Source organism: Oryx dammah, unplaced genomic scaffold (genome assembly GCF_014754425.2).
Source record: "Oryx dammah isolate SB20612 unplaced genomic scaffold, SCBI_Odam_1.1 HiC_scaffold_10, whole genome shotgun sequence".
Lineage (NCBI taxonomy): Eukaryota > Metazoa > Chordata > Mammalia > Artiodactyla > Bovidae > Oryx > Oryx dammah.
The window spans coordinates 71,079,580-71,151,668 of record NW_024070194.1 but is presented as its reverse complement, the minus strand read 5'-3'; the positions used below and the strand labels follow the sequence as shown (position 1 = coordinate 71,151,668).

The 72,089-nt window shown below is 41.1% G+C and overlaps 1 protein-coding gene across 1 annotated transcript; it reads right to left on the bottom strand.

Moving 5' to 3' along the window:
• Positions 1–45,705: 45,705 nt before the first annotated feature.
• On the bottom strand, positions 45,706–47,160 carry LOC120869141 (eukaryotic translation initiation factor 2 subunit 2-like). The gene has a single exon (XM_040248247.1). It carries the CDS (start codon positions 47,012–47,014, stop codon positions 46,382–46,384), a length of 633 nt encoding a protein of 210 aa, XP_040104181.1. The 5' UTR covers positions 47,015–47,160; the 3' UTR covers positions 45,706–46,381.
• Positions 47,161–72,089: the final 24,929 nt, after the last annotated feature.

Here is a 72,089-nt window from a genome sequence, read left to right as displayed (position 1 = left end):
TCTGGATTTGATCCCTGTGTTAGGAAGATCCTCTGGAGGAGGGCATGGCAACCCACTCTAGTATTCTTGCCTGGAGAATCCCCATGGACAGAGGAACCTGGCAGGCTACAGTCCAAGGGATTGAAAAGCGTCGGACATGACTGAGTGACTAAGCACAGCACAGCACTCTGCATATAAGTTAAATCAGCAGGGTGACAATATACAGCCTTGACATATTCCTTTCCCAGTTTTGAACCAGTCCATCTTCCATGTCCAGTTCTAACTGTTGCTTCTTGATCTACATACACATTTTTTGGGAGGGAGGTAAAGTGGTCTGGTATTCCCACCTCTAAGAATTTTCCAGTTTGTTGTGATCCACATGGATTTTTAAAATATTTAATAAGTATCTGATTCAGAGAGGAGACACAAATTCTTGTCCCGTTTCATCATGAATGTGTGTGAACTCAGGTAAGCTGCCCTACCTCCTCATTTACTTCCCTGTCCTCCCACAATGAAAAGTGTGGAGTCTCTGGTCTCCTCTGGCACTAAATTAGCCAAGATTTAGTCTCGACTGACCCATGCACAGGTGATACGGACACTTGACTCCTGATGGTTTTGACTCCCAAACCACCTGGCTGCACGACCCTCGTCTGTTTTGGATGACACAGAGTGGGGACCAGGAATCTTTGTAGAAAACTTGAGGTTATCGGATGGGATATATGGATGTGAGAGTTGGACTATAAAGAAAGCTGAGCACTGAAGAATTGATGCTTTTGAACTGTGGTGTTGGAGAAAACTCTTGAGAGTCATTTGGACAGCCAGGAGATCCAACTAGTCCATGCCAAAGGAAATCAGTCCTGAATATTCATTGGAAGGACGATGCTGAAGCTGAAACTCCAATACTTTGGCCACCTGATGCCAAGAACTGACTCCTTGAAAGAGACCCTGATCCTGGGAAAGACTGAGGGCAGGAGGAGAAGGGGGTGACAAAGGATGAGATGGTTGGATGGCATCACTGATTCAATGGACATGAGTTTGAGCAAGCTCCAAGAGTTGGTGATGGACAGGGAGGCCTGCCATGCTGCAGTCCATGGGGTCACAAAGAGCTGGGCGTGACTGAGCAACTGAACTGAACAGAACTGATCGGATGGGAAAGTCTGGCATAGTCAGAATGCATTGTGGTGAAGCTGGGACAAAGAAAACCCACAACGGAGGGTGTAGATGCTCAGGCAAGAGCTGCCCAGTCTTCACAGAGACCCATGGTGACAGGGTTGGAAAAGTATGATGGAGAAACCTCAGCCTTCTGCTCACAGCCCTGGAAACCAGGCAAGAAAAGCAACGCACATTTCAGATGCTGAGAAGGGACAAAGACCAAAATAAGCCGCTTCTTTCAATAGAGCACACTGCCTTTTATTTCCTGGGTCAAAAGTGTTAGAGACTTGCCAAAGAGACAAGTGCAGCTTTGGGCAGCTGGACCATCATGAACTTTCTTCCTGAGATAAAATATATGACTTAGCAGGAATCCCCAAGGCCTTCAGTGGAGGACGAAATAATGCAGTTCACGCACCACCAAGAACATATGGCTTCAGAACAGTGATTTGATCTAGGCTTGGAAGAACGATCAAGCTTTCTTAAGGAATAATTCATTCTGTTTAATAAGGACATCTAAACTTGGCTAGAGGCTGTACTGGGTGGAGGTGGGGGAAAACATGTATTGTTCCAGGACTGAAGGAGTGGTTTTAAGCCAAGTTCTTGCCATTCTCTGATTATATGACTTTGAAAATGTCACAGGAGCGTTCTCTACCCAATTGCCTCATTAAATTATAATGAAAGCTCCCGCTGATAGAGCGCTTTACATTATTTTATGTTTACTTTACAAAGTTTAATTCTCATAACAAACCTCTAAGCAGACGTCATGATTTCCATTGGCTAGACAGGAAATGAAGGCACAGCACATTGGCCAGAACTTACCCAAAGTTAGACAGCTTGAGGGGGACAGAGCTAAAACTTATATTCTGATCTTTTCAACTCTAAGGCTCATGATCTCAACCGTCATTCGGTGTTACATACTGAATGTATGTATGTATGAATGTATGTATGTATGAATGTATGTCTCCTTCATCATTAAACGGACACAGTGGTGTCTGGGGTACATAGGAAGGTTAACCTAGGTATCAAGTACAGTGAGTGGTGAACCTCAAGTCACAGTGTCATAAGGATTAAGTGGGGTGGGGTTCTTACGGAGAACAATCCTGGGTCAAATGACATTTGTTGTTATCATGATATTGATTATCCCAGTCTAGCAATGTTGAACATTATATGAGAGAACTGCTCACAGACAACAGCTTGTCGGCTTACTCTCGGGGTGGAACTCGGCCTTGGCTGGGTTGACAGTCTACAGGGTTCCATGTTTGGTTGGCATTCTCTGTGGGGCTCGCTTCCCAGCGGGTGTGAAACATCCCAGTCAGCCTCCATTCAGGGGAGAAGGGACAGTGCCCACCATCCTTTCCCTTCGTGCAACTCCTCTCTCTCCCTCCAGTGAAAACCAGCAAAGTGACCATTTCCTCAGTCTTCTAAGACCAATGAACCAGACAGCAATCTTGGAACCCATTTTTTTAAAAGACGTGAGTGCTCACGATGAACAATGTAGCTCATAAGTAGCTTGGGCTCCTTGCTGCGTGCAGCCAGATAACAGGTGTGCACGTGACTCTCAGAACACCTCATCCGTCACTTCCTGCCTGAGCCCTTCCAGCCACCAGAGCAAGAGCAACTGATTTATTTTAGCCTTGACCACCGTTGTGAGCAGCATTATTCTCAGAGCCCCAAGTCTACCATCTCATTACGTCTTCCATTTAAAAGAGGAAAACGTTATTGCCAAGCCCAAGAGAAAGAGCTTCTGTGTTGCCACAGGTTCCAGGAAATTGATCTCCAACCCTGACAAGTCACGGTGGGCACAGAAACAGCATTTGCAGTGGGTCATTTGGCCAATACGGACTTTCAGAGTCTTAAAATGGGTGGTACCCTTCCACCTAACAAAGTCACTTCTAAGAATGTGTCTTATGAAAATATTCAGGGATCTATACTCCCTGGGCATCCTTGATCTAATTTACAGCAAGGATGTTCCTCATAGTGGGGGAAAAAAATCAGAGGCAACCCACTAAAAAGAATTGGATAAATTAATTGTAGTGCAATTGATGGATTGCTAAGTAGCCCTGACATAAAAAGACAAGTTACAAACCAGTAAAGAGTGATTTCCATGCTTGTAATAAGATAGATAGATGCTTAAACAGGCAAAATATTGATGCTCCCCCTGGGTGGTGGAACTATGTAAAGCTTTTAATTTCTTCCATGTACTTTTCTATATTGCTGAAACATTTTTACCACACATATGCATTAACAAGCAATCCAAAAGGAAACAAATGTCATTATCAAGAAAATAAAGAGAAAGTTTATTAGACTCCTGGGCTTCTGTTCTGTCGACTCCAGATGTGTGACTATGGGCAAACCACCTCAGTCCTGCCTCAGTTACCTCATCTGTAAAAGGGGAACAAAATATGGGTCCATCCAGCAATATAGGATTGTTGTTAGTGACTATGGGCAAACCACCTCAGTCCTGCCTCAGTTACTTCATTTGTAAAAGGGGAACAAAATATGGGTCCATCCAGCAATATAGGATTGTTGTTAGTGACTATGGGCAAACCACCTCAGTCCTGCCTCAGTTACCTCATCTGTAAAAGGGGAACAAAATATGGGTCCATCCAGCAATATAGGATTGTTGTTAGCTTCAAGAGGAAAGTCAAGGCACATACGTAGTATATGTGTATAGTGTCTTGTCTTTATTATGAGAGAGAGCACTGAAGTGCCACAATGGTAGAATTAAGATTAATGAACCAAAACTATTTCTCCTACATGATGGCATTATCCTGTGAGAATCCCTGTAATGGTACAGAATATTTTAATATTTTCTTCTCACTTATCTCAGTGATAAGCTATAAATTTGTTTCATATTTCCAGACAAAAACAGAATCCCCTCTCTTTGAAGGAGACGGGCTTTCTCTCTTTTAATCACAAAACTGAGGCAGGCATTTCCTCTTCTAATGAAAAATGTGCATTAGAAAAGAATGTCAATTTTCTTTGCCTTCAGTGGAGTATTCTTTTTCATTCTGACTTTTTTAGTGGTGTATAATTGCTTTACGACGCTGTATAATTTTTTGCTGTGCAGTGTGAACTGGTTATATATCGCCTCCCTCTTGAGCCTCCCTTCCCTCCCCCTGATCGCACCATCTAGGTCATCTCAGAGCTCCCTGTGCCTTGCAGCAGCTTCCCTCTAGCTGTTTATTTCACACATGGCAGTGTGTATATATGTCGATGTTACTCTCTCAGTTCGTCCCACCCTCCCCTTCTCCCCGCCCCTGTGTCCACATGGCCAGTCTCTACATCCGTATCTCTAATCCTGCTCTGCAAATGGGTTAATCACTATTTTTCTCAATTCTACATAGATACAGTAATATATAATATTTGTCTTTCTCTTTCTAACTTACTTCTTATTGAATAGTCTACCAATTAGATGAATGGGAATGTTTTGAAATGCTGAAAGTTTTCTTTTTTGGGGAGCTGTCCATGTTTAGAGGATAATTTGGTTAGTCTTGGAGCATAAGGGAGCACAAATTGTAACCAAAACAGGACCACTGAAGACTGTGAAGGAAACTGTTATTATTTAAAAAACAAACTGAGAGGGAGAGGCGTTTGGGGGATGGAAATCAAGGGAGGTTTTGAAATATTTCCAACCTATTTACTACCATCTGTTAGGTCTCTGTGTTTCTAGCAATTTATTATTTCCTATCCATGAAATCCTCTGGCTACGGAAGACAAATTTGGTAAAAGATAATTAAAATTCCTTTTCAAATGATAAAGACATAAAGCAAAGGTGTGGTGTAACAGGCTTGGAACCAGAATCATGGGTTTAGCTGTTAAGCAATGTCCCCACTCCACATTTTTTAAAATGTAGGGCCTTGGGAAGCTCATTTTTGTCCTGAAGTTTGTTCTACCATGCTGCCCTTTCCCCTAGGAGGGATAGTTAGCTGATCTTATAACTTCTGCAAAGATCAGACAATAAGAAATGAGCAGCCTGCAAGGTCAGTTGATGCTGAAGATTCCCTGAGATTCCTAAAAATGAAGCCTGTTTAGCATTTGGATCCATTTCTCAGATTGTAAATTGTAGAAAACCTACAAACAGAATGAACCTGATTGTGTTGTGAAGATGGAAATCCAGCAGTCAGTGAGAACTATTTTGCAGCAAAATAATGTTTTGCTTGGGTCCTAGAGATTACTGAGTGAATTTATAAAAACAACTTGTGTTAGCATAGTGCCTCTACACTCCAAAGAGCCAGCTAAACTGAGCTGGAGATTCTCATCTAGATCCCAAAGTACTGCTCTTCCTCCACTCGTAATTCCCCTTCTCAACCCTCCATTATTTTCCCATCTCACCTAGAATCAGATTGAAGCTCTCTCTTGTGTCCTGTAGCACTCTATACGAACTCAGTCTGCTGCCCTGAGATGGGAGTTTGGCTGCCCTGCTGTTCCTTAAAGATGCAAGCTGTTTACCTCCCCAGGACCTTTTTCCTGGCTATTTCTTCAGGCTGGAAAACTCTTTTGACAGATGGCTAATCCCCCCAACTCATTTTGGTCTTATCCTAAGAAAACCGTCCTGACAACCTATGAAGTGAGGATTCCCCGTTTCTGTGAGAGTGAGTACTGTATCATTTTGTATGTATTTATTGACCGTCTTTCTGCCCTCTAAAACGGAAGCCCCATGATGGCACAGTTAGCTTTGTTCACGACTGTATTCCCAGCTGAAAGTAAAGTGCATGGGTAGAGCTGAGAGAGACTATAGCATTAATGGTTCAGCAAATATTCATTCCCTCCCTTGCCTTTAGAAAATGACTCTGCCATACTGATGGTGGCTTGGCTATGCCATTTGTTTTGACCTCATGGTGTATGAGAAATATTTTTCCTTCCCCTTGAGTTGGGTGTTGACCATAATACTTGCTTTGGCTGATGCAGTTTTAGAGAACATGAACAGGTGGAACCCTGCAAACCATCCTTGCCTTCCTGCCGCAACGCAGGAAGCTGCTGATACTGGGATAATGACAAACATGTGGGGCCCACTTGGGCCCAGCTCATGGCCTAAATCCAAGCTCAGCTGAGTCTATCCTAAATTATCTGGGCTCCAGTCGACGGAATGACACATGAGCAGGAAATAAACACGTCACTGAGACATTGGTTTTTACCAGCAAAAGCCAACAGATATGAAGACCAAAATGCTTTTTGAATGAAATCATAGTTAAGATTTTAGTGTTTGAAAATTGTATCCTATGAATGCATAATGAAATATTTACATCTTAAAAATTTATATGAAATCACACAAAAACCCAAGGATGGGGAACGTGATTTGATTCCAGCAAATGTGTTACCTTGGGATGAATGTTAGACAACACATTCTTTCTTCAATAAAGTTTGTCTGATTTAGGGAAAAGAAATAAAGTATACCCTGGTTCTGGTGCTTCAATGCCAGCAATTAAAGTAAATTTTAATTTACTTTACATCCAGCCGTTTTCATGTTTCCTTTTGAACAGTGCTCAGATGTGTGTGTGTGTGGGTGTGTGTGTGTATGCGTGCGTACACACACGTGTGTCTGGGGTAAAGAAGACAGTGGAATGCAGTAGGTTGGAAGGAAAAGAGAAATCTCCAAATTGAAAAACTACTTTTCGATACCCTGGTGGAGACCTAAGTTGATTTATATTACTATCAATTTTGATATAGATATTGGTAGAGGTACATGTACTGATGGGCTTCCCTGGTGGCTCAGAGGTTAAAGCGTCTGCCCCCAATGCAGGAGACCCGGGTTCAAACCCTGGGTCGGGAAGAATACATTTTAAATGTAGGTGACTACTTCATTTATAAATATATTTTCTTTGCTTTTAAAGATTTTCTTATGTGGACCATTTTTAAAGTTTTATTGAATTTGATACAATATTGTTTCTGTTTTATGTTTTTGTTTTTTGGCTGTGAGGCTTGTGGGATCTCTGCTCCCCGACCAATGATCAAACCCAGGCCCCCTGTATTGGAAGGCAAAGTCTTAACCACTGGACTACCAGGGAAGTTCCTAGTATTTGCTTTTAAGTCAGACGCGACTGAGAGACCTCACTTTCACTTTTCACTTTCATGCATTGGATAGGGGAGTGGCAGCCCACTCCAGTGTTCTTGCCTGGAGAGTCCCAGGGACGGGAGAGCCTGGTGGGCTGCCGTCTGTGGGGTCGCACAGAGTCGGACACAACTGAGGCGACTCAGCAGCAGCAGCAGATTCAATAATACATTTTCAAAGCACTCGACAATGCATACGACCTATTTTCCAGTAAAGAACAGTTCCTGGGAAATCCTGATGTCCAGTAGTTTGGACTTGGCACTTTCACTGCTGGGTGTGTGCGGGCTAAGTCACTTCAGTCGTGTCTGACTCTTTGAGACCCATGGACTGTAGCCCACCAGGCTCCTCTGTCCATGGGATTCTCCAGGCAAGAATACTGGAGTGGGTGCCATTCCCTCCTCCAGGGGATCTTCCCAACCCAAGGATCAAACACGCATCTGTTATGTCTCGGGCACTGCCGAGTAGATTCTTTACCACTGAGCTACCAAGGGAGCCCTTCCCTGTTGGGGCCCGGGTTGAGATCCCTGAGTGAGGAAATAAGATTCTGTAAGTCCTACAGTGTGGCCAAAAGAAAAAAAAAAATTGTTCTTTAAATTAGGGAGAACACCTTCTTTGCATTTTAAGGGAATTTTCAGGAGACTTCCCTAAGAACATTTTATGTAGCTATTTTTATAAATGATCACGCTATTCAGTATTTTTTATGGACCATAAAAAAAAGAGAAGCCAGAAACAAGGAAACATTGCTTTTTTAAAGAATTCTGAATGCAAAATTAGTCTCTTGTCCAAGTGACTCCGCTGTTTTACTGACAGTAAAATTCCTAGGTGAATTCAATGTTAGTAAAGTTTGGGTTTGTGGGTTTTCCAGTGAATGGCGTTTTGGAGGCCCTTACAGAGTGTAGGATATGTGTGTGATATGTGACAGTCGCTCAGTTGTGTCTAACGCAGTTGTGACCCCATGTACTACACAGTCCATGGAATTCTGCAGACCAGAATACTGGAGTGGGTAGCCATTCCCTTCTCCAGGGGACCTTCCCAATCCAGGGATCAAACCCAGGTCTCCCACATTGCAGGCAGATTCTTTGAGCCACCAGGGAATCCCATAGAGTGTAGGGTTTTGCCAGTTCTGAAATATAGCCAAACATAAGATGACACCACCACTATTGAATCAACAGAAACAGGAATCAGACAGTCACCCAGAGAATGATGGACTGTGGGTGCCAATTTCCGAAAACCCACAAATCTTGGAGTACCCCTAAAATACATTCAGTTTCTTAAGGAAGAATTGATGCATGTCTGCCAAATCTGTCTTCTGCTCTACGAACAGTCTTCACTGGAAGACGTCATCAGCAGAAACAAAAAATCCAAACTGGTTTGACTGTATCCATGAACACTTCTGCAAACTGAACATCATTTTGTCATTATGGTAATCAGATAAATGTGTTTTGTTTGGTTCAGAAGGATTTGAGAAGTTTTTACCTAATTATGGAATTTTCATTTTAAATCTGAAACATATGGGAATCATATTCAGGTATGCCATAACATCCTCAAGTGTGTAAGAAGGAACATCCTGACAGACATTCAGAATGGATTGAGTATAGAAGAAACATCAGGTGTGATTCCAGTGACGACAGAGCAGCCAGAATTTAACTTTATTGCCAAAGAAAGGAAGAAAGCTTAACTTCTGCATTACCTCTGCCTGATTATTGCATTTCTCAAGTGCACTTTCCTCTAAAGATGTATTTTTCCTGCCAAGGCTGACCTTGTGAGTAGCCAGAACAGATTGGTTTCAGGACGCAATGCTTGCATACCTGTAGAGCCAATAAAACAAACCAGAAAAACCAATGAATACTACTTACTCCAAAACTAATGATTAAAATCCTCCCATCCTTTTTGGGGGCTCTGGTCCCTGTTATAAAAGAAACATTTCTCAAAAAGCGATTCTTTAATGTGTTTTCTGACTCTTCACACTTAGTATAACTGAGGAAGCTTAGTGATTAAATCATTGTTGTATCACAGCATATAGCCCTAGGTAAGGTTACCGCGGCTTTGCAGGACACAGCCAAAAATTAAGAGCCACCCTGAACGACTGGCAATGGGGCATCAATAAAATAAATCAGGCTACTTCCACCTAATGGCACAGCTGCTAAAAGTAATGTTAAAGAAGGATTATTATGTAATGAGGGAAGATTCACTGTGAGCAGAGTGAAAGAAAAGCAGTTCATAAAACCACGTAAAAATAATCAAAATATTTGAGGAGATAGGTCGTAGATATGTAACTCTGAAGCTCCATTTTATCTCTGAGGTGGAAGCGCTTAGATTATATATACTTGGTGTTTTGATAAAACATAAAGGTATGAAGTGCCTTTAGCTTTCGGTATAACAAAATTGTGGGGTACCATTTATTCCAAGTCTTTACTTGGAACGCTTCAAACTGGACAACATAATTGCTTCCACAGACATGCCTGTAAGGAAATGACATTTTGTTTTCCGTTGGGCTCCGGCCCGGTTTTGGTCATTTCTGGTGTCAGTTTACCAGTAAATATCATCTGTGTGTTCCGGCCCAGGGCCGCCACATGTGCTGATCATGTCATCAAACAGACACATCCTCTGGGCAGTCTGGAGGACTGTTTAGCTCTGCCAGGATCTTGCTGGGCTACAGAAAGTCTCACCATTCAGTGCTTGTGGGTTTTGTTTCATAACATGCTTTTGTTACAAATTTCAATACAAATAAGTCTAATTTTTTAAATCTGCAAAATAGAAACAAATGTGCCTGGGGATGGGAGGCAGGAGCGGGGGAGGAATAGGCTCAAGTAGTTTTAGGGGAGGAATAGGCTCAAGTAGTTTTAATCCTGGTAATTCTCTCTTACTGCCATAAGTGTTCAACTCGATAAGATGACCTATCTATTTTTCACCCAATTATCTCTGGAAAGAAAATGTCACTACATTTATAAGGACACTCAAGGCCCTCCTTGTTTGGCTCTCATATTCATTTACTATTTCAAAATTCAAAAAGATTTCTATTTATCTTTATAAATGTAAGACACAAATCATCAAGCTATCTGCTTCTGTGGAAAGTTTTTTTGAATCATCTGTATCTAGCATTTATATATCAGTTTTACAGAGATAAAACCTTTATAATTTTTAGAATCCTTAGAAAATGTGTATTCGTCCTGCACTGTGATTACCTGGTGATTATGATGGCAAATATAAATGATGAAATATTTCACATACACGAGACTCTGTTAGAGGCAAATTGTAGCACCAGATCTACCCTTGAACATGAAAACTGTGAGTCTGGGAGTCAGAATAGAAGTTCCGGCAGAAAAAGCTCAAGCTGGGAAAGTGGGAGTCAGCATTCATCACACAACATGATTTCTAAAGCATTTGCTTTCCCACCGTTATGGACTGAATTGTCTCCTTAAAAATTCATATATTGAGGACCTTGTTCCCACTATCAAAGAATGAGACCTTATTTAGAAATAGAGCTATGGCAAATGTAATTGGTTAAAATGAGGTCGTACTGGAGCAGGGTGGGTCCCTAATTCAATATGAAGTCTCCTTTAAAAAAGGGGGAGTTTGGATACAGATGTGAATACAAGGAGAACACCATTGAGGATGAAGGTGGTGATCAGTGACGCCACTGCCAGCCAAGGGATGGCAAAGATTTCCAACAAAGCACCACAAGGAAAAGAGGCATGGCAGCCCTCAGGAACCCATCACTCTGACCCCTTTTGTACTTCTGGCATCCAGAACTATGACACAATAATGTCTGTTGTTTAAGCCACTCAATGTGTGTGTTTGCTTATGACAGCCCTAAGAAGTGAATACACCCATAATTAGCTGAATTTTGATTTAACATGACAGTTTTTAATGCCATTTATATATATATATTTTTTTCACTTGTTACTTTACAGGAGTATAGATAATGGCAGTGGATTCATTATCTGTCTGGACAAACTCTATAGTCATTCAGATAGTTCTCTTGCCTCAATTTCTATGCATATGAGCTTAAGCCTCTACTGAACATTTTCAAAAGTCCAGGATAATTTTCAGATCATCCTGGTGCTGATGGGAACCCTGATGGCCACGATTCCTCGCCAGGACAGACCGCACTGACTCTGGCCCCTTTGTCCACGTCATTCATCAGGGCCCCGCATTCTTGCACTGCCCGCTGTGCCGTTTCAGGCTTTGGGTGTTGAGGGAGGTGCCACTTGTTTTCCTTCTCCATCAATCACACATCGTCCCTACAGAGATCACAAAAGCCTCCCCAGATCCGAAGTCATTTAAAGGGAAGCTTGCAGCTCTGGGGGACCCAATGCCCATGGTCAAGTCCTCCCTAAAGAGGACATTGAGCTAAAGGCCATCACCAGGGCCCTGGGAAGACTTCAGGACACAGAGTCATTGTAGGTTACTCCCCACATTTTTGTAACCCTTTCCCGAAGATAACCTCTGGTCCCCCAAAGTCCTCCTAGGGTCACGTGACAAGACAGAAGTCCACTCCCTTCAAAGAAACTGGGGGGAAGCCTAAGAATTATCTGATTAAGTAATTCCCACAAAAGTGTGAAGGCTGGGACCCCCCCTACACACCCTGCCCAGGTGGCAGATGAGCTTCAACTCTGATGCTGTATAATGGAGAGGAAGTGGAGGAGACCTTCCCAGCTACGGAGCTCTAAAAGTGAAGAGCACGTGAGGATTTTCCCACTCATTTCTGCACCGCTGCCAACCCCCCAACTAAGCTACTGAATGGGTAAGCTGAAGTGTTGTAGACGATGATGGAGAAGTAGGTTTTCCATCTCAGACCTTGACAGAGGAAGTAGAACCTTTACAGACGTGACACTCTCCCTCATTGCTCATAACTCTGTGACAGGCAGAGACACAAGCTGGTAGAAAGAAGGGGCGGCAGAAAGAAAGGGAGCCAGGTGGATAGGTAGACAGCAGGCTGCACGGAAAGGTGCATGCTGGGTGGGGACAGAGAGACAAAGCCAGATACGCAGAGCAAATACCTAGTTTTGTGCTGGGGTTTTTAATGCATCTTTTTAATTGAAGTGTAGTTAATGTTGTTTAATTTCAAGTGTACAGCAAAGTGATTCAATTATACATATATGTTATTTTTCATATTCATTTTCATTATGGTTTATTATAAGGTACTGAATATAGTTCACTGTATTATACAGTAGGACCTTTCTGTTTATTTATTTTATATATAATAGCTGGGAAGTTCAAGACCAGGAAAAACTGGGAATTCCCTGGCGATCCAGTGGTTAGGATTCAGAGCTCTCACTTCCAAGGGCTCAGGTTCCATATCTGGTCAGGAAACTAGGATCCCACGAGCTTCAGGGCACAGGCAAAAAAAAAAAAAAAAAAATTTGATAAAGAACAGGCAAAACTAAGCAATGAGCAATCAAAACAACTGTTGCTTCTGACCAAGAAGGCCAACAGTTAGAAATGAGTACAGAGAAATTTTCTCGGGTTGATGTTCTATATCTTGGCCACTGGGTACATAACTCTACAGTGAGAGTGAAAGTCACTCAATCGTGTCCAACTCTTTGGAACCCCATGGATTATATAGTCCATGGAATTCTCCAGGCCAGAATCCCGGAGTATGTAGCCTTTCCCTTCTCTAGGGGATCTTCCCAACCCAGGGATTGATCCCAGGGCTCCTGCATTGCAGGTGGATTCTTTACCAGCTAAACCACAAGGGAAGCCCAAGAATACAGGAGTGGGTAGCCTATCCCTTCTCCAGCGGATCTTCCCAACCCAGGAATCGAACTGAGGTCTCCTGCATGGCAGGAGGAGTCTTTACCAACTGAGCTATCAGGGTCAAAACTCATACAGTTAGGAGCTGGGCTTTTTACCATATATAACTATACTGCAAAAAAAAAAAAAAAAAAAAGCCTTAAAATTCACTTTCCAAAAAGTGTGTTGCCAGTCTTTCGAGCATTCCACGTGGAGTATACATGCATATATTTCATGACTATAGTTGAATATTATGTTAGTTCCACTGTGATGTGGACCTCAGAGAGCCAAAGATAGGATCTCATCATCACAGCCTCTGAATTGAGACGAATGTCTCATGATTCACTCCGTGTTTTCACACAAGGATGGTGGCAGAATTGTTGATGGAGAGAAATGCTCCTGTTTGCCCAACTGTACAGAGCCCCTGAGATGAGGCTAGAGAAATGAAGTCAATGATCCCACAGGCTTATTATTTTCTTAATAAGTAGTGGCCACTCTCGATAAGAAATGGCTCCAACTTTTTGACTATCCTTTTTGATCCAGGAATATAATGTATTGATTATACTTTATTAGTAAAATTAGTATCTGGAAAATAATGACTGTTGGCTCACAGTTTATTTCCTTAATACTCTGAGCCAAGGGCTTGCTGCGTATTAATCATTTAGTCCTTCACCACAACTCCATGAGACAGGCACTATTACTACTCCCCTTTTATTTCCAGAGCACAGAAAGGTTAAACAACTTGCCTAAGGTCACACAGCTAAGTCAGAGGAGAAGCCAGATCAAGGATTAATTGGAATGAGGACCAGGCGATGAGAAGGGAGTTTGGAGGGAAGCAAACAGATGGAAAAGGAAAAGATTAAAGACAGGGGAGGTTATTTGAAGGGAAATTGGGTATTATCAAGTGAACCCTCTTTTATGGGTAATGAAACAGGTCTAGAAAGGCCATGTGACTTCCTGAAGCTGCACATCTAATTAGGGGCAGAGCTGGGATAAGAAGCCACATTTCCAAAAATCCCAGCTCAGGGCTTTTCCACTCTATCAAAAAAAAAAAAAAATTAATTGAATTTTTTTCACATCATGTCCAATTTTGAAATCTATCCCCGAGGGGACTGTTGGTTAGATATTCATAGTGTTATAAAATTCAAGTATTGCAAATGGCCTGAGGAGTTCCTCCTGTGGCCGTTGGCCCCAAATTTAAGCAGCATCACACTTGGAACACCCCATCCAAGGGAGAATTTTTCCCAGTTTTTAAAGCTTTCCAGATGTTTCTCAACTGGATTTCTTCATTTATTTACCAGAGCAAAGGAGCAGAATTTGGAAAATAGCATGATGTGCATAAGCCATTAATGGCATCCCAGGAGACAGACCAGCCAAACCCTGAACGTCTAAAGCATTTTAATTCAGGATGCAGTGTGCTGAAGCCCCAGGGATTATTTTAATCAGAGCCGACTTTATGAATATGAATTATTTTTCGTGTCGGCCTGTTTTTACTGAGAAGGAAATCTTATACAAGATTTGACATGGGAACAAGTAGAAGAATTTAGGGAAATGTAAAAAGGCATGGGGACGAAGGTGAACCAATATCTCCACCTTGCCCTCCAAAATATCAACAGGCAATTAACGGCTTCGCTTTTCTATCCTTTCCTCGCCAGGCTCACTAGAAAAATGCCCAGGGACTTCCCTGGTGGTCCAGTGCTTAAGAATCGGCCAATGCAGGGGACACGGATCCAACCCCGAGTCTGGGAACTAAGATCCCCCACGCATGCGTGCTAAGTCGTTTCAGTTGCGTCCAACTCTGTGCGACCCTACGGTCTGTCGCCCGCCAGGCTCCTCTGTCCGTGGGGTTCTCCACAGAGTGCTGGAGTGGCTTGCCATTTCCTTCTCCAGGGGATCTGCCCAAACCAGGGGTTGAACCCTCGTCTCTCACGTCCTCCTGCGTTGGCAGGCAGGTCCTTTACTACTAGCGCCACGTGGGAAGCCCAAGATGCCACAATGCCATGGGTCAATAAGCTGTGTGCTGCCACAAGAGAAGCCTCCACAACCAGAGGCCTGCCCGTCGCAATCAGAGAAAGCCTGTGCGCTGCAATGATGGCCCAGCACAGCCAAAATAATAATGATAATAATAATAGTAAATTTAAAAAACTTTTAAAGAATTTAATTAAACATTGTTTAAAAAACAAAAATGCCCAGTCCACAAGCTTCCTTTGACAGTCCCTCCAGATTAAGTCCCATACGAGTGATCACCCCCAAATCTCCAGCTAGTCCACAGTGGTGTTTGCAGTGATGCAGAGAAGTTTGCTGAAGCTGGGACACCAAGAGGTTAGTAAGTGAAGCGGCAGTTGCTTTGCATGGTCTAGAAACCAGTTTGGATCCTTGTTCACAGTACATGAACACATCCTACCAAGAACAACCTGACTACCTGTGTGGGAACTCAGGGTAGGATTTCAAAGTCTTGACAAATCAAAGCAGCTCGTCATGATGCTGCAAGGAGTGACACATTGCTGCTGGGAGGTGGCCATGGCAGATGAAGCCAGGTAACCTGCCTGCTTCGAATAGATACGTCCCAGTCACTTGCATCTACTTCAGCAAGGAACCATCTCTCTCAAGTTAGGAAGAGTATTTAACACTAGAAAAGATGCACGTGGAATTCTTAGAGGGGACTGTTGCCTGCCTATCAGATCAAGAAAATTACTCCCACAATATTGTAGTAATGAATGACCCTCATATTCGTTGTGGATAAACACGCTGTGGGTGTTCATTTCCAAGTCAAACAGCTCGCCCATAGTGCACAGGTAAAGAAACACGAAGCGGCGTTACAAGGAGCCATCAAGTATGTCTTAATCTTGTGTGTGGGCTATCTGGAAAGGAGGCTGAGAGGTAAGAGAGACTCATACTGTGTCTGGACGCTACGCTTGCTGGATCTGGACTCTATTCTTTGGGCAGCAAACATTTTAGAAGAATGTAAAATGGTTGAAAATTTGGAAGATACACTGGACTAGTGAGGAGGCAGCACATGAAGCCTGCCCAGTCACTTTAAGTACATCCTCTTTGCTTTTAACGTCGAGCACTGGTAATAAAATTGAAATTATCTGCTAAGGTCATTATTCATATATTTAATGTAGGACATTCCTAAATGCTTATATTGATAGGTACTCAATTAAAAAATCTAAGTACTTTCCATCAGAGCCTTGAGTACACCAAAAGCAAAGCACCGTGCTATCCAGAATGTAATAGGATTTCATTTCAGCTTCATCTTTTCAAAACCCATTATAATAACACCCACGACTTCTCTGAAGATCCTTACATTTGACCCTGGTGACTTTTTTCTTGGTTAGGAACAGAAGTTAGTAGACTCTGCTGGTCTACACCTGTTAGGGTGGGGTTGAACTGTCTGTACACAAACTCAGATAACAGTGTTTAAATACATAAAAGTTTACCCACATATCAGAAAAGTCTGACGTTACGCGGCCCATGATGGTCACGGCAGTTTCACTGTCTTCTGCTAAGCAGCCCTTCCAGAAGTTCTACTCACATCTCATGGCCAGAACAAGGCTGCGTATTTGTAATGGGATCTGGGAAACCAGGTGTGTTGATACTCCAAATAAAAATAGGGCTTTTCGAATGAGGAAGAATGTTGGTGAACAGGCAACCAGCATCATGGTTACATGATCCATTCTTCCATTCTAAGAAAGAGCAATCTTCCAAAAGTGGGAGCTTGGAGAGTTTCTTTTCTGACAACGTTTGTTGTGGCTTTGTAATCCCCTTTCTCTCCTAAGAAGGGTTGTCCAGGTAACTGAAATACTGTTGTTTCCTGAGCTGGTTGAAAAGGTGGCATATAAGTCTGGGCAGAACAAGATAATCATTCTGCAGAAGAATAAGGAGAAAAAATCCAAGTGGGATTGGGGAGGAAGTCAGGGAGATCCCAGCCATCCTGGTGAATACGGAGCCATGTGGAAGGGGCCCTGGGAAGGGAGAGGTGGGTCTGTTCACGGCTGCTCAGAGCAAAGAAGCCACAAGCGAGATTTGAACCAAAGGATGAAAACCCTTGCTCTGCTCCAATAAGAAACAACTTTCTGTGTTCACAGAACTGGCTTTATTTTGGTTCTGCAGTGGACATATGGGTTTCCAGGCTGACCAACAAAAAATAAACTGAAAATTGTATCGAGAAAGAATTTGCTCAAATATTTAAACACATCATAAAGCTTGACTACTTGGAACAGTGCAAGACTGGTTTAAACAAATGGATCAATGGCCCAGAAAAGATAGCAACAAAACAGAATTTAGAGTATGCAGGGAAATAAGTACATAAAAAGTAAAAATCAAGTGTCAGTCTCTTTGGGAAGCTGCCTGTTACCCTCAGTCAAATTAAGATTCTCACGTTCTCCTCCTCTTGCCTTATTCTGTTTTCATTACCTAAGTTACAATTCACAAATATACATTTACTTACTTAATACCTGTCTCCCCAGTCATGTTGTGAGCTCTCAAAAGAAAGATTGTCTGGTTTATAAAAAAATGTTTACATTTTGGTTACTATGTGATTAGAGCTTAGCACAGTACTTCATACCTAATAGGTACTGAACAAACTCTTGTAAAATAACTGAGTTAATGAAGTACTTAACAATGAAATTGTGTGTTTGAAAAAAGATTTCTCACCTTCCATCCCACAAGACACACCAAAATAAATTTTAGATATGTTAAATATGCACTAGAAATTACAAAATAAATATTTTTACATGAAACCATGGAAAATAACAAAACATGGCCAAGACTAGTGAAAAAAGTCTTCACTTGGGAACGTGAAATGACTTTGTAACAATAATTCATATGCCAAGAGCAAATTGGGAGAAATACTCAGGACAAATATGACAGGGAAAATTGGTATCCTTAGTATATTAAAACCAACAAGAAAAGAACTAATACTCCTAATTTAAAATGAGCAAAGTACATGAACATACAGTTCACAAAAGAAATACAAATGACTAAAAATTATGATAATATAGTATGCCAATTAATTTTGCCTTTTTAAAAATTGAACTGAAAAATAGTTTAAAAACTCCATACTCAGTACTTTTGAGTTTGTGGCTTGGAAGAGAAATTAGCAGAGCTTTTCTGGAAAGAAATTAAAAGCATATATATAAAGCCTGCATAACATTTTTACCGCTTGACTCAGAAATGTGACATTTAAAGAACTTCACTAAGTATATAATATTTTCACAGATCATAAAATTGAAGGGTGCAAAACCCCAATAACCACAAAACCCCAACACCTCTTTTATTTTTCTATGACTCAATATCTATCTCAAGTTCCTATATACCTCCTGAAATCAGAAAATACGATCCAGTCAATTTCTGCTGAAACCCCGTCACTTCTTTTTTTTTCCAGGCGTTTTGATCTTAAACTCATTAATCCTAGTCTCCCCTAGCCCCATTACCCCTGGCATCACATTTCGGATCTGGGGAGCGGGAGTCGGGGGGAGGTGAGAAGCAGCGCGGCTTTGGGGGAGGGGACGGGGTGCTCCAGCCAAGCTCCTGCCTTGTCCTTCTCCCCTTGGTCTCTGTTAGCATCTTCCCTGTTGACTCGTGCAGACATGCTCTGACCCGTGGAATTTTCCAGCAACCCTCGTCCCTTCACAGCGTCATCAGCTGAGCTGGTACAGCGCCCTCTCCTGGTCCCTAGAAGAACAGTCTACATCCTTCCTTCCGCTCTCATTCTCCGCTCCATGTGGAATAGTCCTAATCGCCGGCCTGCTGGCTCAAGTCTCCTCCACGACTCTGTGTTTCCTTGAGGCAGGGGTGGCAGAGTGCAGGGTGTACCTATACTCCCATCCTTCTGGAATGCTGGGGTTCCAGGGACCCATCCATAGCGGCTGTGCTAGTCTACAGCTCAGGTACAGTACAGGACGTGGCTTTTCTTCAGGACTCGCTCCATGTGGGGCAAAACCCTGGAAAGGGAAGCACACATTTTCTCTATTTTTAGCATTCTTCGAATGTAACTGGAGGGGATAGGGCAAGGTAGCGTAGAGAGTATTTTCTTCACACACAGACACACACACACACAGACACACACACACACAGACACACACACACAGACACACAGACACACACACACACACACACAGACACACACACGGCCTGTGGAGGATGGCCCTCTTGTTCACGGTCTCATCACCGGACCTGCCTGTTCTGCTTCTGGGTCCTACGCCTCCCTCAGGTCAAGCAGTCTCCCCAGTTTTCAAGGGGAATAACGTGCTTTACAACACCAGGAGCTCTTAACCTCTTTTGTGCATAGACCCCTTTCTGTGGTCTGATGAATCCTGTCTGTTCTTTCTCAGAAAAATGTTTTAGAGGTACAAAATGAGATAGGTAGGGTTACAGTGGGAAATCAATTATACTAAAACTCTGTCCTATTCACAAACACGAGTCCGGGAGCCCCATCTCAATATTTTATTTACAGTATGAAGTCTATGCCCTGATTCCTTTGAGGTTTGACTCTTTGAATTCAAAACAAAAACCAAAATCCTACAGTCTCAACAAAAAGGAGCTCCTGCAAACTAAAATACAGCTGTTCGGAACTAGAGACTGTGTAGTGAGATTCAGAACTTAAAGAGTAAGACTTTGACCCATCTTCTCTCTTTATGGTTTTGGTTTCCCTCTATGGAAGCACATGATGTTGCTAAAAAAAAAAAAAAAAAAGGAACGTTGGATACCTTGAAGGAAAAAAAAAAACCTCGTTAATATTTTTGTTGTTCAGTCGCTAAGTCGTGTCCAAGTCTTTGCAGCCCCATGGACTTAGCCTGCCAGTCTCCTCTGTCCATGGGATTTCCCAGGCAAGAATACTGGAGTGGCTTGCCATTTCCTTCTCCAGGAGATCTTTCCAACCCAGGGATGGAACCTGCATCTCCTGCATTCGCAGGCAGATTCTTTACCACTGAGCCACCTGGAAAGCCCTTTATTAATATTTTACCTCATATTATAAGAAAGTAACAGTGCACAGGAAAACTTCTGTACAAGAAAATCCATTGCATTATTATTTTAAATTAGTAAGAAATTAGGAAAAAAAAAACACAAAATAGGGATTTGTTTTTTAAAAATTTAGGGTATACCATACAATAGACTATTCTTTAAAGCCATGTAAAGTGATGCCATGAATTTTTTATTGTGTAAGAAAATATTGATGACATAAAGTTAAATGGAGAAAAATAGAGTATACGATGAAAAATGTAGTAAGAGAGAGAACAAATAAGAAAATGCTAAAGAAAATTGCACCCAGTGTTCATGGGGATTTTCTCTGAATGATAGAAACATGAAGATTTTCCTTCTTTATGCTTTTTGAATTTTCCAAATGAATATGTTTTTCCTCAAAAGGAAATTTTCTGTTTTTTAGTATTTTGAAACATTTATTTCAGTCTTTTTCTATATATTTATATATATATAAATATATATTTTTATATTTTATTTATTTTTTATAGAAGTGTAATTGACATACAACATCCTATTAGTTTCAAATGTACAGCATAAGGATTCTGTATTTGTATCCACTGGAAAAATATCACCACAGTGAGTCTGGATACCACCTGTGAATGCACATATTTACAAATTTTTTTCCCTGAGATGAGAATATGGATTTTAGTTTTCAAACAATAATAAAAGTAACCATTCAGCATCATCTTTTGTTACATGTTTTTGTATTTTGCTATGGTTTGTCCTAATGTATTAAGAGCACTCTTAAGTGCTATTAAAATTCTTTGAAAACATAATTTTAAAAGCAAAGTGATGCAGTTTATATATATAGATACATATACACATATATACATATATATAACTGCATCATTTTTCTGTAAACCAGAAACTAACACAACATTGTAAATCAACTATACGTCAATAAAAATTAATTAATTAAAAAATAAGATTAAATGTCTTTTAAAAGCATAAAAATGATATGATAATCAGAAAAGTGGGTCTATGAAAATTACATTTTCAAATAATCTTTAATAGTATTTAAGAGTGCTTTTAATTCATTAGGAGAAGCTGCAGCAAAATACCAAATATAGATGTTCTTTTTCAGATTAAAAACGTGTTTTTAGATGAAGAAAATTTATTGTAAGTTTGAGTGGTTTTAACCTTTCAGTGCTTCCAAAGCTAATCACTTCCAAAGTGATTTTGACCTTTCAATGCGTCCAATGCTAACAGGCAGCTATGATTATAGAAATGAATCAACAACAGTTACCACAAATTACTATATTCAAGGGAAAAAAGACAGGAGAATTTGCAGCACTGGTTTGCTTTACACTGAGTCAGATCTTGCCATCAAGTGCCAGGTAGGTCCACGCATCTGGCCAGCACACAGGAAGCCCCCAGGGGTGTTAGCTTACATAAGCCCACTGCCTGCTTCTGAACATTGCAAACCACGGAAACTCTATTTTACTCTTTTTCTCCCTCAAAGAGTGTGCATATCACACTTGATTATACCACCCTTCCATACCAGCGATTTGTAAAATTCACACCAGACTCAAAGTTTAGCAGCGTCTACTTTCAAGACAAGATTTGAATGTGTTCACTATGGTCAGCTGGCCAGATGGTACCAGACTCGGTAGATAGAAGGGCCCTTGTGAAAAAGACCTCTGAATTTCAACTTTATGTCTCATTTCACACCAGCCTTTTAAAAATTCTTCTTAAAAACTGAGATTGAACAAACCACCGGCCAACACAGTTTCAAACAAATTAAACCTATTTCTAAGAAAGATGAAAATTGCAATAGTGTGAGTGTGTGTTGCGTGGTGAACAGCTGTGGCGATAAAACTGATGGCTGTGTGGATGGTGGAAGGAGGGAGCCAAAGTCAACAGCAGGAGCTTCCGGAAGAGACGAGGCTGGAGAGAGAAGAGAAGCTTAACGGGGAGAATCATTGGTTTTGCACCTCGGTATTAAAATCTCAAACAGAAAATATTCCTCCTAAAGTAAACAGGAGATGTGACCAATTAGAAAGTGTGGAAATCAGCTTTTGATTTACTTTCCGTTTGATAGAGAATCATCACTGCCCACAGCACATATGAATTTTATTAACGTAATTTGCCATTAGTTCAAGAAGTCCTACATTTCCTCCAAATAAGCTCATTTTCAAAACCGAAAGAACATTTCAAGACTTTAAAATGCACACATGTCATAGTTTGGCTGCATTCAGCAAATTCCTAGAATCAATCGGCTGAGAACAGAGTAATTCTATTACTGAAAAGGGAACTGAAAGCATGCAAATTAAAACCAGGATAAAAAGTAAAATGTAAAAGATGGCCTACAACATCCACAGAAGCCTGTTCCTGATACGACTGTGACATTCAAACAAGTTAACTATAACACATGAATAATATTAACATGTCATGTAAGACTATTTCTATGATAGGACGTAAGACATTTCAACTACTTCAGAGATGAGCTCGGTTTATTAAGCAATGCATATCCTGGATCTGGTTAAGTCATAACAATAATAATTTACATGTTATAACATTTTCCATTTTACAAATTGCTTTTATAAATCTTATCTCATGTTATACACACACACACACCCTTAAGATGTAAGTGTCGTGGATACAGTTATTCTCATTGCACAGATAAGGACTTCTCTGGTGGCTCAGCAGTAAAGAATCCACCTGCCAAAGCAGGGGACACAGGTTTGATCCCTGGGTCAATAAGATGCCTTGGAGAAGGAAATGGCAACCCACTCCAGTATTCTTGCTTGGAAAATCCCATGGACAGAGGAGCCTGGCAGTATACTTTCTATGGGGTTGCAAAGAGTCAGACACGACTTAACAACTAAAGAACAACAGAAGATAAAGAAACAAAGGTGCGAGTTCCAGGTGAACTCAGGGACGCTCTTAGCCCCACACTCTTCTCAACAGGAAAACATAGTTTTCACTCTCTTTTCTGCCATGTCTAAGCTGGTTGAACTTGGGTGAGTTATATAACCTCTCTGGACTGCCCAGTTTTACCCCCTGGGAAACAGAATCCTGGACCAATCCAATGGAAGGATACATTGAAAGCACGCAGCATGGTGTTCAATGACTATTAGCTATTGCAAATGCTCTATCTTTGAGAAATGATGAGTCAGGTCGAAGTCATATTGTCTCTGATGGGAAATTAGATGGTTCTTAGCCAGAAAGTGAAACTTTCTACAATGTGAATTGGTGGACGTGAAGAGCACCATGGGCTGACAACTCACGTAGACTCCTATGAGCACAGTGGGCTGACCACATGTGTAGACGCCTACGAGAGCTCTGTTAGGTCAAGAGGCTCCAAGGACAGCTGGGTGCCTGCAGTTTGCATCATTTGTGCTTTGAGAAAACTGCAGGTGCCTTGGAGGAGGGCAAATAGGTTGCAGAATGAAATAGAAAAACCAGCACCGAAACAGACAAAAGAGTCAAAGATCCACCTGAAAGTGCTAAATCAAAAAGACTCCCTAAAGGAGCTGACAGGAGATTCAAAAGTGTATCTTCAGGGTGTGACCATGTCATCTGGCAGGTATCATGAGAGAATCTCCACTGGGACTTCAGGAAATGCATGTGTTCCTGGTGAACTGCTTCTTTCATTGAGAAAGAATTCAGAGACAGAGACAAAGTGATTGGTAAGAAGTGGATTTATTTAGAGAGAAGCACTCCACAGACTGTGGGGCATCTCAGAAGGTGAAAGAAGGCTTTGAAATATGATGTGGTTAGTTTTCATGGGCTGGGTAATCTCACAGGCTACTGACTGGGCGGATTATTCCAGTTACTGGGGGGAAGGGCAGGGATTTCCAGGAGCTGGGCCACCACCCACTTTTTGAACTTTTATGGTTATAGCCTCAGAAATGTCAGGGCACCTGTGGGTGTGTTGCTTCGTTTATGCTAATGTATTACAAGGAGTGTATGCTAAGGTTCAAGGTCCACTGGAAGTTGAATCCTCTGCCCTCTTGGACCTAGTTGGTGCTACTCAGTTTTGTCATGTCCTAGGTCTATGTCATTCTTTCCTAGGTTATGCCCTGCCCCCTTTCCTCCTATTCCATTCACACCACTTTCACTTGTTGAAAGATAGGATTCTCTACTGTATCGACAAAACGCCGGGAAAGCACCTCCCTTCCCCTACCCCTGGCAGAGGTAATGTGGTGAAGGCCAAATTTCCCTAATTTTAGAGGTAGCATTATCTTCTAAGAGTGTCTATGATGTTCTTACCATTATCATTTAAAAAGTCCTTCCATGCAAACAAATGGAATTGCATTTAAGGGGTGATTAAAACGGAATGGGGTGTGTGGTGCTTGTCTAAATGTAATCTAACTAGGCTATTCATTTAGTGATGAGTCTAATTACTAGCTCTATAATTACACTACTCAAGAAAATTGTTTTAGTGATGGTTTTATTAAACTAACTGGAGACAATTTTTGTGCCAACATGAGCAGAACAAATGGAATTTAATTTCAAGGGGCAAAGGAAGGTTACCCTGGAGAAGAAAACCTCATGAGCTGGACTGTGGATTTGAAAATTGGTTCAGCGAGAAGTAAAGTTGGAAAAGAAATGGGATTATAGTGCAGGAGAGATTTAGGTAGCCATTAAGCAAAACTTCTGACTCAGATTTTCAAGGACTTTGCAAAGCAAGCTTCCTAAGCTCTAACTCTCAGATTTAAGTGGGTCTACGATGATTCTTTCTTGCTTATTTGACATGAAATCCAACTCCAAGTGTGGTCCCCAGACCAGCATCAGCATAATCTGGGAGCTTGTTAGAAATTTAGCATCTCAGGCTGAATCCGAACCCACATTTTAAATGAGTTTTCCAGGCAAACATTTTATTTTTGTTTGTTTGTTTGTTGTTGTTGTTGTTTTTAATTTATTTATTTTTTAATTGAAGGATAATTGCCTTACAGAATTTTGTTGTATTATGTCAAACATCAATTTGAGAAAGACTGGCATAAATGACCAGCTTGTGGTTGCAAATTGAAATTTTAATTTTTTCCTGTTTTTAAATGCAACATATGCTCAGTAAAGAAAAAAGAACATGTGCCCAATAATATATGCAGGAAAAAACCACCTGTAATCTTTTCACTTGGCGAGAACACCTGTTAAAATTTTGGTGATTTCTCTTCCAGGCTGTTATGTATATATATATATTATATATATTTTTTACATTTTAAACTCAGCCTATAAATACACTTTTACCTTTTTTTTTCCATTTAATGTTATAAATATTTTCTAACTTCTAACAAAGTCTTGTTGACATTTGTCTGCATCCTACCTTATGAAGATACTAATCCCTTGTTTAAAATTGAATCTTTTTTTGTTGTCATAATTAGAAATAATCCTTTGGTGAAAGAATTCATATTTAAACTTTTAAATTCTTTCATTAGGGAAGATCCCTAGAATATAAACATATTTAAAGCTCTTGATCAGAATGATCTCTTCTAATCATAGTATTTCTTGAAATAAGGTAAATTTGTAATGAAGCCTTTAAACTCAATTTCCTGAAATCTGGGTGGAGGGAATAGGGTGCTAATTTGTTAAATGGTTGGTGTTCCTGCTAATGTAATGTCTTGTGAATGTTCACTCAGCCCCTTAAGGATGAGTCTGTTACACTGACAGGATGATCAGGTTAGAAGTACAAAAAGACTTTATTTTTTAAAATAAATTTATTTATTTTAATTGGAGGCTAATTACTTTACAGTATTGTAGTGGTTTTGCCATACACTGACATGAATCTGCCACGGGTGTACATGTGTTCCCCATCTTGAACCCCCCTCCCACCTCCCTCCCCATCCCATCCCTCTGGATCATCCCAGCCCCGAGCATCCTGTATCCTGCATTAAACATGGACTGATATGTTTATATGATATTATACATGTTTCAATGCCATTCTCCCAAATCATCCCACCCTCGCCCTCTCCCACAGAGTCCAAAAGACTGTTCTAACATCTGTGTCTCTTTTGCTGTCTCGCATACAAGGTTATCGTTACCAGCTTTCTAAATTCCATATATATGTGTTAGTGAATGGGAAAGACTAGAGATCTCTTCAAGAAAATTAGAGATACCAAGGGAACATTTCATGCAAAGATGGGCTTGATAAAGGACAGAAATGGTATGGACCTAACAGAAGCAGAAGATATTAAGAAGAGGTGGCAAGAATACACGGAAGAACTGTGCAAAAAAGATCTTCACAACCCAGATAATCATGATAATGTGATCACTAATTTAGAGCCAGACATCTTGGAAAGTGAAGTCAAGTGGGCCTTAGAAAGCATCACTATGAACAAAGCCAGTGGAGGTGATGGAATTCCAATTGAGCTGTTTCAAATCCTGAAAGATGATGCTGTGAAAGTGCTGCACTCAAAATGCCAGCAACTTTGGAAAACTCAGCAGTGGCCACAGGACTGGAAAAGGTCAGTTTTCATTCCAATCCCAAAGAAAGGCAATGCAAAAGAATGCTCAAACTACCGCACAGGTACACTCATCTCACATGCTAGTAAAGTAATGCTCAAAATTCTCCAAGCCAGGCTTCAGCAATACGTGAACCGTGAACTCCCTGATGTTCAATCTGGTTTTAGAAAAGGCAGAGGAACCAGAGATCAAATTGCCAACATCCGCTGGGTCATGGAAAAAGCAAGAGAGTTCCAGAGAAACATCTATTTCTGCTTTATTGACTATGCCAAAGCCTTTGACTGTGTGGATCACAATAAACTGTGGACAATTCTGAAAGAGATGGGAATACCAGACCACCCGACCTGCCTCTTGAGAAATCTGTATGCAGGTCAGGAAGCAACAGTTAGAACTGGACATGGAACAACAGACTGGTTCCAAATAGGAAAAGGAGTACGTCAAGTCTGTATATTGTCACCCTGCTTATTTAACTTCTATGCAGAGTACATCATGAGAAACGCTGGACTGGAAGAAACACAAGCTGGAATCAAGATTGCCGGGAGAAATATCAATAACCTCAAATATGCAGATGACACCACCCTTATGACAGAAAGTGAAGAGGAGCTTAAAAGCCTCTTGATGAAAGTGAAAGAGGAGAGTGAAAAAGTTGGCCTAAAGCTCAACATTCAGAAAACGAAGATCATGGCATCTGGTCCCATCACTTCATGGGAAATAGATGGGGAAACAGTGGAAACAGTGTCAGACTTTATTCTTGGGGGGCTCCAAAATCACTGCAGATGGTGATTGCAGCCATGAAATTAAAAGACGCTTACTCCTTGGAAGAAAAGGTATGACCAACCTAGATAGTATATTCAAAAGCAGAGACATTACTTTGCCGACTAAGGTCCATCTAGGCAAGGCTATGGTTTTTCCTGTGGTCATGTATGGATGTGAGAGTTGGACTGTGAAGAAGGCTGAGTGCCGAAGAATTGATGCTTTTGAACTGTGGTATTGGAGAAGAGTCTTGAGAGTCCCTTGGACTGCAAGGAGATCCAACCAGTCCATTCTGAAGGAGATCAACCCTGGGATTTCTTTGGAAGGAATGATGCTGAAGCTGAAGCTCCAGTACTTTGGTCACCTCATGCGAAGAGTTGACTCATTGGAAAAGACCCTGATGCTGGGAGGGATTGGGGGCAGGAGGAGAAGGGGACGACCGAGGATGAGATGGCTGGAAGGGATCACGGACTCGATGGATGTAAGTCTGAGTGAACTCCGGGAGTTGGTGATGGACAGGGAGGCCTGGCATGCTGCAATTCACGGGGTCGCAAAGAGTCAGACACGACTGAGCGACTGAACTGAACTATACTGTATTGGGGTGTTTTTCTTTCTGGCTTACTTCACTCTGTATAATCGGCTCCAGTTTCATCCACCTCATTAGAACTGATTCAAATGTATTCTTTTTAATGGCTGAGTAATACTCCATTGTGTATATGTACCACAGCTTTCTCATCCATTCATCTGCTGATGGACATCTAGGGTGCTTCCATGTCCTGGCTATTATAAACAGTGCTGTGATGAACATTGGGGTACACGTGTCTCTTTCAATTCCTGTTTTCTTGGTGTGCATGCCCAGAAGTGGGATTGTTGGGTCATATGGCAGTTCTATTTCCAGTTTTTTAAGGAATCTCCACACTGTTCTCCATAGTGGCCGTACTAGTTTGCATTCCCACCAACAGTGTAAGAGGGTTCCCTTTTCTCCACACCCTCTCCAGCATTTATTGCTTGTAGACTTTTGGATAGCAGCCATTCTGACTGGCGTGAAATGGCACCTCATTGCGGTTTTGATTTGCATTTCTCTGATAATGAGTGATGTTGACTTTAATCCGTGGACCCACACTGCACTGGTTTTAAGTTCTGCTTGGATCCCAGGATCGTGTGACATGACATAAGTTATTATTTGACCTGTTTGGGCAATAATCATGAGTATTTATAAAATTGTGTTAATAATGCCGCCTTCACTGAGTTAATGAGCGCGTCTTAAGAGAGATCAAAGCTCCTAGCACAAAGCATCGGGTCTGCCACAGGAAGCAGACAATGTTCCATAGATGCAAATAGTACTCGTTTCCCTCTTTTTATCAGTGAGTTGTCCCCATACCTAATGTTCAAATGCCCAGAGAAGTGGCAGATTGATTTCTACAGGAAACAGAATCATCCCTGAAAACCACGTCTTTAAAAATGTGTTGAACTTCACTTAGAGAAATTCAGCTTGGTTTCACTTTCTTCAGTTAACACAAAATATTTGCAGGCGAATTCATTACCAGCTGAGCCACACGGGGAGCCCAAGAATCCTGGAGTGGGAAGCCTATCCCTTCTCCAGCAGATCTCCCCAATCCAGGAATCAAACTGGGGTCTCCTGCATTGCAGGCAGATTCTTTACAAACTGAGATATCAGGGAAGCCTATTCCAGCAGTAACAACATAGATAACCCACTGTGGGATGCTGCCCTTCAGCTGACAGATAGGCCTGTGGCAGCCACTCTAGATCAGTCAATACAATGCCATAGCAGGCTGTCCAGGAGGCTATCATTAGAGTGGGTTACACTGAGCCAAAAAAGAGATCCCAGCACAAGATAGCCCAGCAAGCAGAGTTTCTCTCTTCCTTTGCCTATGGCGGTTCTAGGTCACTCAGGATAGGAGGGTGGGCCTGGGCTCTGTCATCTATGCAGGGACTCAGGCTAATGGATGCTGAATGTTATTTTGCAATTTGAGGCATTAAAGCAGTGGAAGTGATGTTTCTGAGAGATAATCCTTAAGTTCCTCAAATCAGGCTCAGTCTGGGGCTTTGTGAGCTTCCCAGGGGCTCAGTGGTAAAGAATCTGCCTGCAATGCAGGAGACACAGGAGATGCTGGTTCAATCCCTGGGTCTGGAAGATCCTCTGGAGAAGGAAATGGCAACCCACTCCAGTGTTCTTGCCTGGGAAATCCCATGGACAGAGGAGCCTAGAGGGCCACAGTCCATCGGATCTCCATGAGGTGACACGATTGAGCATGGGCACACACACTTGGGGCTTTGGCGTAGGACTAGAACCCTTTCCAAGCAGCCTATGGCTTTTGGTGACTCATTATCTTTTTAGGGCAAGGTCAAGGGAAAACTGGTAAACTTGAATATAGATACAATTCATTTTTGGTCCTATAGGCTTGAAAAAACCTAAAAAGGGCCATTTACACTATCTGGTTGACACCCTCATTTAATGACTGGGAAAACCAAGGCCTAATAACATTAACACCTTGTCCTTCATTCTCCAGGGGCCCAGCGCCCTTCCAATGTCTTCATCCTCCTGCTTATTAAGACCTGCACTCCGTAATTTGTCACATTCAAAGTATTCTGAGCCACTAAATCATAATCTCATATTGATAATTTAAAATAGGATATTTTTCATCTGAAACAAATGAAGCTCTTGGGACTTCCCTGGCAGCCTAGTGGTTAAGTCTCCTCACTGTCAATGCAGGTGGTACGGTTTCAATCCCTGGTCTGGGAACTAAGACCCCAGATATATGCAAAAAAAAAAAAAAGCTATCATGCACTTTTGCAGGCAGTGTTGACAGGCCAAAAGAGATAGTATTGGATGGTACTTGGTGGAGGGTAGGTTATGGGCTTCCCAGGTGGCCTTAGTGGTAAAGAACCCTCCTGCCAATGCAGGAGACATAAGAGACACGGGTTCGATCCCTGGGCTGGGAAGAGCCCCTGGAGGAAAGCATGGCAACCCACTCCAGTAATCTTGCCTGGAGAATCCCTGGGACACAGGAGCCTGGTTGGCTAGAGTCCATAGGGTCTCACAGAGTGAGACATGAGTGAGCAACTTAGCAGGCACACACAGCGGAGGGTATAAGGGGGACCTTGCCAGTTCCTCAAAATCATATCTCATAGCATATGCTTCCCACCCTTTCTCTCATTATGGTACCCATTGAAAATGGGAATATTTGTCAAGCAGGTTGGCATAAGTAAGAGACTTCTCACTCTGGACACAACTATCTAGGGGCTCGGACTGCCCCAGCATCCACCCCACTCCCTACCCCCCACTCCCACCGCTCTAAGCAGACACAACCCTCCTACCCACAGCACACCAGCCTGGAAGGAAGTGCCCTGGTAGACCACCACTACTTCACCTGCTCATGCAGAACATCTTCCTTAGCCCACTGTGGTAGACTAAGTGGCCTTAATTCCTGGAGGCATGCGATCCTTTGCTGCTTATCTGGAACTAAATATGGAGTTAGTTGGAAGGCTGAGAGATAATCCAATCAAAGCCGTGGCCTGCCTGCTGGACCTCCCGACAGGACTGTTTTCAGAGATCATGGATGTTCATTTCTGAGTGGACTCTCTTCCCAGAAAGCTATGATTATTCGAAACAAGATTTATGAAGTGTAGAAATTCCAGGGTAACTAGGTCAGCTCTTTGTGGATCATGCAGCATTATTTGCTACCACGGTTTTTCCCCAGCTTTATACCTAGTTCAATTTTAAACTACTCAAGAGATGGTGAAATGCATTTGACGTCACTGAGCTGTGTATTCATCCACGCAACCACGCAGCAGGGGCTGTTTGTCCTGCCCATCTGGAAAGCAAACGACCAAAAGACACAAACTAAATACGAAGGGAACAGATGCCTGGAAAAATGACAGTGAGTGCTCATTCAGTAGTAAAAGACAACACAACAGACTTCGACTGCAGATAAGCTGAACTGTGATGATTAATTTAGCTAAGCAAGATTCAAGATTCACTTGGAAGTCAAACTCAAGATTCACTAGGAAGTCAATCTCAAAGACTCAACAAGTACTTTATTTTACTAGCATATGTTAATTTCACGTCGTTTTTCAGGAGAGATTACTTCCCGGGTAAAACTACTGTGCTTTTTATACAGCTCTGGCATTTTTTCCTACCCAGTCTTTAGAGGTGTAGATTCCCGCCCCCCACCTCCCCAATGGAAAAATAGCTCTGGGGGAGTAAGAGCCCAAAGACCTCAGAGCTGTTTTCTCTGGCTGCTGTCAGTACACTAAATTGCCTGCTCAAATGTATCCTTCTCCACCCCAGACAGGCTTCCCTGGTGGCTCAGTGGTAAAGACACCATCTTCCAAAGCAGGAGACTGATTTGATCCCGGTCAGGATGATCCCCGAGAGAAGGAAATGGCAACCCTTTCCAGTAATCTTACCTGGGAAATCCCATGGACAGAGGAGCCTGGCAGGCTATAGTACCTGTGCTGGCAAAGGCTATAGTATGTGTGGCCACAAAGAGTTAGATACAACTTAGCAACTAAACAAAAATAACACCTCAGACAATGAACTCCTTCTTGGCAGCAAGGATGGTGTGTTGTTCATCTCCGTCGCATCAGAAACCTCAGAAACCTCAGAAATCACCCATCAGGCACTCAAATATTAATTGAATAAATTAATGAAAAAAATGAGAACTGTCTTTTAAAAAGTTACCATTGTGATTGTTAAAAAATAGTTAGATATAATTTTAAGTGCTTGATTTCAATCATGGAGCCTTAGGAATTGGTAGGATCTTTTCTAATTCCCCATCTTTATATCAAATTATATTCACAAGAAGTGGAGGCCACGTTGTACTGGGGTCTCTCATTTGTAAGTGGTTAAAAGCTGTCAAACATAAGTGTAAAATAAAAATTAAATTTGTAAAAGCTGTATCTATGTGAGAGAAAATAGACATGATTTTTTGAATATGCCATAAATGAAAATAGTATTGTTCCTTCCTTGAAGGTTCTTTTTAATCAGGTCTAGAAAGAGTCCCTAATCAAAGGTATTTCTGAGAGTTTACTTTCTATTTGACTCAGTTTAGCGTAGATGAAAATGTTGCAGGAAGGGGGACCCCTTCCAGGACCTGAAATTGGGCTCTTGTCTAACACTCAGAAATGAATTGTCCGAGGAGACACATGTGCTGACAAAGCAAGAGATTTTATTGGGAAAGGGTGCCGGGGCGGAGAGCAGGAGGTTAAGGGAACCCAGGAGAATTGCTCTGTCACGTGGCTTGCAGTCTCAGGTTTTATGATGATGGGATTAGTTTCCAGGTTGTCCTTAGCCAATCATTTTGACTCAGAGGCCTTCCTGGTGGTGCACCCCTTGTTCAGCCAAGATGGATGCCAGAGAGAAGGATTCTGGGAGGTGGTTGGACAAGTGGTGTCTCCTTTTGACCTTTCCCGAACTCTTCTGGTTGGTGGAGGCTTATTAGTTCCCTGTTCCTTACCAGGACCTTTTGTCGTAAAACAGCTCATGCAAATGGTTACTGTGGTGCCTGGCCAGGGTGGATGGTTTCAATCAGCGTGCTTCCCCTAACAAAAACACTTGAGTTAATTTCAGGAAATTGGTTCTCTCTGTTACTAAGTTTTTCTGTGACCTTCTATATATGCAGAATAGGTTATTAATCATCAGTAGTAATTGATCTTAATTACTTATTAATATCTATTATGTTATTAATTATAAGTAATTAGTCAATTGTTAATATGAATTGTTAATGAGAATAATGTATTTGTTACTAAATAAAAGGTCATGTTATTTAATTCAAAAACATTTACAAATATTTATTCAAATAAATTGCAATATTATGTATCCAAAGCATTGTATTCCATGAGCCAAACTTTTTTAAATATATAATTTCGTTTGTTTATATTTGGTCTTTGCTGCTGCTGCCCCAGTTCTAGCAAGACAGGGCTGCTCATTACCATGGCTTCTCTCGCTGCAGAGCACAGACTCTAGGCGTGCAGGCTTCAGTAGTGACAGCATGTGGGCTCCGTCAGTGTGGCCCACGGGCCGGCTTGCCACGTGCCGTGTGGGATCTTCCTGGACCAAGGATTGAACCCGTGTCCCGTGCACTGGCAGAGGAAGGTTCATTGCAGGGCCCCGCAAGGAGACACTGTCTCACTCCCTAAAAGCCTTGAGTTCCCCGAAGAGTTTTGGCAAAGCAAAAACCCTTTCAAAAGCAAGGTAAGGGAGGGGGTCTCAGGGTTTCTGATCAGCTTGTGCACAGGTCTCTGATGGGCTGATTGGCGACTCAGCAGGGTGGTGTCACACGGGTTAACATCATTAGCCTTTAGGCTCCAGGAGGCCTGGGGCCATGTGTTCATGGTCTTCGAGTAGTTAACATCTTTCATTGTTGGAGAGGGGGAGGGTTTGTACATCTGCAAAACAACTCAGGGACAGTGCATGGAGTGCTATTATCTAGGTGCCTCAGAGGGGTGCTAAAGCAGAGGAGGCGGGAAAAGGCCTGTCCCCTCCGTGGGGTTCTGCTCAGTTACAATATTAGTTCAATTGATTGAATGAAATAAACTTGGACTTCCAAAGGCCTACAGACCTCAGTTTGAGAGACTCATTTTTTTACTTGTTGTTTGGTTCATATCCACGTTGTTACCCCCCTGTCATCAGCAGGCTGAGAAAGCATGGTTACCAGGCATGCTCATCAGCCTCCCTTCTGCTCGGGTTCACTCCCACCTCACATTCCTCCCCTGGGTTTGCCCCCCAAGGTCACCCCTGCTGAGTGACCACCTGCCTCCCTACACATCCTTTCAGGACCTTGAAAGGCCATTCTCCTCCTACTCAGGCCTGCAGTGCTGCTTTCCAGGGAGAAATTCATTCTCTACTCTTCTCCTCTTTGTTTTCTACCCCCAAGCACTTTGCCGACTTTGCACTTAGATACTGATGAGTCCCAAATATATTTCCCAGGGGTATATCTCTTTTCCGATTCTCAGACATGTGGCTATGACAGCTTATTGGATATTTGCATGTAGAAACCTGAAAGGTTTTAATTTTTTAAAGCCTTTTTGAATTTGTTACAATATTGCTTCTGTTTTAAGTTTTTTATGGCTACAAGGCATGTGGGATCTTAGCCATCCTACCAGGGATCAAACTGACGCCCCCTGCAAAGTCTTAATTACTTAATTCCCTGAAAGGAGTCTTAATAACCTGTATATACAAGTCAGTCTAGACACTGAGCCCAAGACCCAGATCTCCTCCACTCACCTCCCCGTTTCCCGTTAGTGTCGCTCCTAATGGGAAGTCTCCTCCTCGACCCGTCTTGAGGCCCAGAAAACTCGAAGCCATCCAGAAGCTGCTGTCATCCTCTGTCTGTTTCTTAGCCAGCCTCTCTCAGGTTTTTCTCAAATACATACCACTTTCCCATCCACACTGCTGCCGCACGGTTCCTTATTTCTTGCCCAGGTTTGCTCAATACCTGTCTAATTGTTTCCTTTTCATCTTAAGCGACCCTGTCCAGTCTTTCCAAAGCTTACCCTGTCTCTGTTTCTGAAATCCTGCCAGCCTGGGACCTATGGGCACATTTCTCGTGTATGTTCCAGGCTAGTCCTACCACGTTAGTATCCATCTTCCATTGACTTCAGATATGTTTTGCTGATAACACCTTCATCAGAACTTGAAGACTTCCTAGAGATGCACAATCGTGACTTTCCGTCTAACTGCCTGGCATGCCCCCAGGACATGTGGCTAACTGCCTACTTGTGAATCACTTCGTTAGTATTTTCCTCATGGGTAGTGCTGGATCAAGTCCAATTAAAGAGTTTAATAAAGGACTAACCACTGATTTAAACAAATTTATGAGATTAACATTGAACCGATGAGTTTAAGTCTGAAGACGTCAGTCCCCCAAATTATTCATCTGTGTTGCTTACTAAAGAGACTATTAAAAATAACATGGAGGAAGGCAGCTTCGTGAAAATGATGGAAATTAGATGGGCTCATTTCGAGTCTCAAAGCATCCCTGTCTGTCCCATGGGAGGTTGTTACACAACCCACTTTGGCTCTCATTTAGCTCAACTGATGACCTGGACCTACACAATAATCTATAACACATGCTCAGGAAATCTAAATTTGTGGAGTTCTTTAGAACTTACTAGCTTTGATCACAGGCTTCCCAGGTGGCACAGTGGTAAAGAATCTGCCTGCCATCGAGGAGACGCAGGGGAGACTCAGGTTCGATCCCTGGATCAGAGTAGGAAATAGCAACCCACTCCACTATTCTTGCCCGGAAAATTCCATGGGCAGAGGAGCCTGGCTGGCTTCAGTCTATAGATTGCAAAGAGTCGGACACGACTGAGCATACATGCCCAGAGCTTCAATCAACTTTCACCAAAACTTTATTATGTTAGGAAATAAAGGATCAAAAAGTCAATTCTGATTTACTGGGGAATGTATTAGTACGTTATTTTTCCCCAAAATCAAATTTACCTTTCTAATGATGATTTATTGGGGTTATTGTAAAATTAGTTAACATGTTTTAATTTTATGGAAGTAATAGTTGATTTACAATGTTATGTGAATTTCCCCTGTACAGCAAAGTAATGCAGTTATACATATATACATATTCTTTTTCATATTTTTTTCCATTAGGGTTTATCACAGGATATTGAATGATTTCCCCGTGCTATAAAGTAGGACCTTGTTTATCCACTCTATAGATAATAGTTTGCATCTGCTAATCCCAAACTCCCAATCCATCCGCCTCATCTGCTCCTACACCTTGGCAACCACAACTCTGCTCTCTATTAGTTAATATGTTTTTAACAGACACTCACTGATGACATAGTGGTAAAGCCAGAAGTTATGCTTGGCCACAGAAAACACTGAGCCTTCAGTGAGAAAAGTCCACAGGTGAACAATTGATTATTGGCATTATGGAATGATAACAAATCCCTTCAAAACTGAAAGGAGAGCAAAGTATATTTCACATTGTGGAGGGAGCGTAAAGTTCCTGCAATGATGAGCTGTTACCCCGAGTCTTGACAGTATCTTGGTCTCCAGGAGAGCACCATTGCATCCTCTGCCAAGACACACACTCTATATTTCCTCCCATTACATCTGCCCTGAAGGCTGACAAAACCCAGAGCAAATCCATCACCAGGCTGGAGTTAATCCAATAGACTTGCCTTCCGCTGCTGGAAATCAGGCCCCACATCTGGGAAGGCAGTGCTTGTTACAACGAATGAGATCACACATTTGACCATCTTATTAGAATCCTCTTCTGAAGTTCATGAGTGGGGAGCGAGGTTAAGTTGAGATTAAATGGAAATCCCTTCCTCTGTGCTGATTGCTATATCTGATAACACACTTGACTTGGTGCATTTCAGTTGCCTGGTACTCAAAGTCCAGCTCGATTAGGAAATAACTGCTATAATTCTAGAAAAGATTCAATGCTGGGGAAATAAATGAGATTAATAGTCTTTGACTTGAGTTCATTCACATCAGTTCAACCCCAGCCATCCATCAGGTTCTAAGAACCAGGGACTTCCCTGGTGGTCCGACAGTTAAGACTGTGATTTCACTGCAGGGGACAAGGGCTCAGTCCCTGGTTGGGCAATTGAGATCCCACATGCCATGTGGTACAGTTCCCCCCCATCCCCCCCAAAAAAGGAATTAGGCTGTGAAGGAAGCTTCCTTCCACATAGCCCATTGCTTGATGAAGACAAAGCAGCCCAGTTTGAAAAATCACACTAATCAGCAGCTTAGACTTCATGGTATCTTCTGGACATGACTTCTAAGGTCTAACTTTACACTGGTCACCTTTTCTACTAAAAGAGAACCTCTGATTTCAATAATAACCCTAGAGTTAAAGCTCAGATTGACTGATACTCAACCCATGTCAAAAGTGTAATTGAGATAAATAGTATTTGAGAGATAATTTGAAGAGCAAGTTTAGCATCCTTATTGGTTACAGGGGCCAAGCAGAACATTAAAACTAATGCTGCCTGGCTTACATGAACTTAGCCACTTTACAAATGCCATGCTCCCACTTGCACCAACAGTTGGTATTAAAAGACACTTTCACAAAGTTCTTTTATTTATCCCAGTTCTGTAAAGTTTATCTTTTCCTTATATAAGTAATTCATACTCCTTGTAGACATTTTGGAGGCTGCAGGAAAGGGGAAAAAAAGAAAACTACCCTGGATCATTTCATTTCACAGCCAGGATGGTTTATTCCTACTCTTTCTTTGTTTCATGAGATTATTTTTAGAACAGCATGACAAGATAATAAACATAATTTGCAAAGTATGTTTCTTTTTTCTAGAAAAATTGTGCTGAGGACATTGTTCATGTTATGTTCTGCCCTTTATATCAGAGTCTACACAATTTCCTCACAGAATGTAAGATTGTGAGGGAATGATCTCTTCTTACAAGTTAGTATGGTTTCTTTTCTCTTTATCTTTTATTCCCCTTTTCTCTTTCCAGTTATGAGAGTTGGTCCATAAGTGGTAAAAAAGGTAGGGATCCTGTGAGTGGACATCTAGCTATGTTAGATAAATTTTATCTTTTAAGCTCCCCTATTCTTCCCCAGGAATGGAATTCTAGTTGAGCTATTTCAAATCTTGAAGGATGATGCTGTGAAAGTGCTGCACTCAATATGCCAGCAACTTTGGAAAACTCAGCAGTGGCCACAGGACTGGAAAAGGTCAGTTTTCATTCCAATCCCAAAGAAAGGCAATGCAAAAGGATGCTCAAACTACTGCACAATTGTACTCATCTCACACACTAGTAAAGTAATGCTCAAAATTCTCTAAGCCAGGCTTCAGCAATACATGAACCGTGAACTCCCTGACGTTCAAGCTTTTTTTAGAAAAGGCAGAGGAACCAGAGATCAGATTGCCAATATCTGCTGGATCATGGAAAAAGCAAGAAAGTTCCAGAAAAACATCTATTTCTGCTTTATTGACTATGCCAAAGCCTTTGACTGTGTGGATCACAATAAACTGTGGACAATTCTGAAAGAGATAGGAAGACCAGAACACCTGACCTGCCTCTTGAGAAACCTATATGCAGGTCAGGAAGCAACAGTTAGAACTGAAGGTGGAACAACAGACTGGTTCCAAATAGGAAAAGGAGTACGTCAAGGCTGTATATTGTCACCCTGCTTATTTAACTTCTATGCAGAGTACCTCATGAGAAACACTGGGCTGGAAGAAACACAAGCTGGAATCAAGATTGCCGGGAGAAATATCAATCACCTCAGATATGCAGATGACACCACCCTTATGGCAGAAAGTGAAGAGGAGCTAAAAAGCCTCTTGATGAAAGTGAAAGTGGAGAGTTAAAAAGTTAACTTAAAGCTCAACATTCAGAAAATGAAGATCATGACATCTGGTCCCATCACTTCATGGGAAATAGATGGGGAAACAGTGGAAACAGTGTCAGACTTTATTTTGGGGGGGCTCCAAAATCACTGCAGATGGTGACTGCAGCCATAAAATTAAAAGATGCTTACTCCTTGGAAGAAAAATTATGACCAACCTAGATAGCATATTCAAAAGCAGAGACATTACTTTGCCGACTAAGGTCCATCTAGTCAAGGCTATGGTTTTTCCAGTGGTCATGTATGGGTGTGAGAATCGGACTGTGAAGAAAGCTGAGCACCGAAGAATCGATGCTTTTGAACTGTGGTGTTGGAGAAGAGTCTTGAGAGTCCCTTGGACTGCAAGGAGATCCAACCAGTCCATCCTAAAGGAGATCAGCCCTGGGATTTCTTTGGAAGGAATGATGCTAAAGCTGAAACTCCAATACTTTGGCGACCTCATGCAAAGAGTTGACTCATTGGAAAAGACTCTGATGCTGGGAGGGATTGGGGGCAGGAGGAGAAGGCGACGACAGAGGATGAGATGGCTGGATGGCATCACCGACTCGATGGACATGAGTTTGGGCAAACTCTGGGAGTTGGTGATGGACAGGGTGGCCTGGCGTGCTGTGATTCATGAGGTCGCAGAGTTGGATAGGACTGAGCAACTGAGTGAGTGAATTGAATTGAATTGATTCTTTCCCAGGCTTCCCTGGTAGCTCAGTGGTAAAGAACCTGCCTGCCAATGCAGGAGACCTGGGTTTGATCCCTGGGTTGTCAGGAAGATCCCCTGGAGAAGGAAATGTCAACCCACTCCAGTATTCTTGCCTGAAAAATTCCATGGACAGAGGAGCCTAGTGGGCTTCAGTCCATTGGGTCGCAAAAAGTTGGACATGACTGGAGCAAATAAACAGTAGCAATATTTTCCCCAGGATAATAGGAAAACTTGATGGGTGTGAATAAATACCGTTGGCAGTCTTTTGAGAAATAATGCTGACAGGAGAAGCACTGGAAGTCTTGATAAGGACATATTTTGAGTTTTTTTGTTTTTTGGTTGTCCTGGGTCTTCGTTTTTGCTGCCCACGATTTCTCTCTCTGCAGTGAGTGAACAGGGCTTACTTTTCATTGTGGAGCAGTTTCAATAGTTGTGGTGCATGGGCTTAGTTGCTCCAAGACACGTGGAATCTTCCCAAACCAGGGATCAAACCTGTCCCTCTGCATTGGCAGGCAGACTCTCATCTACTGTGTCGCTAGGGACACAGTAAATATTTCCCTTGAGTAAATATTTTTTTTAAAGGTATGTGGGGAGGGGGTGGAAATCATTATACTGTAGACATGTAACCCCATCTTTTCGTTGTTGTGCAGTCGCTCAGTCATGACTCTCAGCGACCCCATGGACTGCAACACAGCAGGCTTCCCTGTCCTTCCCTATCTCCTGGAGTTTGTCAAACTGATGTCCATTGAGTCAATGATCTGCAAGCAGATCACTAAACGGGGATACTGGAGCACTCTAAGGCAAATGAAGTGATTGCTAAGGTCATAGAAATGGGTGGGCTAGTGGGACTCCTGCCTCCTGACATGGCACCTCTGTGTGCATCAGATACACACAGCTAACATGGTCCTAAAGGTCCATGCCTGCGTGAACAGGCGTGAACAGTGGAAATCATAAAATTGTTCCCCTTCCTTTCAGTCCTGGGTATTAGTTGCTCAGTCATGTCTGACTCTGCAATCCCATGGACTATATAGCCCACCAGGCTCCTCTGTCCATGGAATTTCGCAGGCAAGAAAACTAGAGTGGGTTGCCATTCTCTTCTCCGGGGGATCTTCCTGATCCAGGGATTGAACCCGGGTCTCCCACATTGCAGGTGGAGTCTTTACCACTGAGCCACCAGGGAAGCTATGTACACTATTGATACTGTGTATGAAATAGATAACTAAATGAGAACCTATGTATATTACAGGGATCTCTACTCTGGTCTATGGTGACCTAAATGGGAAAGAAATCCAAAAAAAGAGGGGATATATGTACACGTATTGCTGGTTCATTTTTCTGTGCAGCAGAAACTAACACAACATTGTCAAGCAGCTATGCTCCAGTAAAACTCAACTTAAAAAATAAATAAAATATTAAATACCTGGGGGGAGGAATGAATTCTCTATCAGTGCACCTGCTGGATGTCAGCTCCCGCTGACTGCCTTGGGCAGATACCCTTGTTTAGAGTCGAGATGCTATAACACTAACCTAGACTGGTATGGCATCTGTGACCAAGAACTCTGGAGTCCGTCAGGCTAGGGTTAATTCCACATTGACCTGCTGTCAGCTTCGTGGGCTCCCTGAGACATTCTCTCTTCTAAAAAACTGGATGTCATCATGTTATCTATTAATATCTTGCTTTTCTTGTTTCAGAATAAAAGAGCTAGACCGCCAGGGTAAAAGCTCTAAAAAATAGATTTTATTTCAATGTAAGGAAAATTTTTCTTTTGAAAAGCCACATAATGGTCCACATAATGGGCATAAAATGTTCACACAAAATGTTTCACATAATGACTGTATTCACGCTAATATCTGGATTATAATATGACATTATAGTTTAGCAAGATGCTACCAACTGAAGGAATGGAGAATAAGAGATCTCTCTGTTCTAATTCTTGCAACTAATGCCAACCTGCATGTATCTCAAAATTTAAAAATTAATTTAAATATTAAGCGTTTAAAAAGTCACATAAACATAAGCAGATAACGTTCTGATTAAAATAGGCTGGGCTGCACCATGAAACTGGGCTCGTCCTCGGTGTGTTGAGGCTGAATGTGAACCACTCTTATCTGAACATAATAGCAGACAAGGTAGACGTCTGCTCTCTAATGTATGCCTTTTCGCTGACCTAATTCCAAGAGATGAAGAAAAGATTACATGCATTTTTAAAAGCTATGTGCACATGTGGTGTTGGTGTGAGCAATGGATGGATTGTGCTTTTTACAGGAGCAATGCCAGGAAGAAGTAGAATATTAAAAATAAGCAAACAGCTGACTAAGAAACATACTGTTAGACCCATCTTGGGTCACATTTTGCTACAAACACCAAAGACAAGAATTTTTTTCTTGATTTTTTCTTTCTTTCTTACTTTTATTATTGAAGTATAATTGCTTTACAGAATTTTGTTGTTTTCTATCAAACCTCAACATGAATTGACCATTCAGTACAGTTCAGTTCAGTTCACTCACTCAGTCGTGTCCGACTCTTTGCGACCCCATGAACCGCAGCACACCAGGCCTCCCTGTCCATCACCAACTCCCGGAGTTCACCCAAACCCATGTCCATCGATTCGGTGATGCCTTCCAGCCATCTCATCCTCTGTCATCCCCTTCTCCTCCTGCCCCGAATCCCTCCCAGCATCAGGGTCTTTTCCAATGAGTCAACTCTTTGCATGAGGTGGCCAAAGTATTGGAGTTTCAGCTTCAGCATCAGTCCTTCCAATGAACACTCAGGACTGATCTCCTTTAGGATGGACTGGTTGGATCTCCTTGCAGTCCAAGGGACTCTCAAAAGTCTCCAGCATCACAGTTCAAAAGCATCGATTCTTCGGCACTCAGCTTTCTTCACAGTCCAACTCTCACATCCATACATGACCACTGGAAAAACCATAGCCTTGACTAGATGGACCTTTGTTGGCAAAATAATGTCTCTGCTTTTGAATATGCTATCTAGGTTGGTCATAACTTTTCTTCCAAGGAGTAAGTGTCTTTTAATTTCATGGCTGCAATCACCATCTGCAGTGATTTTGGAGCACAGAAAAATAAACTCTGCCACTGTTTTCACTGTTTCCTCATCTATTCCCATGAAGTGATGGGACCGGATGCCATGATCTTCGTTTTCTGAATGTTGAGCTTTAAGCCAACTTTTTCACTCTCCTCTTTCACTTTCATCAAGAGGTTCTTTAGTTCTTCTTCACTTTCTGCCATAAGGGTGGTGTCATCTGCATATCTGAGGTTATTGATATTTCTCCCGGCAATCTTGATTCCAGCTTGTACTTCTTCCAGCCCAGCGTGTCTCATGATATACTCTGCATAGAAGTTAAATAAGCAGGGTGACAATATACAGCCTTCTTGAACTCCTATCCCTCTTTGGAACCAGTCTGTTGTTCCATGTCCAGTTCTAACTGTTGCTTCCTGACCTGCATACAGGTTTCTCAAGAGGCAAGTCAGGTGGTCTGGTATTCCCATCTCCTCCAGAATTGTCCATGGTTTATTGTGATCCACACAGTCAAAGGCTTTGGCATAGTCAATAAAGCAGAAATAGATGTTTTTCTGGAACTCTCTTGCTTTTTCCATGATCCAGCAGATATTGGCAATCTGATCTCTGGTTCCTCTGCCTTTTCTAAAAAAAGCTTGAACGTCAGGGAGTTCACGGTTCATGTATTGCTGAAGCCTGGCTTAGAGAATTTTGAGCATTAGTTTACTAGCTTGTGAGATGAGTGCAACTGTGCAGTAGTTTGAGCATTCTTTGGCATTGCCTTTCTTTGGGATTGGAATGAAAACTGACCTTTTCCAGTCCTGTGGCCACTGCTGACTTTTCAAAATTTGCTGGCATATTGAGTGCAGCACTTTCACAGCATCATCTTTCAGGATTTGAAATAGCTCAACTGGAATCCCATCACCTCCACCAGCTTTGTTCGTAGTGATGCTTTCTAAGGCCCACTTGACTTCACATTCCAGGATATCTGGCTCTAGATGAGTGATCACACCATCGTGATTATCTGGGTCATGAAGATCTTTTTTGTACAGTTCTTCTGTGTAGTCTTGCCACCTCTTCTTAAGATCTTCTGCTTCTGTTAGGTCCCTACCATTTCTGTCCTTTATTGTGCCCATCTTTGCATGAAATGTTCCCTTGGTATCTCTAATTTTGTTGAAGAGATCTCTAATCTTTCCCATTCTATTGTTTTCCTCTACTTCTTTGCATTGATTGCTGAGGAAGTCTTTCTTATCTCTCCTTGTTATTCTTTGGAACTCTGCATTCAAATAGGTATATCTTTCCTTTTCTCCTTTGCTTTTAGCTTCCCTTCTTTTCACAGCTATTTTGCAAGGCCTCCTCAGACAGCCATTTTGCTTTTTTGCATTTCTTTTTCTTGGGGATTTCATCTTGATCCCTGTCTCCTGTACAATTTCACTAACCTCCATCCATAGTTCATCAGGCACTCTGTCTATCAGATCTAGTCCCTTAAATCTATTTCTCACTTCCACTGTATAATCATAAGGGATTTGATTTAGGTCATACCTGAATGGTCCAGTGGTTTTCTCTACTTTCTTCAATTTCTATCTGAATTTGGCAATAGAAGTTCATGATCCAAGCCACAGTCAGCTCCTGGTCTTGTTTTTGCTGACTGTATAGAGCTTCTCCATCTTTGGCTGCAAAGAATATAATCAATCTGATTTCAGTGTCAACTATCTGGTGATGTCCATGTGTAGAGTCTTCTCTTGTGTTGTTGAAAGAGGGCGTTTGCTATGACCAGTGCATTTTCTTGGCAAATCTCTATTAGCCTTTGCCCTGCTTAATTCCATACTCCAAGGCCAAATTTGCCTGTTACTCAAGGTGATTCTTGACTTCCTATATTTGCATTCCAGTCCCCTATAATGAAAAGAACATCTTGTTTGGGTGTTAGTTCTAGTTCTTGTAGGTCTTTATGGAACTGTTCAACTTCAGCTTCTTCAGCATTACTGGTCGGGGCATAGACTTGGATTACCGTGATGTTGAATGGTTTGCCTTGGAAATGAACAGAGATCATTCTGTCGTTTTTGAGATTGCATCCAAGTACTCCATTTCAGAGTCAGACTTTATTTTGGGGGGCTCCAAAATCACTGCAGATGGTGATTGCAGCCATGAAATTAAAAGACGCTTACTCCTTGGAAGGAAAGTTATGACCAACCTAGATAGCATATTAAAAAACAGAGACATTACTTTGCCAACAAAGGTCTGTCTAGTCAAGGCTATGGTTTTTCCAGTGGTCATGTATGTGAGAGTTGGACTGTGAAGAAAGCTGAGTACCGAAGAATTAATGCTTTTGAACTGTGGTGTTGGAGAAGACTCTTGAGAGTCCCTTGGACTGCAAGGAGATCCAACCAGTCCATTCTAAAGGAGATCAGTCCTGAGTGTTCATTGGAAGGACTGATTCTAAAGCTGAAACTCCAATACTTTGGCTACCTCATGCAAAGTGTTGACTCATTGGAAAAGACCCTGATGCTGGGAGGGATTGGGGGCAGAAGGAGATGGGGACGACAGAGGATGAGATGGCTGGATGGCATCACCGACTCGATGCACATGAGTTTGAGTGTACTCCAGGAGTTGGTGATGGACAGGGAGGCCTGGCGTGCTGCAGTTCACGGGGTCACAGAGTCGTACACAACTGAGCGACTGAACTGAATTGAAGTGAACTGCATTTCAGACTCTTTTGTTGACTATGATGGCTACTCCATTTCTTCTAAGGGATTCCTGCCCACAGTAGTAGATATAATGGTCATCTGAGTTAAATTCACCCATAGGTATACATATATCCCCTCCCTTTTGAACCTCCCCCCCATCTCCCTCCCCATCCCACCCCTCTAGGTTGATGCAGAGCCCCTGTTTGTTTCCTGAGGCATACAGCAAATTCCCATTGGCTATCTGCTTTACATTTGGTAATGTAAGTTTCCATGTTACTCTTTCCATACCTCTCACCCTCTCCTCCCCTCTCCCCATGTCCATAAGTCTATTCTCTATGTTTTTCTCCACTGCTGCCCTGCAAATAAATTCTTCAGTTCCATTTTTCTAGATTCCATATATATGCATTAGTATACGATATTTAGCTTTCTCTTTCTGACTTACTTCACTCTGTCTAATAGGCTCTAGGTTCAGCCACCTCATCAGAACTGACTCAAATGTGTTCCTCTTTATTGCTGAGTAATATTCCATTGTATATATGTACCACAACTTCTTTATCCATTCATCTCTTGATGGACATCTAGGTGGCTTCCATGTCCTCACTACTGTAAATAGTGCTGCAATGAACAATGGGATACATGTCTCTTTTTAAATGTTGGTTTCCTCAGGGTATATGCCTAAGAGTGGGATTGCTGGGTCATATGGTGGTTTTATTCCTAGTTTTTAAGGAATCTCCATACCGTCTTTCATAGTGGCCATATCAATTTACATTCCCACCAACACTGCAAGAGCATTCCCTTTTCTCCACACCCTCTCCAGCATTTATTGTTTGTAGACTTTTTGATGATGGCCATTCTGACTAGTGTGAGGTGATATCTCATTGTAGTTTTTTTTTTTTTCACTGTTATAATAACTTTAATTTATCTTGCATTTTACAGAAGTCTATGAACGATTTTAAAAAAGCACCACCTTACCCCATCATATTTCTCTGACAGTTGTTAAAGTAGGCAATGAGTATGTCAACAGCTTCAGCAACGGCATCTTGCAAGAATTTCAGACCAACCAGCCACACGCCAAAGAACTTGGCAGCTTTTCTATCTTGTTTTTAATACAGTGGTATATCCACTCTGATGGTAAACCTGTCCAGCCAAATCTCCACAACATACTTTGCAAAATGAGTGGTGATTAGCAAATTAGTTAGCTTTGGCACGGAGCTGTGCTGGCTTGCCCATGACAGCCTGGAAGCCAGTTTTGATGCTGGCAACAGAGCATCGAGAATGACAAGTTTCGCACTGTAAGAAATAGAGTCGGGTGTCCTTTTGCAGGATTGTGTCTGGTGATCGGCACGTGTGACAGGTGACGTATTCCTTGATATATCTTCTCAAAACATTTCCTATCTGTTTCTGTTGGAATCTTCCTTTAATTACAAGTTGATTATTACCATCTATAGAACCACTTGTACCCAATTCAGCCAATAAAAATGCAAGGAGATGTTTAGGCTGACGATGTAATAGTTTACAGATATCTGTAAAGTTGACAAAAGAAGTTTTCTTGGTTCCTACTCAGACGACCTGTGGTGGTTTCATGACAAATTTCCTTTTCTCTCCAGCTACCATATCTGGATTCTTTTCCCGCATGATGTTGAACACTCGATTCAGTAGCTCTTCATATGTGTAGTCTCTTTCTGAGCCTGCCCAAGCAGGGCCTGTCTGGTTACTGAATGAGATACCATCATCTTTTTTGCTGTCTTCATCTTCTAAAGCTTCATCTTTCTCTAGTATTTCATCCTCATCAGGGAACTTGACAACCTTCTTTTTCTTCTTTTTATTGCCAAGCATAATGTCAAGATCTTCCTCTGGTTCAGCTGGTTCCTGAACGTCACTTTCAATCTTAAGGTCCTTTATACCTTCTTCAGCTTCATCAATATCAAATATCTTTTTTGATTTTTTCTTCTTTTTCTTCTGATTAAAGAAATTCAAATCATCTAGATCATCAGAAGCATCTTTTTTCCTACTGTCTTCTTCATCAGCTTCTACACCTTTGTCCTCAGTTGGCTCTGGCTCCACTTCTTTTGTTTCTGAGGGCTGGGTTTCTTCTGTCTGGGCATCCCCTTCCTCATCTAACATAAAAGGCTTCTTCTTCTTCTTTATCTTCTTGCTCATAGTAGGATCAAAAATCATCTCGTCCCTGGACATGGCTGCGGCTTGAGTGGGCTCGGCACGGACAGAAAGTCTGGCGGGTCAGCCCCAGGCCCCGGCTTCAGCGCTGCTCCTGCCGACACTTCTCCCACCACCGCACTAGGCTCTTGCATCAGCGAAAGGGAACGACACCCCCCCCTCTCCTCCCCCTCATTGTAGTTTTGATTTGCATTTCCCTAATAATGAGTGATGTTGAGCATCTTTTCATGTGTTTGTTAGCCATCTGTATGTCTTCTTTGGAGAGATGTCTGTTTATGTCTTTTTCCCACTTTTTGATTGGGTTGTTTGTTTTTCCTGGTATTGAGTTGTATAAGCTGCTTGTATATTTTGGAAATTAATCATTTGTCAGTTGTTTCATTTGCTATTATTTTCTCCCACTCCGAGGGTTGGCTTTTCACCTTGCTTATAGTTTTCTTTGCTGTGAAAAAGCTTTTAAGTTTAATCAGGTCCCACTTGTTTACTTTTGTTTTTATTTGTGTTACTCTAGGAGGTGGGTCAGAGAGGATTTTGCTTTGATTTATGTCATTGACTGTTCTGCCTATGTTTTCCTCTAGAAATTTATAGTTTCTGGTCTTACATTTAGGTCTTTAATCCATTTTGAGTTTATCTTTGTATACGGTGTTAGGAAGTGTTCTAATTTTATTCTTTACATGTAGCTGTCCAGTTTTCCCAGCACCATTTATTGAAGAGGTTGTCTTTGCCTCATTGTATATTTTTGCCTCCTTTGTCAAAAATAAGGTACCCATAGGTGCATGGCTTTATTTCTGGGCTTTCTATCTTGTTCCATTGGTCTATATTTCTGTTTTGGTGCCAGTACCATACTCTCTTGATGACTGTAGCTTTGTAGTATAACCTGAAGTCAGGAGGGTTGATTCCTCCAGCTCCATTCTTCTTTCTCAAGACTACTTTGGCTATTTGGGGTCTTTCGTGTTTCCATATGAATTGTGTAATTTTTTGTTCTAGTTCTGTGAAAAATGCTGTTGGTAATTTGATCAGTTCAGTCGCTCAGTTCAGTTCAATCGCTAGGTCATGTCCTACTCTTTGTGACCCCATGAATCGCAACACGCCAGGCCTCCCTGTCCATCACCATCTCCTGGAGTTCACTCAAATTCACGTCCATTGAGTCGGTGATGCCACCCAGCCATCTCATCCTCTGTCGTCCCCTTCTCCTCCTGCCCCCAATCCCTCCCAGCATCAGGGTCTTTTCCAATGGGTCAACACTTCACATGAGGTGGCCAAAGTACTGGAGTTTCAGCTTTAACATCATTCCTTCCAAAGAACACCCTGGGCTGATCTCCTTTAGGATGGATCAGTTGGATCTCCTTGCAGTCCAAGGGACTCTCAAGAGTCTTCTCCACCACTACAGTTCAAAAACATCAATTATTCGGCACTCAGCCTTCTTCACAGTCCAACTCTCACATCCATACATGACTACTGGAAAAACCATAGCCTTGACTAGATGGACCTTTGTTGGCAATGTCTCTGCTTTTGAATATGCTATCTAGTTGGTCATAACTTTCCTTCCAAGGAGTAAGCATCTTTTAATTTCATGGCTGCAATCATAATTTGATAGGGATCACATTGAATCTGAAGATTGCGTTTGGTAGTATAGTCATTTTCATAATATTGATTTTTTGTACCCAGGAACATGGAGTATCTTTCCATCTGTTTATGTTGTCTTTGATTTCTTTCATCAGTGTCTTATAATTTTCTGTGTACAGTTCTTTTGTCTCCTTAGGTAAGTTTACTCCTGGATATTTAATTTTTTTTTGTTGCAATGGTGAGTGAGATTGATTCCTTAATTTCTCTTTCTGATTTTTTCATTGTTAGTATATAGAAATGCAACTGATTTCTGTGTATTGATTTTGTATATTGCAACTTTGCTAAATTCACTGATTAACTCTGGTAATTTTCTGATAGTATCTTTAGGGTTTTCTATGTATAGTATCTTGTCATCCGCAAACAGTGAGAGCTTTACTCCTTCTTTTCTGATCTGGATTCCTTTTATTTCTTTTTCTTCTCTGATTGGTGTAGCTAGGACTTCCAGAACTATGTTGAATAATAGTGGTGAGAGAGGACATCCTTGTCTTGTTCCTGATCTTAGGGGGAATGCTTTCAGTTTCTCACCACTGAGAATAATGTTTGCTTTAGGCTTATCATATATGGTCTTTACTATATTGAGGTAGGTTCCTTCTGTGCCCATTTTTGGGGGACAGAAATGGGGAGCGTGCAGCCGGGGTGCAAGGTGGGCAGATGGAGGCCGAGGCAGCACAGAAGGCCCGGGGGTGGATGTGCCACGTTCAACAGGAGTGGGCCTCGGAGAAGGGAAGCAGTCTGGTTGATTTCTCCTGTTCGATGCTCTGTATCCCCTAACGTGTCAGCGGGTCCCCATCGTAGAATCACAGAACCCCAGCGTCATCTTGTTAGCTGTCACCTACTGAGATGTAGCTCTATGGGGCATCTCATTGGACCCTCGCCCCTTTAAGGATAGAGGAGCATATTAAATGTCCCTATGGGGATGTAACCAGCATAATCCAGCCTCTGGAAGCAAATTCACTCAGTTTCTACAGTAATATCACTCAGGACAAAGAAGAAAAAAGAAGAAAGAAAGAAAGGAGAGAAGTGGAGGAGAAAACCAATAAATTAAAAAAATAAAACTTAACCAACTGCAGTGAATGGATGAAACTTATTGAGATTCTGAATCAAAGAACAAGCTGTTGAAAAAATAATTTTTCATGAGACAATCTGGGGAAATGTGATATTAACAAATTATGACATTAATAAAATAATATTAATTTTTTAAAAAATCATAAATGGGTGCTAAATTTTGTCAAAGGCTTTTTCTGCATCTATTGAGATTATCATATGGTTTTTAATCTTTCAATTTGTTAATATAGTGTATCACATTGATTGATTTGTGAATACTGAAGAATCCTTGCATCCCTGGAATAAACTCAATTTGCTCATGGTATATGAGCTTTTCGATGTGTTACTGAATTCTGTTTGCTAAAATTTTGTTGAGGATTTTTGCATCTATCTTCATCAGTGATATTGGCCTGTAGTTTCCTTTTTTGTGTTGTCTTTGTCTGGTTTTGGTTTCAGGGTGATGGTGGCCTTGTAGAATGAGTTTGGAAGTGTTCCTTCCTCTGCAACTTTTTGAAAGAGTTTTAGAAGGATAGGCATTAGCTCTTCTCTAAATGTTTGATAGAATTCTCCTGTGAAGCCATCTGGTCCTGGGCTTTTGTTTTTTTGCGATATTTTTATCACGCCTTCAATTTCAGTGCTTGAAACTGGGTTGTTCATAATTTCTATTTCTTCCTGATTCAGTCCTGGAAGATTGAACTTTTCTAAGAATCTGACCATTTCTTCCAGGTTATCCATTTTATTGCCATATAGTTGTTCTGAATAGTCTTTTATAATCCTTTGTATTTGTTCATTGTCTGTTGTAACCTCTCCTTTTCCGTTTCTAATTTTGTTGATTTGATTCTTCTCCTTTTTCTTGATGAGTCTGGCTAAAGGCCTGTCAATTTTGTTTATCTTCTCAAAGAACCAGCTTTTAGTTTTATTAATCTCTATTATTGTTTCTTTCGTTTCTTCTTCATTTGTTTCTGCTTGAAATATTATTCCTTCTACTAATTTTGGGGTTTTTTGTTCTTCTTTATCCAGTTGTTTTAGGGGTAAAGTTAGGCTCTCTATTTGACGTTTTTCTTGTTTCTTGAGGTAGGATTGTATTGCTATAAACTTCCCTCTTAGAATTGCTATAAACTTTCCTCTTAGAACTGCTTAAAAGTTTTTGAGTTGTGTTTTCATTGTAATTCGTTTCTAGAAATTTTTTGATTTCCCTTTTGATTTCTTTAGTAACCTGTTGGTTACTTAGAAATGTGTTGTTTAATCTCCATGTGTTTGTGTTTCTTATAGTTTTTTTTTTTTTTCTTGTAATTGGTATCTAGTCTCTTAGCGTTGTGGTCAGAGAAGATACTTGATACCATTTCAATTTTATTAAATTTACTGAGGTTTGATTTATGACTCAAGATGTGGTCTATCCTAGAGAATGTTCCATGTGCACTTGAGAAGGTGTATTCTTCTGCATTTGGATAGAATGTCCTGAAGATATCAATGAGATCCATCTCATCTAATGTATCATTTAAGACTTGTGTTTCCTTATTAATTCTCTGTTTTGATGATCTGTCCGTTGGTGTGAGTGGGGTGTTAAAGTCTCCTACTATTATTGTGTTACTGCCAATATCTCCTTTTTTGTCTGTTACTGTTTATCTTATGTATTGTGGTGCTCCTAGGTTGGGTGCAAAGATATTCACAACTGTTATATCTTCCTCTTGGATTGATCCCTTGATCATTATGTAGTGTTCTTCCTTATCTCTTATAATCGTCTTTATTTTAAGGTCTATTTTGTCTGATAGGAGGAATGGTACTCCAGCTTTCTTTTGCTTCCCATCCTCTCACTTTCATTCTGGTAGATAACATTTTAAGTTTCCTTTGTTTGCTGGGTCAAGCTATTGTACTTTATTTTTGTTGGACTGTTTTGATTTTGCTTATGGGTGTATATATATGTGTGTGTATATTCAGTCACACCTTTTATTGTTGATATAAGCCTCTGCATCTATGTTGGGCTTTTGTAGTTCTGTGGAGTTTTCCTTTTTTCTACTTTTTTTTCTTCTTCCTATTTTAAAAATCTTTTCTCATTTTTATAATTTTAACTTTCAATTTATTTTAAACCTATTATATTTTTTCTACATTTGTTCCTTTGTTTGCCTTTCTTACTGTTCTTTCCCCCTTGCATTTATCTTTAATATACATAAATCTTCTTCATCTACTGCTATTTAACTTTGCATAGCTATTCTTTCTTTCTTTCCTTTCTTCTCATCATATTTGTTAATTTTGTTTTCATTGTTTTATTCCCCACTTGGCACTTCACTTTAGTTTTGTTTTCCAGTTGGTGCTTTAGTTAGTTTTGTTCTTAATTGGTAAATATAATTTTTGGTTTCCTTAGTTTGCTGGGTCAATCTATTGTACTTTATTTTTGTTGGACTGTTTTGACTTTGCTCATGGGTGTAAATGTATATGTGTATATTCTATTATTTTAATTACTATTTGCCTGATTTTGTAACTGCCATTAGTCTGGGGTTCACCTTTGGTTTCTTATTTATGGATATTTGTTTTAATCTCACTTAATGCCATAACAAACCACTTGTGGAATCTTCATTCCTGACCAGAGATCAAGCCCTGAGCCTTTGAAGAGAGAGGGAACACTGACTCCAAGACCCGAAACTACCAGAGAACTAACTCTTGGAGAAGGAAATGGCAACCTACTTCAATATTCTTACCTAGAAAATCCCATGGAAGGAGGAGCCTGGTGTCCATAGGGTCGCAAAGAGTCGGACACAACTGAGCGACTTCACTTTCTGTATCAAATAGTGAGAACTCCCACAAAGGAAATCACTGTAATACAAGACTCAGCATCAACCAACCACCAATATCACCCTGTGCAGGACACCTCATCTAAACAACAAACAAAACAAAAATACAAACCCAATAGTCAGCAGACAGGATTACCACCTTACTCAGCCTTGCCCATCAGAGGAAAAACAAAGAAACAAAAACTCAGCACAAATCTCACCCTATAACAAGGTTACACAAACCACTGGACCAAACTGAGAGGGGAGAAACCAAAAGGAAGAAAGAATTCAACCTTGAAGACTGGGAAAAGTAGATCTCAAATATAATAAGTTAAAAAAATAATAATGAAAAGGCAGGGAAATACCATACAAATGAAGGAACAAACTAGAAACATAGAAGTCCAAATAAAAGAAGAGGAAATAGGCAAACTACCTGAAAAGGAATTCAGAATAATTATGGTAAAGATGATCAAAAACCTTGAGAGCAAAATGGAGAAAATGCAAGAATCAATTAACAAAGATGTAGAAGAATTAAAGAATAAACATGCAGAGACAAGCAACACAATTACTGAAATTAAAAATACTCTAGAGGGAAGCTATAGCAGAATATCTGAAGCAGAAGAACGAATCAGTGAGCTGGAAGATAAAATGGTGGAAATAACTTCTGAAGAGCAGAATAAAGTAAAAAGAATGAAAAGAACTGAGGATAGTCTCAGAGATGTCTGGGACAATATCAAATGCATGAACATTCAAATTATAGGGATTCCAGAAGAAGAAGAGAAAAAGAAAGGGTATGAGAAATTTTTTGAAGAGATTATAGTTGAAAATTTCCCCAGCATGGAAAAGGAAATAGTCAATCAAGTCCAAGAGGCACAAAGAGTCCCATGAAGGATAAAGCCAAGGAGAAACATGCCAAGACACATATTAATCAAACTAACAAAGACTAAACACAAAGAAAGAATATTAAAAGCAGCAAGGGAAAAGCAACAAGTAACATACAAGGGAAACCCCATAGGCTTAACAGCTGATCTTTCAGCAGAAACTGCAGGCCAGAAGGGAATGGTGGGATATATTTAAAGTACTGGAAGGGAAAAGTTTACAACCAAGATTTCTGTACCCAGCTAGGATCTCATTCAAAAATGATGGAGAAATCAAAAGCTTTTGAGACAAGCAATAGTTAAGAGAATTCAGAACCACCAAAGCAGCTTTACAAAAAATGTTAAATTTTAAATGGTCAAGAAATACAAAAGAAGAAAAAAGATCTATAAAACCAACCTCAAACAATTAAAAAAATGGCAATAGGAACATATATATCAATAATTACTTTAAATGTAAATGGATTTACACAGACTGGCTGAATGAATACAAAAACAAGACCCATATACATGCTGTCTACAGGAAACCCATTTTAGACCTCAAGACACATACAGACTGAAATAATTGTTTTTATTGGCTGCAGTTATAAAATACACTTTCCAATCACCAGAGGGAAGGTGAAATGATTAAAAATTCAGTGTAACTTAAATACGTTGATTGTCTTATATAAAATGACCCTATGAGCACAATATTTATCATTTTTTCACCAGGGAATCCATTTAAATTTGATAGTTCTCAAAGGATTCCAGATCATGGATTTTACCAACATATATAATTAAAGGCCTCAATTAATAATGTTTCCACAGTAATTCTTTGATTTCTAAGTTTCTGTAGCTGAAGCAACAGATTAAGGGTAGACATGACATTTCATTAAAAACTAGAAATCTTGGACTAGCATTGGGGATTTTAATTTATGCCTAAAAAAAGATTAGTCATTAAGAAAAGTACTTTCCTCTATATTTATTTGAATTTTCAATGTCATCTTAAAATATTTCAAATCACTTGCTTACTTTAGATAGCAAACATTTAAAAAGGAAAATAGGGTTGAAATCTAAATCTAAAAACAGCTTGATATTTAGAATAATACTCTGGGCATAAATTACATGTAAAAAGTGTGCATGGAAAAATGGGTAAACAATTTGCTAGTTGCATCTAGAAGCTTGCTATTCAAAAAACTTCAGTGAATTCTTTTATAAAACAAGCAAAAAAAGCACTTAGCAAGTAGATTAACATTCCTTGACCTATATGTATTATAATTTTGCACACCAATTTTTCTCAAAGTATATAAAACTAAGAATAATAAATGAGCTATATTCTTCAAATCTAAAAACTAATCTGTTTTACCTTATTTTTTCTGTGAAGCAGACACCTTGGGAAAGTAAGTCACCTGGGTAGAACTGAAGTGTGTGCACAATTTTGAAATCACAAAAATGGTTTAAACTTAGCCAGTGTCTGTGGGTCCCATGTTTCTTATCATTACAAGTGGGAAAGCTGGGTTGGATTAGACATTTAACACTAACACCCTTCATCTTTTAATAAGATAGTTTTCAATTTTAGAATGCTTCTAGATTTACAAAAAATGTGTAAAATGGTACAAAAAGTACCTGTATACTCCTCACCCATTCTCTACTCATTTTTTTAAATTTATTATTTTTTTTTGGCTGTGCGGGGTCCTCATTTTCTCTAGTTTTGGAGAGTGGGAGCTAGTCTCTAACTGCAGTGTGAGGGCTTCTCATTTGTTGTGGCGTCTCTTGTTGCAGAGCACAGGCTTTAGGAGGTGCAGGCTTCAGTAGCTGTGGCGTGGGGGCCCAGCATTTGCAGCTGCCGGGCTCCAGAGCACAGGCTCAGTAGTTGTGGTGCCTGGGCTTAGATGCCTTGTGGCATGTGGGGTTTTCCCAGATCAGGGATAAAACCCATGTCTCCTGCACTGGCAGGTGGATTCTTAACCATTGAGTCGCCAGGGAAGCCCTCCTCTACTCTTATCATCTTATATTATATGGAGCATTGGTCATAACTAAGAAACCAGAATGGATACATTGGTATTAATTAAACTTCCCAGTTTTTTTTTTAGGATTTCACCAGTTTTCCCCAATGTTACTTTTCTGTTCAAGATCTATCCAGGCAATTGCACTGCATTTGGCCCATGTGCCTCCTTAGACGCCTCTGGTCAGTGACAAGTTCTCAGGCTGTCCTTGTTTCCACTGATCTTGACAACTTTGGGCAGTACTGATCACATGTTTTGTAAAATGTCCTTCCGTTTGGATTTGTCTTCTATTTTTCTTATGAGTAGACTGGGGTTATGGGTTTTGGGGAGGAAATCCACAGGGGTGAAGGACTATTCTCATCACATCATATCAAGGGAGGACTATCTACAGAAATTATTTAGAATCCTGACCAGACAGATTCATCATCGACTTTCCTTCTCACAATCCAACTAAATTTCACCTACTACTAAATTGAGGTGGAGGTCATTTGGGAATTATCTAAAGTGAGGGTAGGGGATGCCAAGGGAATTTTTCTAACTTCCCAGCTCCAAAGTTAGGTTATTTCTACTTAAAGAAATAACATGTACATATTATGAAGACAACCAACAAGATATCATGGCTTGAAATGTCAGTAAATCTTTTTTTTTTTTAAATTTTCTTATTGAATGAAAGATTCTTAAAACTCTAGAGTGTTTACAATTTGTGAAGGTTTCACACACCTGGTTTCATATAAGCCCATTATAACCCTTGACAAGACCTTGAGTTACTATTTCTCTATGCAACACTGGAAGCCACCTCTTCAGACCACAGTTAGACTATGTGTAACGTCTAAAGTTCAGACTAGGCGAATGGAATGGGTATGCTAGCCAGGGTGTTTTAGTGTCCATTCATTCATTTATTCAACAGATGCTTTTAATGTCTTTTTTGAGACAGGGTCCATACTGGGCACTGTTAATAAAGCCATGCATATAACCGATACGAGGGTCTTAATCAGGGTCACAAAGGGAGACACAAAGTGGTGTGAGTTGAGTCAGGAAGACGGGATTTCACTCCTACCATCACCACTAGATAACTACCATCCAAGATTCCTTTTTGCTTCCCTTTCACCAGCAACAAAACAGTGTTATAACAAGCTTCTAACCTACAAATCACCTACGTCCGTCATTGCAAACATAAGGCAAGACCACAGGCCAAGAACAGAAGAAAGTGCTATGATACGTCTTTCCCCAAAATAAAAGAATTATAACGATGTACTTTACATTCTAACAGAATCAACCAGTGTGTTGCCATTTTCCTGGCTAAACCGTTGTTTTTCCTGAAAGCGTCCACTGTAGCTGGAAAAGTGAAACAGTTACAACAGCCTAGAGCCATCTATTTTCATGGAAGCCCTGCATTCAGAAATGTCACTTGTACCAAACTATATTAAGGATAGTGAGTGGTTTTTATAACCCAGGCAACTGAAGACATTTGCCTCATGAGCCTGAGACTTAATTATCATCATTTATAAAGCCTACAGAACAACCAAAAACACTTTGCTTTTAGTAGGTTCCTTATACCCAGGATGAATCGTGTGCTATTCTTACTTTTTGTTATTTATGGAATTTAATACTTAGGTGGTTTTGCACATCTCATAAATGTATTCTTCATACAGAACCCCTATGAGAAATCTATCTTCTTCTCAGTAGATACAGTATTGCATTATTCTAAATCTGATAGATTCAAATCAAAGTTGAATTTTTATTCATGGTAGAACTGGGGGATGATCGCAGCCACTTACTCCTTCTTCTGAAGCAAAATAATCCTGAGGGTTTTGCTCTGAGGATTAAATTAAATGTTCACCTGAGTGTATTTTGTAAATTGTGAAGGATGATATCAACTAGGTAGTGTAAGTATCCCTCATTTCAGACTGGATAGTCAATGGATAGAAGCTTATTGCCTACAAAGGAATGGTTTTCCTTGTCTGATGTTCCAAATCCTTGGTCTATTTGGTTGTTTCCTTTTGTTTTTAACATGCATCTGGGAAGGATACACATAGAAATAAAACAGTAACATTGCAATCTTTCTTGTTCTCAGGAAATGATGTGCTATAGAGTCAAGGACATGTGGATGGAAATCTTTACTGTTGTCTTTTAATTTTGGTTTTATGTTTTTCATCTTTAAAATTCTTAAATATCATAAAAATAATAAAAACTTGCTGAAATGAGTAAACCAAAACAGAAGTTTACAGAGAAATGGTTGGTTAGCCCTAACCCTCCTCAAATTCCACACCTAGAATAATATTAAACATTTACTCAGTGCTTCCCTGCCCCACAATGTATTTATTCATCTATTCACATATCTGTGCTCCTGTGAATGTATAAGTTAACCTTTTCTCTCCTCTACTCTTTCCTTCTTCCATCCTTCCTGTTCCCTCCCTCTCTCCATTTTTTTAAATTTTGTCTTTCTTTTTTCACTTTCAACAAAAATGAGATAGTCATATACCACTTGCTGTGAAACTTGCTTATATTTTCACTTACAAATATACTATGCAACTTTTACAGTCAATACATACAGCTCTTATTCTTCTTTATTTTTAAAATTTTAAAATGAGGTTATACTATATGTTTTAAATAACTTTCTTTTTTATTTTAAAGACATTTATTTATTTATTTTTGGCTGTGTCTAGTCTTAGTTGCCTTGTGGCATGTGAGATCTAGTTCCCTGACCAGGGATGGAATTGTATCCCTTGCACTGGAAGGTAGATTCTTAACCACTAAATCACCAAAGAAGTCCCTCTTATTCTTTTTTAAATCACTTTTTAAAAATAAGTGCACTAAATCCTAAAGCATCTTGTCATTTATTCAACCTGTAATCTATTGGTGAAATATGTTTGCTTTCTTTCCTTATCTTCTTCCTCTTTCTTTCTTCTTTGTTTGATGGGGAGGGCTATTAAAACAGTTTTGTAGCAATAAATTCTCTTGTATATGAGCTAGGTCCCCAAAATGAGATTTTAATTATTATTTTGAAAACAGGAAAGTACCCTTAGAATTTTGGTAGGTGAGAATAGAGCCAGACTCTTCATATTCAACTCTGTGTAGTTTGGAGAAAATGGTGCACTCTATGCTAATATGTGTAAGGTAGCTATTATCTGAGCATCCGGATATCTCCTCTATGGTATAATGACATCCTTCAAGGACATTATTATATTATTATCATTATTACTTGCCTCTTGAAATCTAATCTTATCATATTTTATATTAGGTGTAAATGTGAAGTGGGCAGTGATAAAACCAATTTAGCAATAATGGTAATTATTAATGGTAACAATTATTCATTAGAGTCACTCATTATTTTATTATTCAGATAAATTTAATGCAGTGCAGATTTTAGTGCCCTGTGTATTATGTTGAGATTAAAAATGGATCTCTTAAATTACAGGAAAGATGTTCTGCGCTCTGAATTGTCACTGGTCTCTGATAGCTACTCAAGTTCATTATGGGAAAGTTCCCCCAGCAAGTCTGGAAATGGAGGTCATACACTTCTTCGGGTATGGAAATTCAGTCTTACTCACAAAATGAACTAAAGTATAGTATTTATTTCTTTTTTCCTGTATGCATTCTGTGGAATTTTGAAATGTGGGTAGTGAGTTAGGATTTGTAAATCAAATGCTATAATGAAAGCACCAGTTTGGGGAAAGTATGAAGGTGAAAGTCGCTCAGTTGTGTCTGACTCTTTGCGCCCCCATGGACTGTAGCCTGCCAGGCTCCTCTGTCCATGGAATTCTCCAGGCAAGAATACTGGAGTGGGTAACCATTGACTTCTCCAGGGTATCTTCCCAACCCAGGGATCAAACCTGGGTCTCCCATGTTGCAGGCAGATTCTTTACCATCTGAGCCACCAGGGAAGTTGAGTATTTTTATAAGGAAAGCCTTTTGAAACAAAGCTTTTGAAACAAGGATGTGCATTTATAAAAAGACATGTCTTAAGAATCTGGAATGTTTTTAAGGCCCTATACTCTTAAATGACTGCAGACATCATAGGAGATTTTAAACCCACTTACGACAGAAGCCACATTTCTGTAAGAATAGGGCGTGTCTCTGACCTGCATCACTTCCCATCCCCAGGTGAGTAAATGCACAGCCTCATCTCTGGTCCTCCCAGAGAGGCAGAGAGGTCTTAGATTGTTGGTCTACTGATTACCTTTTGATGGATGCTGGGGTCAGACACACTGGGAATGAGACTATCCTACCCAGGTCTTCTAGAAATAACAGAGCAGAGTCCTCACACAAGCCCCCACGCTCCAAGGAAAAGGAGGAGGGTTGTCCCATTGGTCCAGATATTCTTCTGCTCCGATTCTTATCAGAATTGCGAATGGCTCCATTGGCACCATTGAGGGTGTTTAACGATGGGGTGAAATCCCAGAGTTCAAAGGGCGTACAGATAAAACGTGTATTATCATTGGATTCTGTGACTCGTGACAGGCCTGCAGGATGGGATTGGGTAATCGTCAGTATTATCAAAATGGTATTTCTTTTCCTTTTACCGTTCGGTCTCTCTATAATTTGTCACGCTGGCTATCAAACAGAGCATCACAGATAGTGGGAAAAGCAACAGAAGCATATGCACCCTCTTTGTATCCACGTCCGTATCAGCCGTTATTAAATCAATTACCAGCGCTCAGTTTTGAGTGGGTTTCTCGGGGTGGAATCGTTCTTTTGTCATCTGGCAACTGTCAGCTGAGGCTTTAACTCTTTACTGATTAAGCCTTTCCAGCTCCCTTAAGAGAGACTAAAAATACCAGCGAAGCAAAATAGAATAAAGTAGGCAAAAAGAAATGAGTGAAAGCATTTGGTGATTTGTCTTAAAGTAAATAGTGTAAATATGCAAGCCTTAGGCAAGAGATCCAGCGGCCTAACTTTCCAAATAACAAATGATGCTCATGTTCAAAATAATGCTGATTTGTTCTCTCTTATTCTGGGAGAAACTCCTCCAAGGGAAAATTATTTGTATCTATTTAAGAAGCTTCCCTCCAGTAATTTAATTGAGTCCATTCAATAACGTTTATTCAACAAAATTTCTCTAAAGGAGAACTAAGCAGGAGACTTTATTGCATATTATCTTGGAAAATAAGTTGTGATATCAAACTGAGTCAAAACTACTTTCCTTTTTTTTTTTTAAATTTGAGTCGGCAAGGTATGGAAACCTCTCTGTTCTTCAGTTTTCTCTTCTGTAAACTGGGTATGATCATTGTGTCTCTTGAAGGGTTTTAGTAAAGATTAAATGTGTTAATATATGTAGGGGGCCCAGAACAAGATCTAACACACCATATAGTTTCCTTAAACGTTAACCAATATCATCACAGGCCAGAAACAGGGCAGGGATGCAGATAGAGTAGACTGAATTTTCAATGTTTAGGAAAGTCAGAATTAGAAAATGTGATAAACCCACACATAATACAAGATTGAATATACTCGGTAGGATAAAAGGAACAAATATCTGTGGCAAGGATTTATCTAAAGAAAGCTGTCATGACCGTCTTGCCTTGACACAATGAGAATTAAGCTTAAAATGTTTATTGGTGTGGTTTTCAGTGATTGCACTGGAGGTATTTGCACCTCTCAGCGTGTTAGTTGGAAGACTCTTGAGGATTCGTGCTTTCTTAAGCTAAAGGAGTTGGAGCAATTAAGAGTTGAACATTAGGAGTAAATTACACAATTAAGGGTCATCCTGGACTTCTAATGATGTAAACTTGGGAGGATGAAGCAGTGAGTTACAGATCCCTTCTTTAATAGCAGAGAAAGGATCAAAGATGGGCTGCAATTGGCCTTTCTCCGTCCTTCTGCCTGAATAAAGCTCTCAGCCCTCTTGTAATCATCACACCTATCTCTCTCCCCTAGGGTACTTGCCCAGAGGATCAAACACAGCTGAGTTTACTGCAGATGAAGTTCCCTCTTATTCAGCATCTTTGTTCCATTTGGGTCTTCAACTGATTTGGTGATGCCCAGCCACCCACTTAAGGGAGGGCTGGCTACTTGACCAAACCCATGATTCAAATGCTAAATTCATCCAAAACACCCTCATAGACACACCCAGTTTGTCTGACCACACATCTGGGTCCATCATGGCCCAGACAAGTTGACACAGACAATTAACCATCACAGATAGGGAGATGTAGCAAAGTTGATTATCCTTCTCCCTGACAGGAAAAAAAAAAAAAATTGAGTTTTCTTGGAAATAGCCAGTCTTTAACAGAGATCTTTGGACTTCCCAGGTGACACTGATGGGAAAGAACCCACCTGCCGATGGAGGAGACATAGAGACCTGGGTTTGATCCCTGGGTGGGGAAGATCTCCTGGAGGAGGACATGGCAACCCACTCCAGTATTCTTGCCTGTAGGCTACAGTCCGTGGGGTCAGTCCATAGGCTACAGTCTATGGGCTACAGTCCATAGGGTCGCAGAGAGTCAGATAGGACTAAAGCAACTTAGCACCCAACAGAGATCCTTACTCTCAGTCTTACTGCTAGGACTTGGGAAATTGAGTCAATGGGTACTTAAAATAGGTGATTGGTTATCCATACATTTATTCATTATTTATTGATCAACCAGGATTTACTGTGAACCTGCTGTATGCCACCATGGGGTATAAAATGGTGAATCCCAACAGTCCTTTTCCTCAAAGTTAAACATTTGCATCCATGTCACATCTATTTACAAGATGCTAATTTTTAAAAAGTTATTTGTTTATTTTAATTGGAGGCTAATTATAATATTGTAGTAGTTTTTGCCATACATTGACATGAGTCAGCCATGGGTGTACATATGTCCCCCATCCTGAACCCCCCTCCACCCGCCTCCCCATCCCATCCCTCAGGGTCATCCCAGTGCACCAGCCCTGAGTGCCCCATCTCATGCATTGAACCTGGACTGGTGATATACTTCACATATGGTAATATACATGTTTCAGTGCTATTCTCTCAAATTACAAGATGTTAATTTAACTGCAAATTTCTACTTGTTCAATGACTTTGAACCAAGTTAAATGGATGGGATTTAGAATTAACTGAGGCTCAGAATGCTTGTCTCACCGGAGGTCACAAGGCATGTTGGCACTGGAGCCTTGAAAGCTGGGCTGGGCTGGGCTGGGCTGAATGACACCTGTCCCCCTGCGGCAGCATGGTGACCAGACACAGCCCTCCAGAATGCCTGCCAAGCCATCCCAGGATGCTTTTACAGTTTCAAACTACATTCTGGTCATTTTTATTGATTCTTCCATGTAACACCCTGTGATCTTTTGGCAAAGTTACCATCATATTTAAAGTTAGACAAAAACAAGTCTTTGTGCGAAAAGTGATAAGGTGGGAATCAAATGAGAAAAAAATCTGGGGGGCACACTGGGCCTTCATCATGAGGAAGGGCTTTCTCCAGTCACAGCACGTGGCCTTCTCTTGCCGTGGCACGTGGGCTTAGTTGCCCCATAGCATGCGTGACCTTAGTTCCCTGAACAGGGAGGGAACCCATGTCCCCTGCCTTGGAAGGTGGATTCTCAACCACTGGACCACCAAGGAAGTCTCGAGAAAGTTTTTTAAGTGATTCGACATAGTATAAAGAGCTCGTGGCAGAGCTGAGGTTAGAACTCATAATCAGTGTGAAGATCTTTGAACTCTTCTCTTTCCCAGGCTTAACACAGTTTTGTTTTAGAAATTGACTAATGAGCGTATACAAAGATCCAGGAAAGCCAGTGGAGTGATCCATTAAATCCAGAGCTCTGAGAACCAGGACTGCAAGTGTCCAAGGCAGGAAAATTTAGACGTCTCAGTTCAAGAAAAGAGAGAGTGAATTTGCCTTTCCCTCATGTTTTACCCACTTCCAGCCCCCAGTGGCTTGGGGCGGCACACACCCACACTGGGGAGGACTGTCTTCTTTACTTGGTCTGCTGAATCCAAAGGCTTGTCTCTTTCAGAAACACCTTTATAGACATGTGCATGCTCAGTCGCTCAATAGTGTCCAACTCTTTGCAAACCCATGGACTGTAGCCCACCAGGCTCCTCTGTCCAAGGAATTCTCCAGGCAAGAATACTGGAGTGGGTTGCCATGCTGCCCTCCTCCAGGAGATCTTCCCCACCCAGGGATCGAACCCATGTCTCTTGAGTCTTCTGTGCTGGCAAGCAGATTCTTTACCACTAGCACCACCTGGGAAGCCTGTTACAGACACACAATCAGAAATAATGTTTTACCTTTTTTCATTCTCTCTGTGACAGAATGTATCCTAAGACAGTGAATTGGCATCATATTTTCCAATCTGAGCACATACTCCGGAGTACTTGGACTTACCCCAGTAGCTGGACTTACATTTTGTATCCCCTGTGAATTAGTATTTCCTAGGAAGTTTTTTTCAGAATACCGATTTCCATGATCTAAGTATGTTTGGGAAATCCTCCGTATAATATACGCCTCGCATGGACGGGTTACCTTTTCATAGCAACATGCTTAGTATCTAAAATTATGCCTTGGCACATAGTATAATAGTTTCTTGCTAAACATTTGTTGAACGTACGAATCTAGGAAAACTTTTCACCTTCACATATTTTCCCATTTAAGTAAGACCTTGAAAAATCAATGAGGAATGTTTGCTTCATTTTTTAAAATTCACTTTTTACTCTATTGCTTCTGTGGAAACTACTTTGGGAAGCCCTTCGGGAAGAGTCCTTGTCTGGCTCCCATGAAAAGGCAAGAAACTTTGATCATTACAAGGCTTAGGAAGCAGAGGCAATCAGAGTCATGTCGATGGTGGAGTTTGCTTCCTGTTTCCAAGATGCTGAAAAGCATAGAATGGTGTATGAAGAGGCACTTGGGGATTCTTCCTGGACAGCAGACGGGCTCTTACAAAACAACCATTTGATGAGTTCAGTGCAAATGAATCGGAAACATGTGGATTCAATTTCCCTTGGAACCCACGCGGCTTGAACAATTAAACACCACTGCGATTAGTAGGGAAATGAATACACAATGGGGATTTAATGGAGTCCAAACATTGGAAATATGTCTGAGGTCTTCCCCGAACCCCAGATGGGGTCACTCGCATAGAACACAGGGAGTTTTAGCTACACTTGCCGAAGGAACAAAACATTCTTTTTTTCCATCACAGACTGTGGGGACAAGAAGAGTGATTCTCCCAGCAGCTCTATGGAAGAGAAAGGGTTTTTTTCTTAAAGATAATGACTGGAGTAGAATTAGAATGGGGGGGCATTATAATTTCCTGTTCCTTAGACTGATAATGTACATGGAGAGACAACATGCATGAGAGTGTGTGTGTGTCTGTCTGTTTTGTGGTCATGCTCTCCAATTTTTCCTAAGACGTTATCTCATATGCTTTTATTATATGTGCCCAAGAGGCATATGTGATTATCTCTGTTCCACACTTAGGGACAGAACCCGAGGTGAAGCCTGACCGAGATCACACAGCTGGCCCCTGGACCAGCCAGACCAGAGTAAACCTCTCCAGCCCGCAGCCCACTGATTTCCGCTTGCAGATGCACCTGCCTCTGGATTAATAAAGCCGTGTACACCATTACTATATATTAACTTGAAACTGGGTCTCCTAAGGGGAATTCTGGCTTTTGCCAATGAAGTTGTAGCACTGAGCAACTGACTGAGGAAGATGCAATTAATTTTCCCCTCGTGAGTAAAATCATTGTATAAGCGATCGCACAGCCTCTGGGGCCAGATACAAGACACTGAATTATATATCACTGAAGCTGATCTCTCCATCAAACTGCTCGAGGCCAAAATGAAGCCCCAAAAGGCCATATTACATCCTGTCACCGTCCTAACTTAATGGGCGTGGCAGTTTTCTAACTGGTTCAGGCACGGGGAAAAACCCTTGCCCCCCCTCCTACTTCATTTCAAAAGTATGGTAAATATATTCTTTTTACACCCATAGGAACTAGTCTGGATGATCTAATATTTGGAGCTTTCTATGTCTAATTTATCTTTCTCAGATATTTTTCTCCACAAGATGATCCTTCAGAGTTTATTTAATAAGACATTTTAAAACTTTAGAAAATTTCACAGAAGACCCACACCAGGAGGTCTGGATCCTGCTTGAGCCTTAAACTCATGGGAGGGAGCTTTAATTAAAAAAAAAAAAAAAAAAAAAAAACACACACATACACCAAGAAGTATGGATGCATCTGCTCTAAGATTTGAGTTCCTCAAATCTCTCAGGTGATTCCTAGGAGTTGCCTGGTGGTCCAGCGGCTAAATGTCCACACCGCCAATACAAGGGGCATGCGTTCCATCCCTGGTCAGGGAACTAGCCCCAGCATGCTGCAACTAAGACCTGGTGCAGCCAAATAAGTGAAAAAAATGTTTACAGAAATGCTTTAAAAGTCTCTCAGGTGATTCCCGAGGGCAGTAGGGAGCGAGCACTGACTTACATCTGCTCCAAGCCAGTTGCCCAGAAAGGTGAAGCAGCCTCTAAACTCATGGCCATGGTGCTTTCTGTTCCCTGGGTTTGTTCATTTCAAAGCGTATCCATGTGGACAGCAGTTTTAAAATGTACCCGAGGCTTGTTTTGATCTGATATGTTAAGACCTCCAGACATGGAAATGGAGGACATGAAGGAATAGGTTTATAGTCACAGATACCCTAGAAACGGAATGCGCAGCGTGCTGCGGAGGGCCACCTGGGGAAGCACCAGCACCAGCCAGGAGGCAGGGAGGGGAACGTAGGGCTGAGAACCTGCATCTCACAGGAAAAGTAAGCAAGCTGAACAGCCTTAGGTTGGATAATTTCAACAAGCTCTAGGGTGTATGGATGGCCCCTACCTACTCATCCAGTGCCTGGCCCTGGGGTGTTTTAGGGCAGGGGAATGGTGTCCTGAGAGCAGGAGTCTGATGAATGGAGGTCGGTGGGGATTCGGATTTGTGACTCATTGGTTTGGAAGTCAAAGGGACACACGCAATGAATTTCTTACTCTACCCAGGAATTAACTGAACCAGGGAGGGGCGGTCCCTCCTCCGGTTCACAAGGTCCCAAGATGCCAAAGCCTCATAAAATAGAGAAAAAATTAAACTCACAATCAATACAGTATTACATTAGCCATCAGAATCCTAACGATCACTAGAATAAAATAGTAATAAAAAGCTTTTGACTAGATGTTTTCAGTTTACACAGTTTTCAGGTTGTCATATTCTTCCCAGAAAATCTATTGCGTGTGTGTACTAAGTCACTTTAGTTATGTCTGACTCTTTGTGATGCTATGGATTGTAGCCCACCAGGCTCCTCTGTCCATGGGGTTCTCCAGGCAAGAAAACTGGAGTGGGTTGCCATGCCCTCCTCCAGGGGACCTTCCTCACACAGGGATGGAACCCAAGTCTCTTACGTCTCCTGCATCAGCTGGAGAGTTCTTTACCACTAGCCCAACCTGGGAATCCCACAATAATATTATCATCTGTAGATATGGACACCCAGGCAGAAAGAGGGAAAGTGACTTTATTTCCTGTGGGGGCTTTGAAAAAAATCCTTGTTAGGATTTGAAACCAGATATTTGACTCCTGGTGCCCAACTCTGGCCATGCCCACCTCTGTCTGATGTGAGCCTTGGATGCTTTCTCTAATAACCACTGGGCACAATGACTGTTGATTGTTTACAAAAGCACAGTAATTTGTCTTCCAGGCAGGGGATGCTGGCCTGAGTGTGATCTGCTAGAAAACAGGGGCAGGAGCAAGCTCTCTGCTTTTCAGAGCAAGAGAACATTCCCTCAATGCTTCGAATCAGATGTGGGATTTTTTCCTGGAAGAGCATCAAGAGAAAGGTGATAATCATGTACAAGTACTGATGGGTCAGCCACGGGGAATGTTGTAGGTTTTGACAGACAGACAGGGAGTTGCACCAGTGAGTGGGCACCCTGCCATGTATGTGCACTTCGATGAGAAGAGAATGCATCTGTGACTCTAGTCCTTTCTTTCCAGCCTTCTATTGTTCTGCGAGTCTGTGCACATGCGCACTCATTCTCATCCGACCTTCTGTATGCCTATGGACTGTAGCCCGCCAGGCCCCTTTGTCCATAGGAGTTTTCCAGGCAAGCATACTGGAGTGGGTTCCACTTCCTTGTCTACAGGATCTTCCCAACTTAGGGATCACACTCCCTTCTGCGTTGCAGGTAGATCCGTTACCTCTTGTGCCACCTGGGAAGCCCCTATTGTTATAAGGACATCAAACAAATGTTTAGACAGAGAGCCCTTTAACCAGCTTCTCAGTGGCAGTGAATCAAGTCAGAAAAGTAATTCAACCCTCGCTCCCAAGGTACAAGGGAAAGGAAGAAAAACTGTTTCTTTAGATTCCATCTTCCCCATGGACCCATTTGTCACTTTCCTTGGACAGTCCGCATCTATCCTCTCTGGAAAGTGAAAGTGAAAGTCAGTCCTGTCCAACTCTTTGCAAACTCATGGACTATAAAGTCCATGGAATTCTCTAGGCCAGAATATTGGAGTGGGTAGCCATTACATTCTCCAGGGGATCTTCCCAAGCCAGGGATCGAACCCACGTCTCCTACACTGCCGACAGATTCTTTACCAGCTGAGCCACCAGGAAAGCCCAAGAATACTGGAGTGGGTAGCCTATCCCTTCTCCAGGGGATCTTCCTGACTCAGAAATTGGATCGGGGTCTTCTGCATTGCAGGTGGATTTTTTACCAGCTGAGCTTCCAGTCTGGACCACTTGCTAAAACGAACGCTGGTGAAAATGGAAGCTGATGCTCGTCTCTGCTCTCAGTGCATCCTCCTTGCTCGGTGTAGCCAGGAGGAGACTGGAAACAGGAAGTGCAACAGGTTCCCAGCCTCCTACAGGTCCTTCTCTGCCAAGAGATGGGGCCCTAAGCACTTCCCTTTCACCATGCTATGCTGGTCACTAAAGCAAAGATGTAAACACAACCTAAATGTCCATCATCAGACAGGTGGACAAAGAAAATGTGGTCAATCCATACAATGGAATATTATTCATTATTTAAAAGTGAAAGTGAAGTCGCTCAGTTGTGTCAGATTCTTTGCGATCCCATGGGCTGTAGCCCACCAGGCTCCTTCATCCAAGGGATTCTCCAGGCAAGAGTACTGGAGTGGGTTGCCATTTCCTTCTCCAGGGGATCTTCCCGACCCAGGAATTGAACCCGGGTCTCCCACATTGTAGGCAGATGCTTTACCCTCTGAGCCACCAGGGAAGTCCTCATTTAAAGAGGAGAGAATTGTGCAATATGTGAAAGCGTGGATGGACCTTGGGGACATTATACTGAGTAAAATAAGCCAATCACAGAACATGGACTGCCTGATTCCACTTGGGCATCTAAATAGTAAAATTCAAAGAATGGAAAAGTAGAATGGTGGTTGCCAGGGACTGGGAGGAGGGAGAAATCAGGACTTACTTCATAAAGTGTCAATGAAGTGAGATGAATAAGCTCTGGAGATTCTGTGCCACCTGGTATCCTAGTCAACGATATACTGGACAATTAAAACTTCATTAAAAGTGTAAGTACCCAAAAGAAAATATAAGCAAGGTGAAAAGACAGCCTTCTGAATGGGAGAAAATAATAGCAAATGAAGCAACTGACAAACAATTAATCTCAAAAATATACAAGCAACTTATGCAGCTCAATTCCAGAAAAATAAACGACCCAATCAAAAAATGGGCCAAAGAACTAAACAGACATTTCTCCAAAGAAGACATACGGATGGCTAACAAACACATGAAAAGATGCTCAACATCACTCATGATTAGAGAAATGCAAATCAAGACCACAATGAGGTACCATTTCACACCAGTCAGAAAGGCAGCGATCCAAAAGTCTGCAAGCAATAAATGCTGGAGAGGGTGTAGAGAAAAGGGAACCCTCTTGCACTGTTGGTGGGAATGCAAACTAGTACAGCCACTATGGAGAACAGTGTGGAGATTCCTTAAAAAATTGCAAATAGAACTGCCTTATGACCCAGCAATCCCACTCCTGGGCATACACACCAAGGAAACCAGAATAGAAAGAGACATATGTACCCCAGTGTTCATCTCAGCATTGTTTATAATAGCCAGGACATGGAAACGACCTAGATGTCCATCAGCAGATGAATGGATAAGAAAGCTGTGGTACATATACACAATGGAGTATTACTCAGCCATTAAAAAGAATACATTTGAATCAGTTCTAATGAGGTGGATGAAACTGGAGCCGATTATACAGAGTGAAGTAAGCCAGAAAGAAAAACACCAATACAGTATACTAACACATATATATGGAATTTAGAAAGATGGTAATGATGACCTGTATGCAGGACAGCAAAAGAGATACAGATGTGTAGAGCAGACTTTTGGATTCTGAGGGAGAGGGAAAGGGTGGGATGATTTGGGAGAATGGCATTGAAACATGTATACTATCATGTAAGAAACAAATCACCAGTCTATGTTTGTTGCAGGATACAGGATGCTTGGGGCTGGTGCACGGGGATGACCCAGAGAGATGTTATGGGGAGGGAGGTGGGAGTGGGGTTCATGTTTGGGAACTCATGTACACCTGTGGTGGATTCATGTCAATGTATGGCAAAACCAATACAGTATTGTAAAGTAAAATAAAGTAAAAATAAAAAATTTTAAAAAAAAAGAGTGTAAGTACCATGTTAGGTGTTTTTTCACAGTAAAATGAAATAGGAAATGGTGAACTCGAAATTGCCCTTGGAAACTTCTCTGGTGGTCCAGTGGCTAAGACTCTGCGTTCCCAATGCAAGGGGCCAGGTTCCATCCCTGGTCAGGGAACTAAACCCCACATGCCACAGTGAAGATGGAAGATCTCACGTGCTGCAACTAAGACCTGGCTCACTCAGATAAATAAATTAAATACTTCTAAAAATTAAAAAAAAATTTTTTTAAGTTTTCCTTGTTGTGATCCACTCATCCCTCCTGCTGTCTCTAGGCCGTCATTCCTTTCCTGGATTCTCACAGAAACCCCATTCTCCTCTTATGACAAACATGATGTTTCCCAGATGGGCTCAAAAGCTTGGAAGACAAGAGAAATATTCTCCTCCTACTTCTAGGAACCATGGGAAAGTGCTTGAATTTCACTTGCCTCAGAACTGTCTCCAGAGGAAGAATCCAGCCCCCAGGCAGTCTTGCTGAAGCCACCAAGAAGCTAAGATTCTCTTGAAGAGACATAAAGAGGCCAGGAAAGACCCTCCACTTCCTTGGCTTCATGGTCATTACCAAATAATTAAACACACATTTCATACTTCTTGAGACATTCTGGGATGTACCATTGCATTTTAGAGAACTCATCATGTTTGTAGAATGCATCATACTTAGAGAACACTATATCCATTAGCATTTGTCTGTCAACGTGAATCAAAATGACAGATTAACGTTAATGTCATATCAAAATTTCAGGAGTCTTTTGAGTTTGATAGGAAGTCATTTAATGCAATTATTCTCTTTCTAAAAGCCTTTCATTTAGAACATCTGTTATTATATTATTGGACCTAGATTTCATAGAATATAAAAGACCTTTAATTTAGTTACAGTTGTAAACCATAAATATTAGTGATTTATACCTCATAATTATTCTTCCAGGGACAATTGCCAATTTTACAAAGCCATTTGCAATTTTAACAGACAGTGGAGGAACTGCAAGCAAGCTGTTGTGATACAAATCTTTGCATACAAGATAGGAGTTCTACCAGGTACCACGATGCATGTTCCAGTGTGGAATCCATCTCTGGCCATTGACCTTCCCTAGCTCTTTCCTTAGCACTTATCTTTTTCTTAATGCAGGCAGTGGTTTTACTGTCCAAACCTCATGCAGTACAAATAAGTACAGCTATTGTGACTTGTGAATATCTTGCTCATTTTTCTTCTAAAATCATAAGCTACAATATTAAGCTTTGTGTATTTTCCTCTTATTCTTCTCTTATTCCTCTTATTCATTCAGCAGATGATCTTTGAGCATCTTGTAGGTGTCAGACTAAACTTGGCTCCAGGGTTACCATATTGTATAATCCACATCTCATTTGTGAATTGCCCTCAGGAACACCATGCTTTAAAAAGGAGTTTATTACAATGCTAGCAGAATTCATCATAACATACAACATTACAGAGCTCAGTCATTATTCACATAACATTACAATATTAGCATTTATATATTCATATTCTGTTAGTTCATTTGAAGCACAATTAGCAGAATCATCTTAGATAAATACTTCAAAAGTCCAATGCTTGAACTGTTGAAAGAATATCTACAGATGTCTGTTAGTCAATAGAGGTTTTGAAATTTGATGATAATGACTCAGAAGACTTAGATTCCTCTTTAGCAAACTGTTTTCTTTGGAAGAGGAAAAAAATATTTGTATCAGATTGAATGAGAGGTATGCATGGTCCAAGAATAATACCCAGCTTTATAGCAGGCCGCGGCTTTGACTTAGGTTTTTTTATGGGTTGCTGTTCCATTTGATTATAGCTTGTTGACCGATTGTACCTGGAACATTTATACAATTTCTTCTCAGGCCAATCATTGTTCTTCCTTCTACTTTATCCACTCTTCTTTATCACCATAGCGTCACACATTGGTCTAGCAACCTGTGTGATCTTTGCTCTAAATTTTCACTAGCATTTCTTCCAGAATTTCTCAGAGTTCTCACATCAGCTCTTTTTCACATGTCTGAAAATAAAGACACAGTAAGTAAAGACACAGAGCCTGATAGGATTCTTGTAATCAGTTCCGATCAACTAGTCATCTTTCCATAACAGCAACTTGCAAGTAATATGGTATGAGTTTCATATATTCTCTGCCT

What these genes read in the sequence shown, in the direction of transcription:
- LOC120869141 (XM_040248247.1), bottom strand. Translation starts at nt 47,014, where the DNA reads ATGTCCAGGGACGAGATGATTTTTGATCCTACTATGAGCAAGAAGATA.